A 72089-nucleotide genomic window follows, 5' to 3' on the forward strand; every position below is an offset into this window, starting at 1 on the left:
AGTATAACTCTCCTCCGCCTCTTAAATACTTTAGATACAAATTCATTAACGTATACATATAACCACTTGTCCGTGAACAGTACCCAAAGGTTTCCCCTCTCCAACAAACCTATTTCCAATTAATATTCCAATTAATATTTCCTAATTAATCTTAGATCAGCATAATTAGGACACTCGAACATTATGTGCATTGATGTTTCGTCTTCTCCACATTCGCATGAACCGTCATCTCTCAGCCCCAACTGGCACAATCTCGAGGCAAAGCCATGTCCAGTTAATAAGAAAGTTGTTGCATGAAACCCAAATTGCAACCACATCTTTTTTTTTCGTATCTATCAAACTTACTTTTGGCAAGTATAAGTACATCTGCCTACCCTTATCACTAATTTCCCAATTCTCCTGCCATTTTTCCATCATTATCTGATGTATTCTTTTCTTCCTTTATATCTTGTTTCCCATATATCTTATTTATTTCTGGACAAGATGTTATATCCATCAGAGTTTTCCTTATATTTTTCTTTGTATAATACTGTATAGCAAACCGTACATCGATGCAAGATACTGAACTGGAACCCTGCCAGAGAGAACCTGCAAGGCCTCGGAGGAGACAGTTTGACATGCTCTTGTTATCCCGAGCAATGCAAATCTTTGTGCTTGTGTTGAATACTTTTGGATTACAACATTAGGTACACGATGTACCCAAGCTCCAGAAGCATAGGTGACAATGGGAATAAATAGACATATAACACGTTGAGTGTTCTTCCTTTAATCCTCCATTTCACTCTAACCACCCTCCAGAGCTTGGCATACAGAGTTCTTATCTTTTCTTTCAAATATTTGACATGTTCAGTAAAGAATAGTCTCTCTTCTAACATTAAACCTAAATATCTCATTACTTTCGCATATCGAACTGCAGTCCCCCCAAGCCTCACGGTGGGAGCCCGGTTCATGCTAAGTTTTCCTTTTAATAACATCTGCACAGTTTTTTCCCTTGAAATTTCTAATTTATTTCTAAGTGTCCATTCCAACAATGAATTTATTGCCAATTCTGCTTTCCTTTCAATTTCCGATCTAAATTTACCATGCGCTATCAGAGCCACATCATCCGCATATGCTATTTTTATTACATCCTCAATATCTTTGTTCAAAAATTCATCTAATACAATATTCCATGCAAAGGCCTATCACCGAGCCCTGAGGAACAACCTCTTTTAATATCCCTATTTATTTTCATATACCGTATTTATTTTTTACAACAATCTTCCTATCAAGAAAATAATTTCTAAAAACTTTATATAATCTTACCGAACACTCTGTACTTCTTATCCTACAAAGGATGCTCTCCCACCATAGCCGGTCGAATCACCTTTAAAATCTATAAAGATTCCCAATACATACCGGTCAACGCTCCCCTACACTGCCCGGACCAACCTATCCACAGCATCTTCGGTAGAAAATCCTTACTTGAAGCCAAATTGGCATTCCGAAGATAGTTGCATATTTTCATATATAATCATTAACCGATTGACTAGCAATCATTCATACACCTTGGCCACGACAGACAGGAGAGCAATAGGCCGGTATGATCCTGTTTCATTCATAAGTCTATCTGTGCCCTTAATTAATAATTTAATTTGTGCCGTCTTCCAGCCGGATGGGAAAGCACCTTCTTCCAAACACTTATTATACAGTTTCAAATACAACAGAGGTTCTAATTGAAATGTTTTCTTCATAACCTCAACCTCAATTAAATCAAGGGCCGGCGATCTGCCTAACTTCGCACGGTCCACTGCATCTGTTATTTCTTCCAAGGAAAACTTTCCCTCGATTTTTGACGGTTCATAATTTTTGTTATCATTCTGCATTTGCAATTGATCCGGATCCAACAGACCAATTTCCCCTGGAAAGAGATCCTCAAGAATCCTGTTCACAGACTCTTCCCATGTTAGAGTCTCATTGTCCCCACATTTTAGGGAACTCATTATATCCGGAATTTTCTTTTTATTAGTAATAATTCTAAAAAGGGAATTCCAAGGGTCTCTGGATCCCTGCTCCCTCACAAACTCCCTCCATTTCATTATCTTAGACCTGTAAACTGCACGACTGAAGTCTTTCCTTGCCTTTCGATACTGCTCTTTATATATATTGCACATCTGATGATCTCCTTGTCTTCTTACACTTTGAAATCTTCTTCTTTTCTAAAACATTTCTCTTCTTAGTTGAGTTAGTTCATTAGTCCACCAAAAAACAGATCTGTCTACACTAAACTTCTTTTTCATACTTTTTTGACATGAAGCTATCAGAATTGAAGTAACTGGCTCATTATACTGTTCTGAGTCCATCGTGTTCCAATCACGACTAATAACTCTTTTTTTAAACTCGCTTATAAACCCTGACCACGCCGCTTCCTTAACTTTTAATCTACCCAAATCATTGTAGATCCTATTGTTATTTTTAAAACTTATTTTAAAGGAGATAGCGTTATGATCACTAGTGGTACAATTCTCAACCACATTCCAATCTCTCGTTTTTCCAAAAATTGCCTGAGTTGCAACAGTCAAATCTATATATGACTGGCCGTGCACTGAACTATATGTGGGAACATGTCTCAGAACATTGAACACCTCCACTCCAGATGCAGCAATGAACTCCTCAAGCAACATTCCTCTTTCATATAGGCGCCTCCATAGCCAGGTGGGAAGAAGCAACAGTGCGTAGCACATGCTTCTTGATTAGACCGGGGTTCGAGCCCGTCACCACCAAATACGGAGGATGCGGAAAGGTCAGGGAATGACCACCGCATATCCCGGAGCAATATGGCCTTAGTTGCTAATGCTCCTAAAAACCAAATAACAAACCTCTTTCATGTGAGCCACTGCTACTCCAAAGAGGGGAATTAGCGTCGGAGTCCATGGCAATCAGCATTCCACAAGAGCTTATAACTCTGCACAGTCTCTCTAAATAATTAATACATTCTATTTCAATAGAAGGTTGACAATACACCATTACCATATAACACCTTCTAAATGCTCCCATTATCTCACAACATAAAAATCTTTCACAACACAAGTTTGAGATTTTTGTTACAATTATATCTCTGTTTCTTACAATTATTGCTACCATCGGATTTACACCTTCACAAATAACTCTATAGTGCTGAGGATATCCCCCCTACTTGACCCTGCACAGAGTACGGCTCCTGCAGGAGCGCCACATCCACATTCACCTGCTCCATATACTTATTTAACTGCAAAGTTACAGCTTTTGCGCGTTGGGCATTTAATTGTAATATATTAATTTGTTTATCCATAATTTATTTTCTTTTTATATGCTTCCAACGCTCTCAAATATTCCATACATTTCCTATCTACAGCTGCATGACCAGCATCTAATCCTTTCAATTGACAATTGCAACATACAGGATCTTTTGCTTTATTTGGACATTCCTTATAAGAGTGTTTACCAACACAGTATCCACAACGCACCTCCCTTTTACAATATTAGGCGACGTGGCCATATAACAAACACTTATAACATTGTGTCACTGTAAACAACTCCTTAAACTTACACTATGACCACCTTATAAATAATCGAGACTTATCAGATATTAACTTCCACAAATCTGGTGCTATTTGTTTAATTGAGAAGTTTTATGTTTATTCACTGTTAAAATTTCAATTCCTTCTTTTATCTTCTTTTCACTCACTCTTTAAAATTTCTTTGCCATAGTTGTTTTAACAGTTCCTCTTTCTGTACATCTGCTTCAACGTCAAAAAGTACTATCTTAGGATAAATCGGTTTAGGGATGCTATATTGAAGCCCCAATTCCTGTATCTTTGAACACGTTTTAATCTTAGCCATCCTCGAAGCACAGTCGTAAACGAAAAGCGAAGAAGTCAAAATTACTTTATCAAATCGTTCAGCACGTAGCGGGAGTAATACACAACCAGAGCAGCAAGGGGATTTCAAGAGAAACCGAAGTATCCACGCACATTTTAAACGTACATTCCTGGATAACGATTTCGGTTCAGTCCGTTCCCTGTGTGATCGTTTAAGGATTCAAGATCGAGATCACGCTCTATTTCAAACAGCATTTAGAAATGAGGATGTAAGTCAAATGTCGGCCTGTAACAGCTGTCATAGCTCTCTCAAGAACAAAGCGTTTCCGGCTCTATCAAAGTCAAATGGTTATAAATATCATAAGAAGCCACAGCACTTGCTGAAACTAGATTTGTTAACGGAACGTCTCATATCTCCGAAGCTCCCATTCATACAGATTCGTCGCTGCGGCATTCATAAGGTCAATACGGGATTCTCGGTCAAGCGATAAATATTAGCCTAAAGAAGTTTCACATAACTTCCGCTAAGAAAAATTTGTGCTCGGCACACAATTTTTTTTCACAACGTTGCTGAATTAGACGGTCTCAGGAGAACGGTGCATGGTTTTCCACCCGAGAACTCGGAATTTTTGCGCAGCAAACAGGAAAATCGACAAGCCAATACATATAATTTACAGACACAATACACTCACGAGAGAGAACATTACGATCACCCATGTCTCCAGGATTGAATGCATCTCACAGCACTTAGGAATAACCTCCCTGAACGGAGCAGCATACATATAGTGTCGGCATAGTAGTGCTTGTCAGTTCATCATTACGAAGCCCATGCAGTAAAGAAGGAAAGGACCTGACAGACTTTGAGTGGAATTATTTACAGCGCTAGGAAGGTATGGACCAGCATCTCAACAACTACAGGCATTGTCGGTTGTTCCAGTTACGCCATGATAAAGGCGGAAATAGTCAGATGAGGGACATCTAACCAAACAACGCGCCGAGACAGGTAGAGCGCCATTGGTTGACAATTGATATGAACGGTGGCTGCCAAGTACCATCCGGGACAACAGCAACTTCACGATTTCCCCATTGACTGCAGACCTATAAGAGTGTCTGCGTGGGTAGCACAGTGGTACCGCCACCGTCCTCTCCACACCGGGTGGAAAAGGCCCGGGTTCGAATCCCGTCGATGACGGGAGGAACTTTAGTGGGTTTTTTCACTCCGTGGCTGAATTAGTCGGTCTCAGGCGTAGATAGCAAGGTTTTTTCCCCCTCAGAAACTGAGATTTTTTCGTCCAGCAAAACAGGCAAATCGACCAGAAAACACACGCAATTCACAGACACGAATACGGGTTAATGTATTTAATTACGGGAAACCCTAAAATAATAATAATAAAATAATAGACTTATAAGTGCACACAGAAACGTTTCAAGGACACCATCCAGTGGACGCGCTTGGCGATAGGACTACGGAGTAAGCCACCTGTTCATGTACACATGTTGACCGACCGTGATCGACACTTCGGACTGCAGTGGTCACGGAAGCAACGTTCCAGGGCATTGGACGACTAGAAATGAGTCGTAGGTCTCATAAATCAAGGACCGTTTCCAGGTTCATCAAGCCGATGAACAGGTGCGTATTCAACGGCGCGCTGGTGGATAGCTGCAACGAGACTGCACGGTTGGACAAAAACATGTGAATATGTGTAAATGTAAAGGGCGGCTCCTGAAACAAATATTCAAATCTGCCTCGTGTCTCTGTGAAGAACAGTACCACTGAAAAAGGGCCAGATATGATTAGTGTGACTCTGTATATTGTGCTGTCGTGACCACTTGGCTACACAGAAAGCATCAATCACCTGGAGAGAGTTTTTTTTTATGAAAACCCAAAACACGACAGGTATTAGAACGTATAGTACTTGGTACCGTGCTTGGGTTGGAGGTTGAAAATACGAAAGAAGATATTTGTTGACATCAGACTTAAACTTCTGTAGACTGTAATTTTCTGGAAATACGTATGAAGGAAGGTTGTTCCAGAAAACGGCAGTTGAAAGAATAAACGAGAAGATGAAAAGTTGGTTCTGTGAGCTTGAAGTTGGACAGTAAATGGATGTTGGCTGGTGGCGGCACGTGTTCGGACTGTTTTGAAAGAGAGAGCGTGAATTATAGAAGACAATTCAAAAGAACACTGCACATGGAAGTATCTGTAGAAGAGGCATGCAGCAGAAACAGTCAGTCAATGAGACAGCGAGTGGAGAGACTCTGTTAGAGACGAGTCATTAATTAACCTAACTGCCCTCTTCTGAATGGAATCTAAAAGCCTGAAAGAGGTTTTGGGGACACCGATCCAGATGTTGGAAGAATATTCCATGGTAGGGCGGATTTGCGATTTGTTCAGAGTGAACAGCTGTTTGGAAGAAAAGTAACGCCGAGAGCGAAAGAGAAAACAAAGTTTTTTAAATGCAGAGGAAGAAATATTTGTAATGTGCTTGTGCCAATAGAGATTAGAAGTCAGGGTAATCCCCAAAAGAGATATATCATTTTGCCTAGAAATCGGAGTGTCACTAAAGATAAGCATAGGAGCAGAAGAATCCTTTTTGCGAGAGATAAGACAAGACTGATTTTAGAAGGATTCAAATCAATTAAGTTGTCTTTGCCCCACTGGAGAATTACCTGGAGATCAAAATTAAAGGAATTGGTAGCGGATATTCGAGAAGTTGAAGATGATTGAGCAGGACAAGGTTTCTCAAAATGGAAAGTGGAATGCCACGTGCTATCATCGGCAAAACTCTGGATAGGATTTCCAGTCAACGAAAGAAGGTCATTAATATACAAAAGAAAAGAGTGGGGAAAAGAACTGAACCTTGGGGGACAACAGCATTAGTGGAGAAGTTAGAAGAAAGAGAGCCATCACCCTCAGTGAGCAGTCAGAGAGAAAACTGGATAACCAATTACAAAAAACAGTTGGCAAACCATAAGATGGAAGGTTGTTTAGAAGGCCTTTATGCCAAATGTGATCAAAAGCCTTTGAGATGTCAAGAGCAACCGCTTGTGTTTCACTGAACGTTTCCATTGAATTTGTCCATAAATGGGTAACATAAGACAGAATATCTCCAGTGGATCGACACTGACGGAATCCATACTGGCGATCAATGATCAGACGGAAGGTTTCTATGTAGTTTAAGAGTTGGCGGTTAATTGATTTCTCCATTATTTTAGAAAGAGTAGAAGTAATTGCAGTGGGACGATAATTGGATGGTAGGAATTTGTCACCCTTTTTAGGAAATGGCTGAATATCAGCAAATTTCCAAGCAGAAGAAAAAACACCTTTAGAATAATAAAGTGATAAAAGGAGGCAAAGAACAGGAATAAGTTCAGGAGCACAGGTTTTGAGAACAAATGGATAAATACCATCAGGACCTGCAGCTTTCTTAGCATCAGGATTCGTCAAAATCCTTCTGACACCCTTCTGACGAAAGACCACAGGAGGCATCGAATGGAGCGTGTTGGGAATGGTGGGAGGTGTTTTACCAAGATCATTGATATAGGATTTGAAGAAAAATGGGATGCTAGCAGTTCAGTTTATCCTTGGCTGAAGTTACAACAGCACCATGTAGTTTTGTCAGAGGTGGGAGCAGAGAAGAGCAAAAGTTCCAGCCAATAGCTTTGGCAAGAGACCAGAATGCTCCTTAGCTACCATTAGGGCAAGGAGAAAGTTTTCTACTCTTATCCTGTTCAAAATCTAGTTTGGACTGATTAATAACTGCTTTACAATTGTTGCGAGCTTTGGTGTAAGCAGAAAATGAAACTGAAGAATTGGAAACAAGCCAATTACGATATGCAACGTTCTTCTCTTGAACAGCCTTAGCACATTTATTGGAAAACCAAGCTTTTGATAAAGGTCGAGATTTCAAAGTATAGTGTGGAATAGAGTATTCCATTCCTAGAAGAATAATTTCACTAACAGGTTCTGAGCAAACGTTGACGTCAGAAGTTTTGAAACAGTAATCCGACTAAGGAAAAGAAGTCTCGCAGGTCATCCCATTTTGCATTCTTGAAATGCCAAACAATACGAAGTTGGGAATAGTCATGAGATAAAGGCTCCATTGGAGAAGAAATAATCACCAAGTTGTGATCTGGGGTGCCTAAAGGACCACTCACTTCGACAGTGTACTTAGGAGGGTTGTTTGTGAGAAGAAGATCAAGCGTGTTGGCTGCATGGTTAGGATTGTCTGGTATTCTTGTAAGTAAATGAACAATCTGCGCAACGTCATTAGTAATTGCAAAAGCCTCAGCATCTCGACCAGCTGGGTCGTGTGACCAGAAAACGGAAGCCATCTGGAGTTGTGAACATTAAGATCACCAATGAAAATTACCTCACTGTTAGAAAAGTTGGACTGGAGAAAGTCAAGTTGGAAAGAGAGGAAGTCAAAGAGCTCCAAATGATTAGTGGAGTTGGGAGAACGGTACAGACAACAGATGAATTTGACACAATGATGTAGAGAGAATTTAAGCCAGAGAAGATCGAAACGAGGAGATTCCAAATTACCAAGTCTCTGGCAGGGAATATCGGAACGGACACATCCACAAGTACCACCTTTGAGGCGAAAGGAATCATACAGCGAATAATTTGGACATCTGAGATGAGCAGTGGTTGAATCAACCGATAACTGAGATTCTGTCAGAAAAAGTACATGGGGTTTCACAGACTGCAAGTGGAAATAGACATCGTCGAGATTAGGTGTGAGACCACGTATATTTGTGAAATGAACTAGGAAGTGTTTGGGAGGTTTAGATCTTTTCGCAGATAAGCTTGCTCTATTAGTTTGACAATTCATCGTGTATTCGATATAAGAAAAAGTGGGGGAGATATGCTGTATGAAGTAATGAAATTTTTGGATATGGCGTACACATGGTAAGAATATACCCAAATCCTTGACATAACGTAGCTTCGACAATGCCCAAGCATACACACTACTCGGACTCCCTCCAGTCACTATCTGGCAGAATAGAAGCAGCAAGATTATACACTAGCTGATCCAGAAGCCTCCTAAAGAGTTACCCATAGGTTCGGTCCGGTGTACTAATTGATACTAATTGAAGTGGCCGGTCTGCAGATACCGTTTTAGAGCTGTACCCTCGAAATATAAGGAAGATTGGAACTCGCCAAGGTGGTCATCATAACCTCAAAAGTCATCAATAATATTGCATGATGCAAGAGAAGGGGAAGGGATGACCAGAAGTTAGCACTGGAGACTAAACATGGGTTCCACCACTTCATGCCTCCAATAAGCAAAGTGGTGGTATTGCACCGTTTGATCAGAGTCATCTACCACCTAGTATTGCCTGATAACACAGACGGGTGGCATTCCTCCATGTGGTGTGAGCACCACACCTCGACCCCTGCTTACGTTGGTTCACACTTGGGTGGTCACGCACAGTGTGCATGAGCATTCAGGTTATACCCAGGGTTACTAACATTCCCAACATCGTGAAGGTGCAAGCAGAGGATTTGGCTATCACAGACCGTCCGGACTTCGCAGAAATTGGTCTACTTGACTTGAATGTCACCCGAATATCAGTTCCATCAGCGTTTCAGTCTCCCAAGTACCAAGTACGGCTTGTCTGGCATTTTCCATTAGCATTAGTAGAGGCATATGATGCAAGAAAGCAAGCTTATGTAGCATCAGCCAAAAAAAAAAAAAAAAAAAATCCACTCCCATTTCACCACTTAATTCGTTCGAAATACCTCTCCAGCTGAGCCTTAAATTTATTTAGGCTATCAACTTCCACAACAAGGGACAGAAGTCTATTCAACTAGCCAATTACCTGCTGGCTAAAGGCAAATTTCCGCACATCTATCCTACCTCTGTCTTTCCTCAATTTGAATTTATGCCCTCTCAGGTGGTTATTCTGAGCAAGAGGAAGAATCTCATCATCATTGAGCATGCTCAAACCATTCAAGGCTTTATACACCTCTATCAGATCGCCTCGCTGGTGCCTAGTCTCCAGACACTGTAATTTGCAAAACTTAAGCCTTTCATCGTAAGAGCAACCCTTTGTTCCATTCGCTAATCTTGTTGCCCTTCTTTGTACTCGTTCCAGCAGCTCTACATTCTTCTTGAAATGAGGCCTCCAGACTTGTATACAGTACTCAAGGTGTGGCCTGACCATTGCCTTATACAAGGGAATAATCACTTCATTATCCCTGCTAGAAAAATTCCTGTATATTATTGATATGACACCATGAGCTACTCTTGCCGTTTACATTTGATGGGTGAAATGGGAAGGGTTTTGTTTTTCTTGGGATGGGGCTATATAAGTTTGGTTTCTTATATGATATGCTTCCACTCATGCTAATCCTAATGTACCGATCTCAAATTTATACTCTTAAAAGAAAACAATACAGTTTTATTGTCAAGCTCTGATGTCAGTAAAACATGAGATATTTTTCAAAATATAGTTAGGTGACTCAGAACTTAGGTGTGATTGCTAGGAGCAGTCACAGGCTGGGTCTGGGTTAGTTGCAACAGTTGATGATGTAGTGGAAAATGATGCAAGAAAGCAAATTTATATAGCATCAGCCAAAAAAAAAAAGAAAAAGAAAAAGCACATACACTGAGTGGACAGAAACGTGGATACCTACCTAGGAACTGGTAGGCCCAGTTTTGTCCGGATAAGAGCAGTCACACTGCGAGGTATTGAGTTCACGAAAGTGTTCCACAGGTATTTCCATCCATGATTGCTGCACTGCTGTCTTTAATTCTCTTGCATTCCTGGATGGAGAATCCAAAGCTTGAACAGACCTTTCCACAGCATACCAAAGATGCTCCACAGGGTTCTTGTCCAGTGAGGCCATTCAGTGGTGGCACAATTTGCGGAATGCTCTTCGAACTGTGTTGTAGTCACCATGGCTCTGTGAGGAAGCACATTGTTCTGCTGGAAGAGTTCATTGCCCTGTGGGTACTCGATGACCATGAAGGGATGCAGATGGTGTGCAAGGATGGATACAACCTGGCCCATTCAGATGCGTCTAGACATACTAGATGTCCCATATGCCAGTTGAAGATGCCCCAGACCATTACCGACTGTCCACCTGCCTGAACAGTTCCTTGTTGACATGATGGGTGTATAGCTTTGTGCGGTTTCCGCTAGATATGCGCGTTCCGTCCACTCAAAATAATTTGGAAACAGGAGTCATCGGACCAGGAAAGCCATCTCCAATCATCCAAAGTCCAGTGTCAATTTTCTTTCGTCCAGTTGAGGCATTGAGTCCTGTCATGTTGTTAGCAATGGGACTCTGGGGGTCGGCCACTCCCATAACCTATTATGGCTAATGATCACCTGACGCTCTTGGTGGAGATGTTTCTTGCCCCTCCCTTGTTGAAATCGGCAGTGATTTGAACCACTGTCGCTCTCCAATTGGCTGAAACAATGCGAGACAGACGACATTCACCCACCACTTTTCTCCACCCACAGTGCTGTTCACAATGAGATGTTATTCCAGAAACGGTGTACAGTATATTAAAATTTCACAGGGTTAGTGCAATTTCAGTACCACCTCCACGATGAGTGACCAATGTGTCAGGCACCCATTATCACCCTCTTTCAAAGTCAGTTAACTCGATGTTTATCCGTATTGACATCAAATTACTGTATACGTGAATGCAGTGTACCTATATACCTGCCAAGTATGGGGTTCATCCACTAGCAATAGGGGTTACAGCATCATGTTGCCCTGGAACGACATATCCCACCATTGACTCAAAACCTGAGAAAAATTCTTTATTTTCTCCAATTCCTCTACCTTCAACCTCAAAACCTATATAGGCAGCTTGCAGCAAAAGCCTGACAAGTGACCAGAAAAATAAAATTCATGGATCATATTCCCTTCTTCAGCTAATAAAGACTCTCACATCAGAGTAAGCTGGGAGATGAGGCAACTCAATGAAAAGTTTTTATCAGTTTTGCAATCTTATCATAGGCTGGAATGAAAATGAATTCTCCTTTCCATAAGACATTCTGAACATCTTAGGAGATGCATTTGCTCAAGTAATGGCAGTAGTGACATTTAGTCCAACCTTTAAGAAAATCAAACCTCAAAGCAGAGAAAAATGAAAAATTAATTTTGATATAAATACCTCCTTTCCCTTCAACCAGCCATTTTAGTTGAATTGAAACAATCCAGTAGCCAAAGCTCACAATTGTGAACCTAGTCCTGATGCAATTTTAACTTAATGCTATATTTGGATGAAGCAGACTTAGTAGTTTACTAAACTACTACTGATGAATTCCATTAACTGTTTTGTCTGATGAAAAAATAAATTCTGGTGCATTTAAAAAAGTGAGCAATGATATGCAGGTAGCCCTTGATTTACGCAAGGGTTAGGTTACTGGGAGGACATGCACAAATGGAACCCTAACCCTGCGATTTCCCATTGGAGTCAATGGGAAATCGCAGGGTTAGGTTCCTGGATAAACTTTTTTAATTAAAAGTTTTATTTTTAACCTACAGAAATATAGTAGTACATATAATAAATAAAACAATTAATACAGTAGTATGTAGTATACATATAACATTTTGACAGTGGTGTAATGCAGAAGTCCTAGTTTAGACCTTTGGTTGAAGGCCTTGGTTGAGAAGATTGCCTTTTTATAAAGAAGCAAGTGTTGATTGCTGGATTTCTTCCTCTTTTCTTTAAGATCACAATTGTGAATCTAAAACAAATAGTATATTTAGGGCTCAGGGTTGATATGACATCCCTTTTAACTGTGGCACTCCTCTTCCAGTCGTGATCAATGTCATAGAGCTCATTAGTGAGGAACTCTACACTTGGAAGAATCCATTGTAGACCACTTGTCTTCATAATTTTTAGAGGGTCTTCTTTCTGTTCCTCCTGCCATTGGCAAAGTTCTGCAGCTAACTCTTCAAGGTCTTCATTTCAGTCTTTGCATGAGCCTCAAATGAAGAGCTGTTACATCTTCAACTGTAACTTTTTCTAATGCTGCTTCTTGTGCCAGCTAAGATTGTGGGTGAGTGAGTTCATCTGTGATTGGCTCAAATTGTCCGTGATCACATGAACAGTGCATGATACATTGTACAGTACGATACTGATAAATTTTGTTTGACAATTTTAAACTTTCAATTTATAAAAAAAAAAAATTGCAAAAATAAATATTCGCAGCCTTGTGGTTAGCGACCAGTGCTATTGTGAATTAGTGCAAATTGAACCAGCAAAAAATTACGGCTACCTGTATACAGCAAACTAAATATATTGTTATTTATCAGTGTCTTTCTATCTAACCTTAAGCATGTGCTTTAAATTCAAGCTTAGAATTTTATACTCTGCATATAAATCAACTTAAAATATCAGACAATTTTTTGGTGCTGTGCTTCATATGGCAAGTTTGAGTCTTAGAATTTGGCATTATCATACAATTAACCATAATAATGCTCTTTACTTATAATACACTGGAGAAGCAGATTAAAATATATCCATAAACCAACCATGATCCAGTTTAAAGTTATATAAAACAAAAGTACCCACATAACTCTTGAAGAGGGAACCTTGGTGGGGGGCTACTCACATTGTAGCACTGCCGAAGATGCCATTACACCAATGGCATTCATGACATTAGACTAAGCTTCCACTCTTAACAAGTTTAGGCTTTCATGGAAAAAGGATCCTTATGTCACTAAACGTTTGAGAACCACTGTATTAAATTACTATGAAACACTCTCATGAAACATATTGCTGTGTGGTCAGGTCTGCATCAATAGTGTATTTAGCCACTAATAAGTGAGACAGCATCACCATTAAAACATAGCACTTCCCCCCACCCCGAGAAGTGCTTTTTATTTATAAGGAAGCATTGTTATATGTAGAGACATCAATGATCACAGAATAGGCTTGCTGTTAAGGTAAGAACATAACTTAATGTACAATCAAAATTTTGTTCTCATATTTATTCATTCTTGTTTGATCCAATTAAATACAGGGTGGGCTGTTACATCAGTGTAGCAAAAAGTAATTTATACAATTTAATTCACATTTATTTTTATTTACATGGTGTTGACATTTAAATGACAATTAACTTTTCATATTTGTGCTCTACAATGTTAGCATTAGCAAAGGCACATGATGCTAGAAAGCAAGCTTACATAGCATCAGCCAAATCCCCTCCCACTGCTCATTTCACTCATCCACCCGCTTCAAATGTTTGTGTAGTTCTGCTTTGAATCTGTTTAAGCTACCAACTTCTACGACAGATGGAAGTTTATTCCAGCACTCAACCACCTGCTGGCTAAAGGCAAACTTCCACACATCTGTCCTACAACTGCCTTTCCTCAATTTGAATTTATGCCCTCTCAGGCAATTATTCTGAGCAACAGGAAGAATCCCATCAGCATTGAGCATGCTCAAACCATTCAAGGCTTTATACACCTCAATTAGATCACCTCGCAGGTGCCTAGTCTCCAGACACTGTAATTCGTAAAACTTAAGCCTTTCTTCATAAGAGCAACCCTTTGTTCCATTCACTAATCTTGTTGCCCTTCTCTGTACTCGTTCCAACAGCTCTACATCCTTCTTAAAATAAGCCCTTCAGACCTGTACACAGTACTCAAGGTGTGGCCCGACCTTTGCCTTATACAAGGGGATAATCACTTCCTTATCCCTGCTAGAAAAATTCCTGTATACCATTGACAACACCATGAGCTACTCTTGCAGCCCGTCTGCACTGCTCAGAGAACTTCATATCTGCCTGCACAACCACCCCCAGGTCCCTTTCATTCTCTACCACTGTCAGTGTAGTACCACAGAGTTGATACGTTGCTCTGGGGTTGCTGTTTCCCATGTATAGTACTTTACATTTGTCAATGTTAAACTTCATTTGCCACCTCTCAGCCCATCTGCTCAACCTTTCCAGATCCTGTTGCAGCAGCATAGTGCCCTTAACAACCCTGCCAAACTTTGTATCATCTGAAAACTTGGACATTAAGCTTGATATACCATCATCAATATCATTTATAAATACAGAAAACAACAACGGACCCAACACTGAACCCTGGGGGGACTCCACTAATAACATTAGTCGATGAAGAGCAGTGTCCTTTGATTACCACTGTCTTCTCCCACTCAACCACCCTTTATCCATAGCAGCAATTAGGCATGAAATTAGGAAGCTACTAGGCATGAAAAACCTAGTAGCTTATTTCTTTGAATGCTTCCCATTTTGAATTTGCAGTCGGTAACATCATCAGTTGGTCCCATCGTATAGAATTTAAATACTATCTCAGACCACTGTAGTCACCTTTACAAAAGCAAAAACCCTTCCCTTTACCTCTTATGGTTGTTACCTCTTTGAGTAAATCCCACCTCAGCACACTGTGATCACTGCTGCCTAGTGGTTCCTTTATCTGCAGATTCTTAATGCATGAAGAATCACTACTGATAATCAGATCAAGAGTATTGCTCCCTCTAGTTGCCTCCCAAACATGCTGATGTAGAAAACAATCATCCAATAAATCCACAAAAGCCTTGCTATTGCACAAGTGACCATCCCACAAATTCCAGTCAATCTCTGGGAAATTAAAATCCCCCATTATAAGACATTCTGATTTACTGGTCCACTCTATTTCTCTGCACAACTGCTCAGCTCATTATACTCATCAGATTCATTAGGCCTATAAGACACACCTACTCTCATTTTCCCTTTCCCAGTGCTTATGTCCACCAAATACTCAACATTGCATTGTCCACCATCATCAATTGGATGCAATTCCTTAGATTTTATGCATTTCTAACAACAGCATAACCCCTCCTCCCCTGTCTATACACATTGTACTCCCCAAATTCTAATTCTGCACTGCTTATGTGTGATATCCCAACATATGCCCTGCATGCTAAAAGTTTTAATTCTCTTTTACCTTATGTTTATTCCTTAGAAATTTCTCTCATATACGTGTGTAGCAGAGTACTTCCTTATCAGATTATTGATTATTATTAAAAGTTTATACTGTATTTTGTAATGCAACCCTGGAGCAATTCAGTGTGTTTTTTTTTTTGTTTTTTTTTGGCTTAACAACCCACATTGTCAAATATAGTAACTATCACATCACAGGAATTTAAAACTAAATCACTAAAAAATAATCTCTTTCTTCTGTTTAAGAGTAATGTAGCTTGGTGTAAAAAAAATTGCACTGATTAGGTTGATGAAAAGGTTCAACTGGTTGAATAAAAAAAAAAAAATTCTTCCACATTTGTATATCTTCCATGTTTGTATATAAAACCTGGATTAATGAATAATTTCAATGTTCTGGAACTGGTTTCTGCTACCTAAGGAAGAGTTTCCCCCAACAAAACTAAAAGAAGTAATTTTCATTGGGCTTCAAAAGACGTTAACAACGCTACAGTAAAATAGCAGCTAGGAAATTGTGCACTCATGGATTTGTTAGAAAAAAAAAAAAAAATAATGAATCTCCGGTGTCAATATTATAAAGATATAAGGTGCAGAATTGGTATTTTTGGAGTCAGTAGATCAATTTCCTTTAGAATCTGTAACATTTGCTCCAGTCAGAAAAAAAAAAAAAAATTTTTTTTTTTTTTGTTGGCCAGTGTAATAGACCCATCGGCTTCTGATACCTATGAAAAACCTTTCCTTCTATTTCTCTCAATGCAACTCCTTATTAATTGACTATAATAACTACTTTTATTTGCTTAATTGTTAATGAATCCAATTAAGTCAAGAATATCACTTTCTCCCTGTGGCTATTAGCATTGATGATCTCTGACAAATCAAGTTGTTTTCATTTTAATTACCTGCAACAACCTAAATGCAGGTAATCCAAACCACTGCTTATGGTACTTTTACAATGAAAAGTGCACCATATGGGCATTAAGACCTTACATATTGATTCAAATATACAGCTAATGGAAAGCAAGCAACCAATGGTCAATTTCTAGTCTTTGGAAATTACAAATTGACTATTTTTACATCTACATGCCCAATTCAGTTAGTCTATGTGGATGGTCATTATACTATCAGTCACTTGCTCTGACACTCCCATTCATTTTTTCTTTCCATTATTTATATTTGATTACACTATGTTAGATCGATCATTCAATATCTCTTGCAGTGATTCCCAAACATTTTATACTGGAACCCATAATTGAGAATCACTGATATACAAGATCAGAGTAGATCCATAAAAAGCAAATCTCCTTCATTGGAAAGCCTGCCACCCCTTCCATTCAGTTGTATATACTTTATATAAAAGATATGTTTGCTTGATTACAATTATTCTCAACCATTACTATTTCCCAAAGTTACTTGCATTTGCTGTTATCTTCTACTTAATGGACTGGTTTGCAATTATTGCAAACTGTCACTGATGAATGATTCTCTACCTACTTTCTTAAGCTACAGAATCACTTATCAGATCAATATTCCACCCACACCACTATCTTACTTAGCCATTTCATTAGCTGCACACCAGTGCAATTGCTCTTTCCAGTTTTTTTTAAATCAAGCTAAAGTTATATCTGGGTGTGGTCCCAAGTAGAGGCTGGAGCTGCCATCTTGCAATCAAAATAATGTAGATTTGTTTACTGCTACATGATGATTAAAGCTTAATGATTTCCCTGAATACTGCTTTAGCCGCTATTTTAGAAAATCCTTGTTTATGGTTCCAACTCCCAGTCATGTTTATAAGGCACTTAATTATATATTAATTATCCAATTCAAGCTCAATATAGAATGCAGTTGAGCTAATGCTGTAGTGAGACAAAAAAAATAAAATTATGGCATTTAAAAAAAAATAAAATTATTGAATACTATAATAATAAAAAATATTTTAGATCACTGATGAGACAATTTTTTGTGTTCCAACAAGACAAACTAAAATTTGCAAAAATTGTCAAAATGCACTCACAAAACCAAGGGTGCAGACTTCCAACAAGAGATCTGATATGGTTGTTTCTGACATAGAATGATCGAAAAGTTGTATACCCAAGGAGCTCACATCTGGTGAGTATGGGCTTGGCATACCCAGGGTCCCAAGCTGGATATCATCATTCTTTTCTCTCTCTCTCTCTCAATTTTTTTTTTTTTTTTTTTTGCCTGGTGCAGCAAAAGCCCCAGACTTCCTTGCACCATATGGCTAATAATGATAATGAAAAATATCTATAAATTTAAAATTAAAAAGTTTAAAAATTGTAAAATGTAGTGAAATAAACAGAAATTGATAACAATTAATGGTTGCATGATTTCTCAATTCCCTTTTAATTCAGTGTAAAATATTTATACCACAGATAATTAACTTTAGTCTTTTATTCAACACTTACAACTTTAAAAATTAAGGAGAAAGTCATATTGAATCAATTTATTTTTATTAAATTCTTGGAGGAGGAGGGAAAAAAATACATTTGAATCCATCTTTTACAAAGCAGAAAATTACCATTACCAAAGCTCCTTTGTGAGCCTCTGTAATACATTAATAAAATGTTATACTAGTTCAAAGGTAAATTTGTTATTTACATATTTTTTTTTCTAACCTTGGGAAAAACAGCAAAGAAATAACATTTCTTTTGTGCCATTTCTATTCTTTACTTCAGACATTAACACTACATTTTCCAAACAGTTTGCATTGTTTATTCAACCAATGCTCAATGCTATGACATTGTGATTAGTGTTCTCTTTTTTTTTTATACCATTATCATTTCCTGAACCTATGATATAAAAACAGGCAAATATTCTAACAGCTTACTACTGGCTAAAAAGCAACTAAGTTTTTTTTTTAAAGCTTATTTTACTGAATGCCATCAAACAAAACTGCTTAATATCACATCACATATGTTGTACAGTGCTAAATAAAATATATTGATATTGAAATGTGTGGGCTGGAACTTTAGTCCTGCTGGCTAGGCAGGCTTCCAGGATGCACCTGGTGAATTGCATAATGCAGCCAAAGTATTGCAAAATACAAAAACACTCGGAGGTATTCCAGACCCAAATGGCACCCCATGATGGATATTTACTTATTAAGAGGGATATTAAGTTAACTGAATTGATGATTGCTTTACATTTCTGACAGCTCATTGTGTGTGTCATTGCATAACTTGGGAGACATTGTGATGGGTTATTGCCAAGGAGAAGAAGAAAGTTAATTTAGACTTGGTATTTTTTCTATAACTCGGGGAAGAAGCGTGTGGGGTTTGTGTTAACTATATAATTTTAAAAGTATGCTTTTTTTTCTATAACTTGGGGGATGTGTATTGTGTCAGAAATGTAAGAGCAATAGGAAACATTTTCTATAACTTGGGGGCATTGTGATACTGTTCTGTTAGCATTTAAGAGAACACTCTCACAATGTCTCCAAGTTATGGAAAAAAAAAAAAGATATTAGTGTCTGAACTAAACTGTTCTTTTCTGCAATTTGGAAAACTTATATTTTGTAGTATTTAAAAGAATACTCATAATGTATTCCAAGTTATAGGGGAAAAAAAAATTTAAAAAAAAAAAAAAAAATGCTTCCTTAAATGCAAGCCATATTCATTTACATTTTAACAAATTATCCCATGACAATTATTTTGAAATATAACATTCAAAATAACTTACACAGGACAATACATTGAAATTTAATCTGAATATGAGTCATATTTAAGGAAGCATTCCCGCCCACCCACCCCCCCATATAACTTGGGAACATGAAAATTTTTTAAAAACTACAAAACATAACTATTCCCAAAGTGCAGAAAAGGACAATTTATTTCAGTAACAAATTTTTTGTAATAACTTGGCAGACACTGTGTTCCATTAAATGTTAACAGTCACAGAGTCTCCCAAGTTATAAGGGGGGGGGGTTCTTAAATCTAAATTATGCAATCTAAATTTTAATATAATATCCTATTTCAGTTATGGTGAATATTATATTCCAAAATAACTGAAAAAGGATATCATATTAAAATTTAAATAACTAATTCAGATTTAAAAAAAAGATGATACTGACTGATGAATATATGATGAGTTAATAAAATTTACAAAAAAAAAAAAAAAAATGTTTGAGGTGGAATTTGGAGCTGGGAGTCTGTTCCTAAGGTGCATCCTTCTCATAATCCTGGTGACAGTTCAGTTTTTTTTTTTTTTTTTTTTTTCCCTTCCTTTTCTTCACTAGTTCCTATAAGTAGTTGGTGTAAGCAGAAGTCAGTCCTGCTGCAATCCACACTTGTTCCAAAAGGTATCACTGATGCAATGATCTACAAAAGAAATACATTATTAAAAACACTACATCAGGCAGAGCTAGGCAAATGGATAAAAACTAATACTCAATTAAACAAGAGCAAATTCCTTCTATAAGAAGAAAAATATCCTAAATCAAGTCAATATTAAATTATTGTAATAAAGAGTGATAACATCTTCAAGGTACATTGATGGAGATAAGGTAAAAAGTGAGGGAATGCATGTTGCATGAACTGATGAAATTCCAAAATGGCATATACACAAAAATTTATCCAGAGCTTATTAACATATTGCAGTGTCAGGTGTAATGGAATATAGTACTGTACAAAGAATGCAACAGTTTTGGTAAACTATGGTGTCTTCAATAGAGAACTCAGTACGTTACAAAAAAAAAAAAATTTTTTTTTTATTTCAATTCATAACCATGAAACACCCTCAGTCATCCACCGCTCCCTCTCCCACAACCATTTGTTTCCAAGAACAAAGCACTTTTAACTAGTGGACATAATCAAATGATTAATCCTCCCCCCTCAACTTACAAAACCAGCCTCCATCATATGCTAACAGTCAGAATTCCACACAAAATACCAAAACTGTGTCTTCATTTCTAAAAAAATCCCCTTAATTCCAGTAATTTCTATTTTACATCTTCCATTATATCAGTAACTAAATTTTATTCTCATTTTCATTTATGCTTTTTACCCATTAGCTTCTGGTTTACATCAGAAATGAAGACACCATGTTGCTATTTTGATTGCAATTCTGGCCATCCATTGGCCTGATGAGAGTACCGTTTTGTTAAGTTGTGGCAATATCCTCATTGATTAATTTTTTGTAATTGTGTACTTTTATTATGCATATTTTATTAGTTATATGGTAAGAAAATAGAACTCAGGTGGTAATAATACCATATCTTTAATTTTAAGAACATTGGATCAAATCCCTTGACTGTCATTTTTTTTTGTCCAATTTCATTGTTATTTGGTGTTTTAGGAGCATTAGCAACTAAGGCCATGTTGCTCCGGGGATATGCGGTGGTCATTCCCTGACCTTTCCGCATCCTCCGTATTTGGTGGATCACGGGCTTGAACCCCGGTCTAATCAAGAAGCGTGTGCTATGCACTGCTGCTCCTGCCCACGGAGGCGCCGTCCAATTTCATAATCAACTAATTTACACATAATCGATTATTATAAGCCCACCATTACTTTTAACCTATGTGAGATCTAAGTCTATTTCCTGTTAGAAATAAACTGTTTCATAGTAATTTCCTACTACTTCAATGATTTCTGTCATTGTGACTTCACCATTACAAAAGACATTTTTTTCTAATGGCATTGGCATTGCTACTTCATTACAAAAGGTTTGGCATATGTGATTGCACGGCCACTTTCAAACCTTTGGCCTTTCTAATGGGGAAGTAGCAACAAAATGAAGAATCCCAAACAATCTTAGGTTGTTTGGGATTCTTCAAATGTCTTTGTTAGGAAGAAATTGAATGCAATGTGTTTAGTAAGTTCAGTCGAAAAGCAATAGCAACAGCTTTACCTTATGAGAATGCAACATAACTATCATGATATGATAGGGGAGAAATATTGATGGAGAGCAGTTGCAGCAAATAACATCAGCAAGAGAAGGCTTAACTACAATTTGAACAAGAAACAAGTTTACTACTCTTAGTCTTTTAAAAATAGTTTGAATTTATTAATAAGTGGTTTAAAACTATTGATGCAAGCTTTAAAAAAGGCAGAAAATGAACTGGAGTTTTGGGTACAAGACAACTACAACACACCATTCTTATCCTGATCTGATTTGGCGCACTTTTTTTTTTTTCTTTCTTTTTTCTTTTTTTTTAAAGCAATGATTTAGATGGACAGTTTAGAATGGAATGAGGAATAAGAATTTCATCCCTTCACTGGCATGATCTGGATAAATATTAGAATCAAAATTATGATAGATTTCCAGCCATGGAAAAGAGTAAGAGTAATCACATAGAACATCCCCTTCACACACCTTTAATGCTATCAACATGAGGTTGAGATTGGCCATGGGAAAAAGGCGATTTTGCTAGATCATATTAATCTCTTCTACAGCCATCTGAGGCACTAGGGAGCAACTATATTAACTAATCATCTTGAAGGGCCATTGGTAAGCAAAAAACCAAGAGCATTAGGTGTATGGCTAGGATTGAACTGTATTAACTGTGTATTCCATTAGGTTGACTATTCACAATACAGTGATGCAGATGTTGCATCAAGTTGGAGAAGGGGAGATATGTAGCATGAATTCAATTTTTAAAATAACATACACAACAATTTATCCAGCTTTGATATTAATGTAATCTGAGATAACCAGCTTCAGTTATTTTGGAATACAGCAGTAAACTAAACTATACTTTTAATAGTGAACTCCTAATGAATAATAAAAAATAAAAAATTCAATCAATGCAACCTTTCCATCTTGTATATGGGAGTGAAGAGTTAGTGACTCACAAATAACACAATTAAAAAACTGAAAGCTGTCCAAAAGAAAATCAAAGTATAACACTAATCATGGTTAAGTGATGGGAAAAAAATAAAAGTGTATTTTGTAATACACCATGAAAAGGAAAGAAAATGAGGCTTGGCATCTGAGACAAAAAAAAAAAAAAAAAAAAAAAAGTGGAAAAACTGGAAATTTTACACAATGAACCAAGACCTGAAGACCTAACAGAATAAAACCAAGACCTGAAGACAAACTTTTAAGGTGGGAAGCAGCATCAGAATGCAGAAACACCTCAGAACACCTTCATCCAACAGAAGGCCAAATGCAGCTTATAAAGACAGTTAAAAAAATATGCTAAATACTTAACTTTTCCACAATTAAACTCTTAAAATGTTAGTCACGTAGGATAAAAACTCCAGCAAACACGTTGAATGATGAATAAATGTAAGTTAAGTACTGTTAAAACCTTACCTTGTTCCTTCCTCATAACCACTTTAGAAATTAAATCAAAAGTGAAATACAATCAAACAAATATCACATTCATATCTGCCCCCCCCCCCCAACAACTGCATTTACTTATATAAGGAGTGATGACTTTATCATAACAGAAGCATTTTTCTAATTATTTCATGTGGTACCAGTACTGTTAATAGGATCCCTACTGGGCTCTTAACTCAGCAAGGGGCCTTCACATTCAGCTTACTCAATCTCATTCACACCCTTAAACACCTCAATCTGATGATGCCTAGTCTCCAAATGCTGCAATTTGAAGAACTGAAGCTTTTCTAGCTAAGGGCACCTCTTTGTTCCCTTCACCAATCTGGTTGTCCTCTACACCAATTCCAGCAGATCTACATCCTTCCTAAAGTGAGGCCTCCAGCCTTATATACAATACTCTGGATGTGGCCTAACCATGGCCTGGAAAAAAAGGATAATCACCTCCAGTAGCGTAGCTACCCTTTTTCGGGCCCAGAGGCAAAGAACATGTTCGGGCCCCTACTTAATGAAAATTGCAAAAAGAGGAGACAGCCAAAAATGGCAGGCCCCTAAAAGGCCCGGAAGCAATTGCCTTGCCTGCCTATATGGTAGCTACGCCACTGGTCACCTCGGTATCCCTGCTGGCAAAGCGTCTGTATATCATTGACAAAACCCCATGAGCTATCCTGGTGGCATGTCTGAACTACTCAGAGAATTTGACTGCACAATTATCCCCAGGTCTTTTTCATTTTCCACTACCCTGGGTGTAGTACCACACAGTTAAGTTACTCTGGGATTATTGCTACCCACATGCAGTGCCTTGCATATGGGTAGATGTTTTGGTAATGTAAACATCTACCCACATGTAAATGATGTAATGCTAGATGTTTTCATTCTGAAAGGACCCTGCAAGGTCAAATCTATTAACATATGAAATTTTTACATATAACATGAGATAACATTGTCACTTGGATAATATATCAAAACCATTATGCAATCATAGAAGTCAACGCTCCATCTAAGATGTTGAATAGAGCAGGGATACACCAAGAAATATCTTTATATTCATGGAATGCTGAGATTTCAATGTTTTAAATTAAAAAAAAAAACTGTTTATACAGCTCTGGATTATTAACGCTACTGATCATTGCTTTTTTTTTTTTTAAGGAGATAAGTAATTCTAAATGGCTTTTCAACAAACAGATGAGAGTTTTACGTGGGGGTGGACACGTGGCTATTTCACTGTGGTGCAAGTTCTACTAATATCTACCGCAATAGGGCGTGCCAGATGGTTGCAACATTCTCGGACCTCGACATAGTCCCAAAGTGTTTTAAAAAGGACAAGCCCATCAACGAAACTATACAGTAAAAAATATATCTGGTAATTCTAGACTGCTTTCCAGTAAAATGTGGGGGGGGGGGCGAAGCATTGCTCACTTCCTCCTGGCTAAACTGAGCAAACTATATTAGCTTTGCGGTATCTTGATCTGCAGTACAACCAATTAATTCCATATACGTAAACGTTCAAATATTTATCTAACTAACTTTTAAACTGTATATCGAAAAACATTTTAAAAATTACAAAATTTAACCTTCCAGAAATGTTACGATCACATTAGCTTATCGGTAAGACATTGCTAAAATTTTATATACAGCTTGCGATATCCGCATATTAGATAAAAATAAATAAATTGAACAAAATATTTCTGCACAAAAATTTCATTTTGAGAGTTGGGACAAAATAAATAAATAATCTTACTCACCACACAGGTAGACTCCCAAGGACAAAAGCCACCTCCAGAATGAGGAATACATGATTTCTTTCAGCATGTATTAATGAATACGACGACAAAAAAATATATATGCATAAAAGTCAAATAACATCCAAACGAGTCGTCGTATTTTTCCCTGTTCAATTATTATTTTACAGCCGCAACGGGCCATTCTCAACTCAAAGCTTAAACAGACTGTACTATCTCAGTTTTCTAGAACGTTTCAAAATAACTTGCTCCTTTTCTGGGCGTTTATAAAGTACTCTTCAGTTTGACTTTGGTAATAGTCATGCGCGTGATGGTGTCGTCACAAGAGCTCTGAATTACAGTTTCAATTTGGATTTCGTTTTCGGTAGTGCTTGTTGATTCGTTGTGACCCTATTGTGTATTTATTGTCGATAATATGACTGCTGCAGCGAAACTTATTTTTCATAGTAACATTAGAATTTATTTATTGTTCATCTGGTAAAACGAACGATATTTTGAAGATCATAACGGAGGATGTATACACCTGTGATCTGAATTGTCGAATCCCAAACCTATTTCTAACATAGATGAAGCACAATTATACAGCTGTTTCTACTTGTATGGTAAGTAAGATTTACTGATTCAAATTGAAACTAATAAGCTGCAGCATTCATTGATAAAATTAAGGTTTCTCGGGGCATTACGTTAGTAGCTAGAGACTCATATAGTCCTGGGCATTGATGTCAGGGACGCTGAATGAGTAGTAGGATTTCGGGTTCTAACCCGGAAGGGAGGATTCATGCTATTTTTCCCCAAAGTTCCGTGCTGGTTCTCTCGATGCCCCTGATAGATATAATAGGGTGTAATTTCAGGATAGGTCAGGGCCTTGGACGGGTATGTGAGGGTATGGGGATATGCGGTGGTCATTTCCTGGCCTTTCCGCATCCTCCGTATTTGGTGGTCACGGACTCGAACCCCGGTCTAATTAAGAAGCATGTGCTATGCACTGCTGCTCCTGGCTACGGAGGCGCCAACAACAACAAAATCCAGTGAGTTGCCTTAGCATCTGTCTGCACTGCTCAGAGAACTTCATGTCAGACATTACAATTTCCCCAGATCCTTTTCATTCTCCACCACCTTGAGTGTGGTACCACCAATTAGTGATATCACAAAAGCATATCTGTTGCCACTGTTAGTAGTACATTTTCAGCCCATCTTCCTAATTTGTCCAGATCTTGTTGGAGTAACATACCCTGATTCCTATCATCTAGCTTTTTTAATTTTATAAATTTAAATATCTATTAGAATTACATCAATGAGAATTTTGTGATTCCTCCAGTATGATATTCACTTTTGATCTCTATCATTAATTATTTTTAATTGGAAAAAGTTTAGCCATAAAAAAGTCCTTTATGCTTAGTAACTTTTTGCCACATTGCTTCAGTTCAATTTGTACAGCAGCATTTCACGTGAACCGATATCAAAAGTTTTACCGAAATATAATTATAATAATCAGGGTTTTTTTCGTGCTGGAATGGCATTCCAGAAGTTAAAAAGAAATAAATAGATTTTTATTTTAAAATATAAATTATTTATTATTACTAATGCCATTGGCACTTAGTACTTTGACAGAGAGTTAAGCCAGATGCACAGCTTGACTTTGTGATTCATCTATTGAAATGTTAGCGAATAACAATGCTTAATAAAACTATGGCTTATTCAAGGCGATCATGCAACCATAGGCATAAACAGTAAAAAAGGAAATCACAATAAGAAATATGATAACATGCTTTTACTGTGGAAATATTTATCAAACCATTTTAAATAATAAATAAATAGTACCTATTAAATTGGTTTTATTAATTAGTTTTGTCAAATTAGCACTTATGATGCCATTATCTAAAAGCATTCCATGCACTTAATTATGTAAATGTAAAGTGGTTTGGGTATAATGGCACCAGGGGTTCCCCCCATTTTGGTACTTGTTATGTAAGTGCAATATTATTGAAGTATCAAATAAAGGAAAAAGGTGACAGTTGTTTAAACAGAAGCGGGAGTGCAGGGCCAGCGGCAAAAGTAATGGCAGCCAAAATAATAAAAAAAAATTTTCTTCGGATCCCAGAAAAAACATTCAAAAACTAAGTTTAAGACACTGTAAAAACACCTCAAAAATTTAGTGCATTTGGTACCATGATTTTCTAAAAAAATTTTACTAGCTCCTGATGTTGATTGCCTGGTCTTGGATGGCAAGCATGAATCCTTTGGTCTCAGGAAAGAGACCAAATGGATGGCTCATAAGCTGCTGCTTATAAGCCATGCATTGGAAGCCATCTTATCTATGTAGTCTTGATGGAGATCATTGTAATGTCTGCCATGGATTGTCTTCCTTGCCTATCTGTCTCTCATTGTTTCTTCTGTGTGATTGGGGTCTCCTTGTTGAGGTTGACCGATGTGTCACATTTGTCCATCTTCCTTTTTGGTCAAACACCTGTGTACAGAAATTTGTCTAGGAGGGGTGGTATATGTACATCCATCAATACTTAATAAAAAATAATAAACAACCATATATAATTCTATACATACAATTATGTACATTATCATTAATAGTTGACTAATCACAGAATTAATAATTTTGTGATAATTGAGAGAAAAGTGGAAGAGGAATTGTTAAACCTAAAAGTGAATAAGGCATCTAGGGTTTGATGGATTGCCTTCGATTATATTTAAAGCAGCAGCAAACGTGGTAAGCAAACCTTTAGCCATAATTATGAGAGCATCTATGGAATCATCAGAGATCCCCCACAGATTGGAGATGGTAAAAAGTGTTCATAAGGAAGCCCAATGGGTGAAGTGAGTAATTACAAACCTGTAAGCTTGACTTGTGTTCCAGAGAAAATAATGGAATCAGTGGTTAAAGAAGTAATACAGGAGTAATATCTTGAGAAGAATGCAGTTATATGTCAGTCATAGCATGTATTTGTTAAGGATAGACCCTTAACATGTTTCTTCACCACGAAAACATGCAGAGATACTTTGGGAAAAAAATGGTGAATACTTTTTGAAGAATTATGACAAATAAAATGTGGCTCTTTCAATATGACTCTTTGAGATCAGATAATAGGCCTCTCCTTCCTGAATTTATTTCAGTTCACCAGAATTAGAAAAGTTCTATTCAGCAAAGTTTATTGCAGAACTGTTGACACTTTTTTTTTAGGTGCATGTGCACATATACAGGGTGTCTCAAAAATATTGGTAGAAACGTTTAGGGGAGGTAGGTAACATCTAAAAGAATGTGAATCGCATGGGAACCCATAACTGGAAATGTCACGGGAAAGTAGTAGTAGAGGCACAAGAAGCAGAAATGACACAAGACAGTAATTAGTGCTAACATTTATTTGACATAATATTAACAATGGAGTACGAGATGGATGCATTTCATGATGTTACAACAGATGCGTGAAGGTTCCACCATGAGACGCGATGCATGCGCGACACCGACGCAGCATGGATTGGCGGACACGGTCGAACACACCTGGAGTTTCTTTGATAGTAGCAGCAGCACAGACAAGTCTCGCCCCGAGATCCATTTCCGTCTCCACAAGCGATTCATACACAATAGACTTGAGGGCCCCCCCAAAGAAAGAAATGAAGGCTCAATAAATCAGGTGAGTGTAGGAGGCCAGGCAACAGGTCCACCACGGCCAATCCATCGACCCCCAAAACGCCTGTTCAAATGGTCACGAACACACCTTCCATAATGGGCAGGTGCCCCGTCATGTTGAAACCAAATGTTGCGTCTCACATTTGCTGGAACATCGTCAAGTAACCCTGGTAAAAATTGTTCAAGAAAGATCCGATATTTAGCGGAGTTCATGCGGGATGGTAACAGGTATGGGCCGACTAAGCAGTCACCGACCATACCTGCCCACACATTTATTGCGGAGTGCTGTTGTGCCGCATGGGGGCGCACACCGTGCAGGTTTTTGTGAGCCCACACACAAGCATTGTGCTGATCGAATAAGCCTCATCCGTGAAAAAAACATAGGCTGGAAGATTCAAGTCTTGAACACTTTCTTGGAGAAACCACTGCGCAAAAGCCACATGTGCAGGATGATCTTGGGGGAGTAGTAACTGAACCCTTTGAAGATGAAAGGGGTGTAAGGAATCGTGGTGCCAGACACGCTGTACACTGCAATGAGACACTCCTAAGGCAGAGGCAATGGCACGTGTGCTGGTGGTAGGATTATTCTGGACAGCATTCAACACACTCTCTAAATGACCCATAATCGCACAAATTTTGATGCACACGCGCAAACAAACGGTGGTCCGGTACATGTCTGTCTGGGAAGCGTTCTCCATAAATTCGTTGAGCAGCTCTTCCATTGCCCTCTGCTAATCCATACACTAGGTGCATGTCTGCCAGCTCACAGTTCATATATCGATGCATGCTCTTCGTGCGACGACTACTGCTGGAATGAGTAAACCAGAAATTTTCCCTCTCGCAAATTGATGAACAGTGCCGTGTACCGACTTAGGGTGACGTTTCCGGTTATGGGTTCCTATGCGATTCACATTCCTTTAGATGTTACCTACTTCCCCTAAACGTTTGTACCAATATTTTTGAGACACCCTGTATATGTAAATACATATACACCCTGTATATGTATATGCGCCTATTGTTTTTACCATGTCCATCCATCTGTCTGCATGTAACAGAGGAACTCCCAGTGGACAGATTTTCATATTTGGGCCTTTTAAAAATATTTGTTGAGTCATTCTAAATTCATTAAAATCAGACAAACAAGAAATTCAGTAATTATTATTTCTTTTTCCCATACAATTATGTATGGAAAAAAAGAAATTCATAAATTAAATGTAGTTTTAATGCAGTATTGTTAGTTTTGGATTAAAAGTATATGGGAGAAGAGTAATAAATTAAATTAGAAAGGAAATAACTATATTTACTCTTTACTTTTATTAATTACAGAAAGAGAACAAAAATTCAATTAATTTAAGGAGAGAAAAAAGCAAATGCACCTGAAATGTAATGCACTGCATACATTAAATAACTTGTTTTTTCTTCTTATTAAAATATTGTTTTACCCATTACATCAGGAAGCACTACAACAAATGGAGAAGCTAGTGCCAAACTTTTTCATTGAAAGCTTTGTGCCATCTGTGAAAAAGGCCTATGTTGCATAAGACATAGTTCCTTCATATACCTTAGCCAGGTGGGTGGGAGCAGCAGTGTGTAACGCACACTTCTTGATTAGACCGGGGTTCGAGCCCGTGACCACCAAATACGGAGGATGTGGAAAGGTCAGGGAATGACCATCGCATATCCCCGGAGCAATATGACCTTAGTTGCTAATGCTCCTAAAAACCAAATAACAACATAACAACCTTCATATACCTTTCAAACTGACCTGTGCAATCTGCTATTTTTCTCCATGCCCCTTGCTCTCCTGACCTGACACTGTGCAATTTCTATTTGTTTCTACATCTGAAAAGAAAATCAAAGGATCCCTGTTGTTATTTTTATGGAAGTAATAATACAAGAATTGCAACTGCCATATTGTTCCTTGAAGAATTTCTACATTTCTTTGGATGTTGAACTTCATTCTGCACCAACAGCACTTCAGAAGATATCAGATGGAGACATTTAACAACAAATATTAACTCAGCAATACTGAAAAAAAAGTGCCACTGAGCAGAAGTAATGACAAATATACAGTGCACATATTAAATGTGCACACCCCCCTTATACCACAGAGAATAGTGTCTAAGTTCATGCATATACAGATATTAGTCACATTTATCTTATTTTGAATTTTTTTATTCTCTGCTGTTCTTTCTGTAACTGTAGGAGTGCAAGCCAAGGTTCTGAATCCTGAAAGTTTTGTTTGAGCATCCTTTTGTGTGGAAAGGAAAGTGTTTTCTGGTGACTGGATCTTGTTTTGTCCCATAGGACACACTTTATGATGGGTGTGTGTATATGTGCACACTCTGGCCGACCGGGCTAGCCAGGTGGGTAAAGTGCCTGCCTGGCAACCCAAAGGTCGCGGTTTCAAATCCCGCCTCGGGCTTGGATCAAAGTACTGCAAAAACCTTGGGAGGTGCATTATGGCCACAGAAGCCGATGCGCCAACAGCTACCAAAAAAAAACATATATGTGCACTCACACTGGCATGCATGCATGCGTTGGTGCAACTCTCCTCACAAGAACAGCAATAACCCTTTGAACCCATTAAGAAATCATGACACTTGTGTATGAATGCATGTTATTTTATTTATTTACAATTGCAGTTTATGCTTTTGATGATGACTGGTTTGTACCTAAGGAGAAAATTATTTGTTTTTGTAATTTTTTGCATTTTATTGCAAATAGAAATTTGTGGTATTAATATACAAATTTTTAAATTTATATTTCAGTGCAGCTATTGTATGTACATACCGTTCGTTGCCATAGCATTAAAGTGTTTCTTGCAATAAAACTCTTCAGTAAATCTGATGTTTTTCTTATTAAAAAAAAATTAATGACTTTTTTTTTTTTTTTCCTCTCTCTCTTTTTAGAATTTTTCTGTCCCATGAAGTAATAGATCTATAATTTGATCTGTGAAAGAAATTTCAAAAAGATGACTATCTGGAAGTATTTTTGAATATTTAAATGTATCAGTTAATATTAATATAAAAATATTAAGTTATCTTCAGCCAACTAAAATAGCACATTTCGATTATATGGTATCAGTGTAACTGGCAAAAAAATTCTTACATGTCTGATTCTGCAAAGGAAACTTCACAAATGAGTGCAAATATGATGTCCACCTTGTCTTATGTACAGGCAGATATTATTAGAAATGTACTAGCTACTGATAATCATGCAGATACTAATATCAGTACAGAGATTATGTCTTCAGATGGTCAATTTTCAAATTTGTGTGTAGAAGACTCTTGCAATGCAAATGCCTCTTCTCCATCACAGAGTAGTGCTCAATGTAGCACTCACAATGTTTCCCAAGTTATGTTTACAAAGATATCTAGCAATGATAAAGCTACATATCAAAATAACAAATGTTATCCACTCAGGTATGATACTTCCTGTGATGAAGTTACATCAAATAACAAAAACTGTGTATCTGAGAATATACAGGAACAACCTTTTAAAACTGTTAGCTCTGTGTTGAGCTCAATGGAAAAAAATTTTCCCATTGAGCTCAACGTAGAAGAAATATATGATTTAGCAAATTATAATGGAAATAGCCTTCAGTCCATCATGCCAAATGCAACTACCAGTTATGATTTTAATAATAATGCACCACGGCATACACTCTCCATTATTGATAATGCAACATTAAATGAGGGTTTTGGAGAGCTCATTGTCCCTGCAATAGAATCAGATGATGAGATGGAAGATGATACGATGTTCAACACTATGTACAGTGATTCAGAAAATGTCATGATCTTCAGAAATGAAGATATGGACACGTTTATGAACCTGGAAATTTATATTAACCATTACACATCTATGAATCATTCATAATATTTTTAAATGAAGATGATCTACAGAATGAAATGTAAGGCAAGTACCTGTTTTATATGTTTGTTTGTTAATCTTTCATCCACTGCATGACATCTAACAGATGCCACCTGTTATTTTTAAATCTCGGAATGGAATTATATCCTTCTGTTTACCATTCCCCACCAATTTCTCTGAATAAAGATGCAGAAATTTTTTGTTTGTTTCAGTTTTACAATTATGAGAGGTTGTTTGGTTAGCATAAACTGAATGTGAGTATGGCACCTGTCTCTTTTTGGGATTAATTGGAAGGTACAACACCCTTCATCCAGCAGTCATAATTAATCCCTCCCGCGTCCCTTGAGGGTGAGCATGAGTATGAATGAATACAGGCAGCATCTTTGCATTAACAGCATTCTGCAATATGGCTCATTATATCTGCTTTGTATTTTTCTGAAAATTTCATTTTATCACATGCATTTGCCTGATGAAAAATAAGAAAATCGAGGGAAGTGGAATATAGTAGAAGATGAATGAAAAGCATATACAGCACAAGAAATTTTTTTTTTTTTTGTACTATATGTGCTTTTATTCAAAAATTTTAAGCAATGAGAAATGTGAAACCATTATGCAAATCATAATAAAAGATCATTTTCAGTTTAATAAAAAAGCTAAAAATAAATTTTTATAATAAAACAAAATTTGACTCTAATAGATTCTCTTAAGCAAAAGCTTCATATTTATGGAAGCATATCTCAGGAAAAATGCCAATTATCTGCCAAAAAAAAAACAAAAAAAAAAAAAAAACAACAACTTAAAAAAACACTGGTGTATTGTATACATATCACTTCCAAAACTTGAAGGGAGGGAGAGAGTTGATAAGGGAGGTACTACCATTTCTGTTACAATTTTTGTCTTTTGTTTTGTGCTGCTATTTTTAGTTTCAAGGTAATGTAAATAAGAACATTTCTCACAGGACAGTTGGCTGTACTAAACAGAAGTTAAGTATCCTTTGTTTTTTATTATTATACAAGCTGTTTCAACTGAAAGACAAGTCTATCTTGCTTTTATTTTAAGTTTAGACTATTTTTCATCTGGATCTTTTTTGTCACATTTGAGCTGAAATTTCTGAACTGATGTTAAAATTGAACTAAGTATTATTGTTTAGATTTTATGATTAAAATTTTGCCTAATCAAATGCTTTTTCTCAATGGAAAAGTTGTTCCTTGTGCTCAGTTTAATCTAAAATCACCTTCAGTGTACTTCTGAAACAAATGTAAATTGATTTAATTTGATGGAAAAAAACAAAACAAACCCAGCGGTTGTATGCACTTGGGTTTGTTTTGTTGATTCTTTTTTTTTTTTTTTTTTTTTTAAATAAAATCAGTTTACATTCATTTCAGAAGTATACCAATGACACTTTTAAACTAAACTGAGGATGGAACAACTTTCTCAATGAGAAAAAAGGTGTTACTTTAAGCACTATTTAAATTTAGAAATCATAAGTCTAAACATCAATACTTGGTACAGTTTTAACATCAAATTCAAACTGGAGATGTGCTAATGTATCCCCAATTCATAAAGGGGGATTAAAAGGTGACATAAGTAATTACAGACCTATTAACTTAATGTCTGTTAAAGTGAAAATAATGGAATCGCTAGTTAACACTCCGTCGGGCGCAATATGTTGTAGAACACGATCGGGCGCATTGAGCCTGGGAAGCACACTTTGATCTACTGATCTTTTCTACGCATGTTCACATTTTCTTACGAAAAAATTGTCAACTACAAACACCAAAGAAGAGAAATAAAACAGTTTGTCATGATTTTCGAAAATAACATAAGTTTATTTGAGAAAATGAATATACATTTTTCCATGAGCTATAATAATGAAAATTGCATTGAATTAGAACAAGAATATAAGGAACTGGAAAATTGGTCATTAATCTGATTCATCATCGATATGTCCTTCTACCTCTCTTTTATAGCATTGAGGACACATGAAAACAGCATGTGAGAGGCAGGTAGCAGTATGGCACTTTTTGCATTCATATTGACTTAATCTCCTGTGATTAGTTTCTGAGGTGCAAGTTTCACATCTGCGTCTTTTCGGAGGTAATTGTTGTTCTGTTTCATTCAGTTGTTCTTGAGTCGGAGCGAATCTCTTCAATTTTTGTTGAAGGTTTGACGGCATCCCAATTGACTTGAGACTTCGTCGAGCAAGTTGACCAAGCACAAGTTCGTTAGAGAGTTGTTTTTTGAACAGTCTCCTTCTCAGATCTGCAAAACCATTGCCGACGTATATGATCTGGGAATTGATTGAAGCAATATTTAGCATTGTGAAAAAAATTACCATGGGCCACCGTTTTGTGTTTCGAGACACATTATATGCACCACACATTTTGTCTACAAATACTCCCAACTTAGTTGAATTATAGAAAGTGATTACTTCTGGTTTTTGTTTTTCGCCAGTAGAAACATCAATTGAGTCGTCTTCATGCAATGATGATACAAGGAGGACATTTTTGTTCTTTCTTGGGACATAGGATACCAATGTATCACCATCACTACTGAAACCAAAAATACTAGAGTGTTGTGTTCTGGCTTTGGTGGCTATGAAATCATTTGGTAGCTCTTTCCTGTTTTTCCTGATGGTTCCAACGTAGGAGAGTTTCTTTAGTTTCAATTCATTTAGAAGACTCACTTGTGTGAACCAGTTATCGGCCGTTATATTTCTTCCCGAGCCAAACAAAGGTTCCGCCAACCTTTTCACAACATCTGGTGCCTTGTTGCTTACACAAAAGGGTCCTTCGTTCTGCTTTCCCGCGTATATTTCCATGTTGAGCAAATAGAACATTTTCGCATCTACTAGGGAGAAAATTTTAATCCCATATTTACTTGGCTTTGAAGGGATGTATTGCCGGAAAGGACAATTGCCACGAAATGCTGGGAGCATTTCATCTATTGTGACGTTTTCACCAATACAGTAGCTAACTTTACAATTAGTCACAAATTTTGTGAATATATCACGTATTGGTGCGAGCCGATCCAGTTCCTTTCTAGCGGATCTTGTTTCTCGATCATCAAATCGAAGACACCGTATGAGACATTTGAATCTCTTGATACTCATGACAAGACTGAACTTGGCAATGCCGTCGCCATCTGTTCCCCATAATTCCTCGAGGGATAGTCTATTCGCTTTATAAACACCAGCCAAGTAGAGTAAACCAATAAATGCTCGTATTTCAACTAAATCTGTATGTTTTGCATCCCGTTCTCTGGAAAATGCTTCTTTGATATTATCTATGTACTGATTAGTATACTTTACGATATCATTTAGAATGTCCTCTGTAAATAAGCAGTTCCAACATTCCACAGGAGTTTTTGCTGTTTTTGCTGCTCCAATAACCCCAGGTAAGCGAGTCTTGATGTTTTGAGGTCTCCTACGAACTTTGCTTTGTCGATGAGTCTTATACCACTTTGTGACTTTATCTTTTCCCATATAAAAGTCGCGATTTTCTTCAATTTCGTCTTCATCTTCACTGCTACCCTCTTGTTCAGTTTCCGATCCCTCTTCACGCTCCTCAACATTATCTTCTGAATCAATGTCGCTTTCGTTTTCAAAATTTTCATCCCTGAATTCGTCATCGTCTTCATCAGACGCCTCCAATAAACGGTAAATTTCTGCAAGGTCTTCGGGTTTATTTGGATTGTACATTTTCTTCGACATTTTTATGTCTGGAACAAACAAAAAATCATGAATGTTTATTGTGTGTATGTCTGTAAATAATTTCTGGCAAAAATATTGAAACATTTCGCAACAAATCACATGATCGGGCGCAATGTGCTTGAGAGAACACAGCCAAAAAACACACTCCTATGTATCGATAATCATGAGATATTTCATAAAATGAAATTACTGATGTAAATATGTGATACAGTATTCCAAATGAATGAGAAAACTTACTTGTCAAACTGCAACGTAATCAGGCGCAATGAGCCTATTAGATCTTTTCACTTGTCTGCCGTAAACGAAGAAAGAGAATCACTAACTGACCTTGCCACTGTGAGTAACACTCGAAGTGAGAAAGCTACCAGGCTGGAGAAGGGGACATGACGTATTGAGGGGGCGTGGCAAACTAAAGAATTCGAGGTGTGCCTAATAGATCAGTTGCGCCCGATGGAGTGTTAAAGAAGTAATGCAGGACCATCTGGACAGGTATGCAATTATACTGCAGTCACATCATGGATTTGTTAAGGGGCAATCATGGATTTGTTAAGGGGCACTCTTGTCTAACCAGTCTGATAGGTTATTATGATGAGATGACCAAGGAACTAGGTGCAAAAAATAATATATCATACTTGGATTTCAGGAAGGCCTTTAATACTTTTGCACATAAAAGACTGCTGTACAAACTGGAGCAATGTCGCATTAAGGACAAGTTACTGCTCTGGATAAAAATATGGTTAAGTGAAAAAACAAAGAGAGAGAGAGAGTGGTTATCAATGGGCACTACTCTTCGTGGATTAATGTTATCAGTAAAGTAAAGTATGGCCAGTAAAGAGTGTATGGCCAGTTAAAAACTGGCCTTACACTCTCTCCCCTTGGAAAATGAGTTTCTCCTCCGTTATTGTATTATATGCGAGTTCCAAATGAATCTAATTTTATAATTTTATCCTACAGATTCCCGAGATATGATATTAGCAATAAAATAGTTGATTTTGGGTAGACCGGAGAGTTTTAAAGAAGCGTCATTTTGGTAAATTAAAATATCCTAAGACACTGTATTAGCTAATTATCGGTTAATAGATTCTGCCTGATTATTGAGAGATCCCGAAACTCTCGGTCTAACAGTGTTTAAAACCTTGAATGGATTGAGTAAGCTGAATGTTAATGGCATTCTTTCACTTGCTGATACTACATACATGAGGGGCATAAATTCAAGTTGAGGAAGGATGGTTGCAGAATAAGGGTGCTGAAGTTTGCCTTCAGCTAGCGGGTGGTTGATTGTTTTAACAGGCTTCCATATGTTGTTGTGGGAGTGGATGGTTTGAATAAATTCAAGGAAGCACAACACAAATTCTTGAATGGGTGAAGTGTGTAGTTATTTTTTTTTTTTTTTCTTTTTTTGTTGATAGTATGTAAGCTTGTCTTCTTAAATTATTTGCCATCTACTATTAGTATTTCAGCTAAAATGTGATGACAAATAACTTAAACCCACAAATGAGCAAGACAGACCCTAGTGTCTTTTTAATTAAAACACCCTGTATAAAATTGTTTCTTGTCTTGATTATTTATTATTTATATAAAATTGTTTCTTGTCTTGATTATTTATATAAAATTGTTTCTTGTCTTGATTATTTATATAAAATTGTTTCTTGTCTTGATTATTATTGTTACTATTTATTTATATATTTGACAAACATATTAACACATTCACTGCCTCAATGCATATATGCATGAAACAGCAGTAGGAGTGTAATGCATATGAGCAGTCATTCTTAAACAGTCAGTCAGTGCTGTAAATGTAAAGGCTCAATATTGGCAGACTGATTTAACATTTTGCAGTAGTGCTTGGCATTTGTTTATGGACTTGGTGCTCAGTTTTATTTGTTTTTTGCTTGTGTTGATGTTAGTTTATGTACATGAATAAATTTTTTTATAAAATTTAAGATTTTTCTGATTTACAGCTTAGTGTTCGCTTTTAGCAAACACAAAGCTGTAAATCAGCTTAGCAAACTTTTAATTTTAAACCATTTTATATGAATTTTCAGAATGTTGATTTTTTTTTAAACTTTCCAAAAATTATGGCACATTGAACGAGATCTCTCTTATTTGGCAGCGGAAGTGTTAAAATGGCACGTGTTACTTTGAATTTTTGCATGCTTAATGTTTTTATGCAGGTACCATAGTGAACCCCAACTTCCTCTGCATTTTTATGGTACAGGTTTGAAACAGTTGGCATGACCCAATCACTAGATGCTCTTATTGGACTGAACCAATTGGAAATGGTTCCTGATAATCTTGATAATCCTGATAATCTTATAAATAATCTCAGTGTGTGTGTACTCTACTAACATTACTGATTCAAGTAGTGTATGTGCATAGGAGGATGGATGGGGGTGCTGCTGAGACCACATGTTGTTAAAGAGTTGTGTATACTTTCCCATAATTTTAACATATCTATAAACCTTAGTAATTCATACTACATCTCTCCCTTCTAAAAAAATTTCTACACAAACTACTTCAATGAGTCAGGAATATTCGAACTAGTGAAACAAACTTAAATCTTTCCAAAACTTGATAATTCATTTTTTCACAGATGTATATGGTCTCCTTTCTAATCTTGGTGAAGCCAACCCATTTCTAATAGAATCTCAATTATCAGCTTCCTGTTCCACTACTCAACTTATTACTCGTTCTTTGATTCTTTCAACAGTAAAAGTGGTGTGTGTGTGTGTGTGTGTATATATATATATATATATAATAAATATATAATAAATAATAAATATTCATTTATTGCAAATACAGCAAGCCCATCACAGCACTAGGCTAGGGGCATAAATTCAGTACAAAGGAGACAACTATAAAAAAAAAATACATAGCATATTCTATATATACATTAACAATAAATATGAATTATAATGATCAAAAATATATATTGCAGAACATCACATTCGGCTCTCGGATGCAGTTACTGATTTGCAGGCAGCTGTTTGTATTCCTCATAATTTGATTGGAAATGAGACTCCTGACTTTGATTGGAAATGAGGCTTCAGAGTTGAGAAACCTCTTGCAATCAATGTTGTGATAATTTATGAGGTGTAGGGATGATTTGGGGAACATCCTGTCCATTTGTTTTAGTCTGGAGAGTTTGGATTTGAATTGTTGTTGGTTTCTTGAATTTTCTCTATTGGTGGGAGCTATTATATTGGCTAAGTTTGGTGAATTGGTTGCAGAAGTAATTAACTTTGCAAGAAGCATGACTCCAGACTTGTTGATCATCTGTTGCAGAGGTTTTGTTTTTAAGTTTTCATAAAGCTGTTGCCTGGATATTGTACAGGGAAAACGAAGTTTATTGTTCAGCCATCTAAGAACCCAGTACTCTAGGGTGAGGAATTTCTTGACGGTAACTTGAGGAGCACCAGACCAGATTTCAGAGGCATAAGACAGAATGGGAAAAATGCATCTCTGAACATGTTTTATGACTGTTTTTCTATCTTGAATCGCTGCTGTTTCTTGCTTGATCAGCCATTTTGCTTTTTTGAATTTTTTTAGCAACATATACATAGTGAGAATTAAATGAAAGATTTTTGTCAAAAACAACTATATCTGTGCTCTGATGTTTCATGTTAGAGTCTTCATGTGAAAAGGCTCTTTAGGATAAGAGAATGGAGTATATATCAGAGTATATACAGTACAACCCGGATAAGAAATTCCCACATAAGAAGTTTTCCCCAGTACTAAGTTTGGTTTCTTAATTCCCATTATCAACTCTGTATGTTATAATGTATTATTTTCCCACATAACAAGTTTCCCTGGTAAAAAAAGCTTTCCGGCATAAAAAGTATGCGATAAAGAATACAGTGTATTATTATAATGACATTTTCCCACTTGATACGTTTTTAAATATAGAAATTCTTTATTTTTATATTAAAAAAAATATTAAACAGTATAAATATTAAACAAACAAGTTAGTACATATCATTATTTTAGTTCATAGTAAATCACCGAAGTAGAGGCTTTGTGACATGGCATCGTTTTTGTTACATCTCATATTGTGAATGCCTTCACAACGAGTTCCCCTGATATTATTGCACTACCTTGAATAAGCAAAGTTTTGCCAGTGGAGAAGACTAATGTTACTTATTCTTGGCAAATACCATCACCCAAGGGTGGTATAGTAGGTGAAATGACATCGTTTTTGTTATATCTCATATTGTGAATGCCTTCACGAGTTGCCCTGATATTGCACCACCTCAAATAAGCAATGCTTCGCCAGTGGATACTCGGCGGATAGCTGGGTGGTGGTGGTGGTATCTCGGGAGATACCCCCCCCCCTCAGGGGTGGTATTTGCCGAGTCCGAGGCTTTCAGCTCTAAAACCTTTTTAGTATAAACATTTTGATATAATGGAAGTGACATATTACAATTGTTTTCATCGATATCCATGATTGGGTAGCATCGACCACATGAAGAGTTTGCTGTTAAGTTCTGATGGTTCTGAACGGTTCTTAATTACTTAGTGGATTGTTGCTGTGTCTTATTGTAATTGTGACCTTTTAAGGTATGTTGAAAGCTGAATTTATAATACTTTATTTATTTCTGTATATTACCATTAGTATTTTTGGTAATTCTTTAAAGAATAACCATATTTTTGTCTATCTACCATATTGGCCCTAATTATTCATCCCTCCTTTGCAGTTTTATTTTAATGCTACAGTATTAATCATTAATTATTAATGAGTTTAATGAACATAATGTTAAGCAATTAGAAATCCTCAATTTCAAAAATTTTTCCTGTAGGCTTAATAAAATATTTATAAATTCTGAAATAGTACATATAAATCGTCTTTAACTTACGTATGTGTATCTTTTCATTTTTATTTGTGTAGTTAATATTTCATACCCTTAGGTCATTTTCCCTTTTAAGAAGTTTTAAACCTCCACTCCCTCGGAAAGCTTCTTAATAGGGTTCTACTGTATTTATATATAGATCTCATACATCTATATGATGTTGGCACCACTAAATTTAAATTAATTGGCATTTTTCTTTTTATAAATTTGTTAATTCGTATTTTTATTAATTAGCATTCTTTCTAAATTATTTTAGGTGCACATTCCTTCTGCAACACCCTTTATCTCAATTTATTTCCCCCTTCTTCATTTGTTGCTGTAGTTACATACTGGTTTATTTTCTACTCACCAATTACTTGGCTTGCTATGACTGCACATTCTTATTTTATATTCAAATTATATCATGTTTATATAGAGAGTACATATTTGCAAATGGGTATTTGGTCCTTGCAAATATGTGGGTATTCAGTGCAGGTAATGATGAATCTTGCTCTATCTTCTAACTTCTTCACTAATGCTCCTCCAAAATTCAGTTCTTTCACCCACTCTTTTATACTAATGACCTTCTTCCACTGAACTGGAAATCCTATCCATAGTTTTGCTAATGATAGCACACTACTTTCCATCTTCCAGTTTCAGAAACCTTTTGTCCTGCACAAATAGCTTTGACTTCTCAAATATTTGCACCAATTCCTGAAATGCTGATCTCCAAGTAATTCTCCAGTGGGGCAAAAAAAACTTAGTTAACTTCAAAAATTCAGACGTCTTATTTCTCACAAAAAGGAGAGAAAAAAAATAGTATTGCTCCTATCCTCATATTTTTCATGACACTCAAATTTCTAGACAAGCTCACATATCCCTATTAGACTTCTAATCTCTCTTTGCATAAACACATCACAAACATTGCTTCCTCTGCTTCTAAAAAACTGGATTTTCTCTTTCAATCTCAGTGTTATTTTTCTTCTAAACAGCTACTCCCTCTGTATAAATCTCAATCCATCCTACCATGGAATATTGTTCTTACATCTGGGACAGAGCTCCCCCTCATCTTCTCTCAGGCTTCTAGACTCCATTTAAAAGATGGCAGTTAGGCTAATTAATGACTCATCTCTTACAAAGTCTTTCCACTCTGTCATATATGTTCTGTTTTTACTTCATGCCTTTTCTATAGATACTTCCATGGGCACTGTTCTTCTGAATCAACATCTGTAACTTCCCCAGTCTCTTCCAAATCAGTGTAAACGTGTGCCACAACCAGTCAGCATTCATTCACTGGCCAACTCTTTTATTTATTTATTATTATTATTTATTATTATTTTTTTTTTTTTTCAATTTAATAATACAGTATGAACTATGGTCCAGGCTAAACCTAAACATTTAGCAATATTAGCTGTACACTCTCCATTTTCACTGCTTTGAATAATTTTTAATTTACTTTTTAAATTTTACTCTTTTCTGGATGTCTTTATATTTCTTTTCTTACTATACTGATTACTTTTTTTCACAGGCTCCATATCTATAAAAATTATTTTCAAAAACTCTAAGTCTATTGAAACAGTTAAAAAATATAAGAGAATCTGTAAAACGCATCTGAATAACATGCCATGTTGTAGACAAACAACTGAAGTGACTTGGCACCTTCAGAATAATCCACATTTAAACTTTTTGTCAGTTGTCAGCCTCATTACAATTCTTCTAAGTCTGAGGCAGAGGATCCCAGAAAATTATTTGGAACCAAGAGTAAAATCTCATTAGTCTGAAACCTCATAAAATCAAGATCATGCAAATTGAGGTACCACTGTATCTTTACTTTTCCTTTTGCATTCATGATTTTTGGCAAACCTGTCTTACCATATAAACACATCCTGCCAAGTATCTCCTTTAGTTTTGCTTCAGAAAAAGAGATTAAAAGAATCTTGAATAGTCTTGATGCCAATAGTCTCTAATTTCTTTATCCATGAAAGCACTTGGCAAAACTTGAACATTTGCCTTAGACATTGCTAAGAATTTCAGTCTGGTTTCAAATTAAATGTCTTCTGATTTTTGTAACTGTTTAGTTTGTTCTCTCTCTTGCCTACCATTCACGATATGTGATGATCGATCTTGTAGCCTTTCAGTTAATGCTCATATACCCAAAGTTTTATTCTTTATTTATTTTCTTTCTTCTGTGTACTAATCACTTTCTCTTATTTGCCGGAAATTGTATCCCCGGTTTTGGTAACATTATTATTGCCACCATTGTGTACTGATCTCTGACTTAAATCCTTCTAAAACTGCATCTTGTCTTATTTCTTGCAGGGAAAAAAAAAAAAAATATATATATATATATGCTGCTATATGGTCACTTCAATAACAATTAGATTTCTACACATCAGCATATCTCTTTGCTGGGATTAACCCTGATTTCTAAAGTTTCTTTCCGTGAGCAAGCACCACTAGTAAAGTTAGTTGCCAGCTGGGAGTAGGGGATGGCAAAGAAACAAACAAAAACGTCTTCTAGAACAGATGCTATGGAATAAACTCAAGTCATGGGAAATGAAGAAAATATCCGTTTGTACTTTGCTTATCAACATTAAATTCACGTAATGCAAACTTCTCTAAGCAACTGACTGATCAGTCAAGTTCATACTATGATATTGGGTAGTCTGTTCATAATTAAACTCTGTGAAAATTATGTTTGTGAATTTATTTACACAATTAATTTCAATATGTTAAATTAGTTATAAATGCCATAGTAGCTACTTCCAAAGTTATGAATCTTACGGACACATTGTATGTGAACAGAATTCTATAAGATAAACAGCGTAATGTTTTCATGAACAATCTTTAATATTTATATTTTTCCTGATCAATTAAAAAAGGATGAAATTTGCTGTATCAATGTTGCATAAGAAACTAATTATGAAATTCTCTGTAGGTAACTTTAATTTTCACACCATCCTAACAAAACTGGATATGATTGGTTGAACTATTATTTTTTGTCTCGATCCTTCAGCCAGTAATATTTGTTCTGTAATATAATTCTGTCAATAGTTTAGCATATGTACTGAGTCCATCCTACTGTATTTTATTGATAGTTGTGCAAATCTTGCAATTAAATCTCACTGCAGCTAGATCAACCTTTAACATACTAATTGCCTGCCAAGCCAGATTTCTTAATCACCATGCAACTGTATTTATCAAGCCCTAAGAATAAGTGTTCTCCTTTGCTCTTAGCTTTACTTTTCGACATTTACTAACTCTACAAAAAACAGATGTTTACTACCACATCATACTACCAGAACTAGTTGAAAGCTCATCAACTCTATCCAGAAGAGAGTAATCAGGTTAATTAAGGGTTCAAGACTGAATCCTTAAACTATGATTTAGTTTGAGAAATAACACTCTCTACATTCTGTTTTTCTTTCTATACTTCCAGGGAAAATTGTTGCCCCTCCCATGATGACAGAGCTTAGATTTAGGATTTTTAGAAACAACTATGTTATCTGTGAGTCAACGTAAAGTAACTAATATCTTTTTTTTTTTTTGGATATTCCTTGAGCAGCATGGTGCATAGATAAACTGTGTAATTTGAAAATAATTAAGCACTCAAACTTACATTGGCTTAATTATGTTTATTTCTGATTTGGAAATATGTATATAATGGAGTCAAATGTTTCATGTTATTTTCTTACCACTTATTTAATAACTGTAAATACAGTAACTAAGGGTTATTGTTATGTAATTGCTAAAATTCTAGTAGAATTAAATTTGTAAATGAAACTGAGATCTAATTTGAACAAATTTTGCTTCAAGGTTAATTTTATATAAGTGAATAACAATAAGTAAGCACCTACCAGCTATCTTTGCAATATTACTATCACAAACGATCACTTAGGTCACGAGAACTTATGGACTTATTTATGGGTAGAACACATATGTACAGCAGTTTCCTTCATCTCATTTCCAGGTGGTTTGGTGGACCAGAATCTAAGGAATTATCTTTATAATCTCAATATCAGGGTTTACTTCTGCCCTGTTGGTAACATTACTGTAGGTATTGGCTTGGTCAACAATGGAGGGAGGTTAGTACACATTTTTGGATATGTGGTAGTTTAAAAAAAAATTTAATTAAAATAGCATAAAATAAAATTAAATAAATAAACTAATTATATTGTTGGAAAACTTCCAACCAAGATCTGTTTCTAGGATGGTTGATAGGTCGTGGTGTACTCCTTAGTTGGGGGAAGTTGTTTGGTTGCAGTTAAGATGTTTAAACTTATTTTTAATGTGGGTTAGGACTGAATTCTTAGATGATTTGTATGTGGCTGTTAACACACATCTTGAGAAACTGTGTATATTCACATAAACTCATATCGAAAAATGATAAAATGCACAATAGAAAAATTCTCCAGTACTCCCAACAATATTCCTGATGAAGAGAAACAATTCATCACCATCCCCTATGCACCAAGTATCATCAAAGAAATAGCTCAGATAGCTGAAAAAACAACATTTTAAAACCACAACAATAAAGACATTAAAAAACCCCATCCTGATCTCTTCCCCCTCCACGACCCTTGCCGCATAAAGCCCTCTATACTGGCCACAATGTAGAGATTGCCCTAAAGCTTGCATAGGACAAAGTAAGGGAAAACCCATAGTCAGAGTAAAAGAACACGATAAGGACATTAAAAAAAAAAAACTAGAGTAACAAATTCAGACCCAGCTTTCCATACACGGACAGAGGACCACAAATGGATCTGTCTATAGCTAGTACTGATGTTTCTGGAAATGAACATTTCCAGAAACATCAATAGTAGCTACTGACAGATACCATAACCATAGACTCTACAAATAAGCCCTTTAAATAGAAGCCATGGATAACATTAACCGCAAGAAAGGAATTCAGATCGAAAACAACCAAGAAGGGTCACTGCTGATAATTCAATCAAGAGTATTACTTTCCCTTGTTCTCACTCTGATATGCTGGTGTGGGAAATAATCATTCAATAAATCCACAAAAATCTTGCTGCTGTGTAAGCGATTAAGTCACAAGGTACAGTCAATATCTGAAGAGTTAAAATACCTCATTATAAGACATTCTGATTTACTGCTCCACTCTATTTGGTTACAGTTCATTTTATTCATCACTATCATTAGGCCTATAACGCATTCCTGCCCTCATTTTTGTTTTCCCAGTGCTCATGTCACATTAAACTGACTCCAACATTGCATTGATCATCCATGTCCATTGGAGACGCTGCCATTAGATTTTATGTACTTCTTAACTGAGTGTAACACCTCACATCCCCTCTCCTGTCCTTTCTGTATACATTGTACTCACCATATTCAAATTCTGCATCCCTTATATTTGAGTGTCACTGTGTCTGCATTTTATGATTTAATTAGCACTTCAAATTAAGTTTATTTACTATGCTCCCAGCATTAGTGTACCTACAAGTTTACTTGCAACTGTTTTTATTTACTCTTGGTAATCCTAACTCATGTATTTGCTTGTTTGAGGAACATCAGCAGGTCTCAAAATCCCTGACACCTTGTTTTCCAGGCTGCTGCGTGTTCCAGTAGAAGCTGTGCAAGAATCGCTTTCACCTCTGCCTGCAACTACTGTTAATCTATTAGTGTGTATCCCCCCTCTCCAAGCTATCAGTTTTCTGACCCACCTAACACTCTTTCTATAGCTTCAGCAAATATTCTTGCATCTCTTTTATTTAAGTGTATCCTTTTCCTGTAAAACAGGCTCTCCTATTAATAAGCAGAGACCATTGGCAGAAAAATTTGATCCCACGAGCATTGCATAGTCTCTCCAGGGCCAAATTTGTTGACAAGGCAAGATATCAGAGATTCCTTTCTAGGGCAGGATTGCTAACACTTTCAATTTCAATCCTATCTTCTGACTTTTTCTCAGCATTGCTCTGTACTTGTTAATTAAGCCGTCATATTTCCTACTCTTAATATCATTAGTACCAACATGTACAGCAGTATCATCTTTTGTGTCCCTTAAAGGTGATAGCTTCTCTACAACATCATGTACTTCTGTCCCTGCCAGACATAACCTGGTCCTATTCCACCTGTCCTTTTTGCACAATATATTTCCCATCTCCCTGACAGGTGAATCCCCAGCTGTAGCTACTTCCTGTGGGACCAAGTATCTCTGCTGCAGAAGATGTCTTTGTGTTGGCTGATGCTGGAACATGAGTTCAGGCATGTAAAAAAAGTTTCATCACTTGTTTTTCTCATTACTTTTAATCGGTCAACATCAAGAAGTCAAGCAACAATGGGTCTACTTTGATAAGTCATGGAGGAGAGGATTTGTGATTTTATTGAGCCTTTGTGCCATGCTCTTTGGGAAGACTAATCATGTTGTACAGATCTTGAATAGGGAAGACTATTTCCTGGGAAGACAAGCAGGGGATTTTAGTCTTTATATAGGCCCAGTGGCTCAAATTTAGATACTGCCATATTTCTGTTCCTCAGTTGTTAGTTTGCAGGGATTTAAGTAGTTGGGGTGTCTCATCTCAACAGTTTGGGGCAGTTTAAAATTTGTGTACTGGATGTTGCTCAAGTATTTTGAAGAAAGTAGTAGTCTCTGGAAAAACACCCTGGCAATCAGGGATGTTTTGTGGAAAGAGATTCATAGTCTGAGCAGGTACCAGATGAGAGTGGATCTAATTGGCATGCATAAGCATTATTACTCAATTATTTCAGTACCAGCATTGAAATAGTATTTCACTTCTTTACATGATTAAAACTATATTACAGCTTGGCTGGCCCACATTTGCAGGTAGTAGAAGGAATCAATTTTGTAGAGACATTATTCTTTTGAACAAAGGTGGCAAGGAGTTTTGCCAGTATCATTGAGGATATCATAAGGGTTTAGGGAAATGCTAGCTGTAGACAGAAGGGTTGAACAGGCTTCAAGAATGGTCAGTAAAGTGGCAGTTATGTTTTAATGTAGCAAAATGCAAGGTTTACCTTTGAGAAATATGAACACCAGATAACTTATACACTTAGTGGATTTGAATTAAAAACAATAAAGGAAGAAAGGGACCTGGAGTTACAATATGGGGAGATATGAAGTTTTCTGAGCAGTCTAAACAACAGGTGGGCCAGAAAACCCATGGGATCATATCGATAATTTATTGAACAATATCCTGTAGAGTAGAGAGGTGGTCATAATTCCACTGTACAAGGCAACTGTAAGATTGCATTTGTAGCATTGTGTCCAAGTATGGAGACCTCATCAGAAAAAAGACATTGAGTTTCTTTAAATTCCAAAGAAGGGCAACTCACATGGTGAGATTGGCAAAAAGGACAACTGTATGAGGAGGCTTCAGTTATGAAGAAATTCAAAGGTCAACTGGATAGTTACCTGCATGAGGAGGGAAATGCATAATTTCTATTTTCTTATCTCTTTTTTTTTTTTTTTTTTTTTTTTTTGGCCAGTGCAATAAAAGTCTGTGGCTTCCTTGCACTCTATGACTAATACTAATAAGAAGTACCATCCTTTGGCCATTTCACACTAAATTATACCTACTAATTCATAATTTCTATTGTTTGAAGGGTATCCAGAATGCTCATTACTTTTTGCTTACAGTTTGCCTCATTGCTTATCATTGTTTTGACAAGCAGTGTGCAATCAAAATCAATACAAATCAAAAAATGTCCATAGTTCATCCTTACACATCTTGCATATATTAATAACTTTTGGTCACTGATTTTTACACAATTTTTTTAAACTTGTTCTCTACTCTCAGACATGGTTAAATATGATGCAACCAAAAAACACTGAATTCAAATGAAATTTGAATTCAGTGAAAATGAAGCAATAGAATGAGCTCTTGACTTTCCTGGAGTAATGTTTCAGGTGACAGTATTAAAGCAGCACTCTACATGGTGCAGTTTTTAGTGATATGTATTCAGTGTTTACTTTTATGACTCTGCCATATTTCAACGAGCTCTGAGCCATTTCCACGAGCCTTCTTATCAATTAGCATATATACAGGTTTGGAAGATAGTAGCCAAAATATAATTTCACTTCTTTTTTCCAAACCAGTCCTAACACATTTATAAACTAGTGACCATCCATTTCACAGTTCAAATCTGAGCTCACTATATTAACTTTTCTTTTTCTGTTTATACTTCAAGACAACCACATAAGGTGAGGAGGAGTTTACAAGATAGAGAAAATACAAGTACATTGCTGCATTTAGCAATCACAGGACTAGAGCCACTTTCAAACTCAAATGCATGTACTGCTATACCCTTCTGTTTGATGACTCTTCTTCATTTATTTCTTCCACTTCTGCTCAACCTTCTGTATTTCTCGAAAATTACAGTCTACACAGATTCAAGTCCATTGTCAATACATTTATTTTGGCTTCTCAACCCATTTACTGTATTTTTTTAATTTCTGCTCCTCTGTCAGCAGTCATGGAATGAATAATTCACATGTGAATGTACTACTATGATAGTTTTGGATAAACAACTTTTTGTGATTGAATTTATAAAAAAAAGAAAAGAAAAAGAGAGAAATTTATGTGTAATTTGTTGGGTGCAAAAAAAGTCCTCCCCAAAGATTAACAGTAAGTTATTTGAAAATGAAATTTAAATCATGAATCTCATAACAGATGAGATAACACAGAGAAGATGAGATGTGCATATAAACATATGGAATCTCAATTTGGAAAAAGTTTTTAATACAAAATGTATCTTAGGGTTCAATATTTATGAAAATTTTTTATTGTTTATATCCTTGGTGTGTTTCACATTGTTTATTGTCTGTTTATTCTCAACGAGGCAGTTGTGAAATAACAAAAATTAAAAAAATATTGTGTAAATCTTCTGACTAGGAATGAAACTAATTATACAGTCGAAGCTCTATATAATGATCCCCCAGGAGACTGAGAAAAACGGTCGTTATATCAGAAGGGCATTACAGCAATTGTTCATAAAATAGCATTAGGTTAATGAGAAATTGGCCAGGACCAACCACATAGGATGTTATAATGTGTGGGATGTTAAAAAGAGGGTTGCTATAAAGAACTTTGACTGTATAAATATTCGTTTTAATAGACAAATATTAGAATATTGAAAACTAAATAAATATATAGATAAGTAATGTCATTCTTGGCTGAGTGATTATGGTAAAGATAAAACCAATTGAAAAAGCTGTGAAAGTAAAAATGGAGTAAATGGAAGAGATACAAATTTAGAAAGAAGAAAGAAATACAAATTTAGATGGTAAATGTGGTAATTAGTATTTCAGAATTGAAAGATGACTATCTCTCACCTTAAATAGGCATTTTGTGAGTTTAAGAATAAGATCTGATATTCTCAAAAATGAATTGCCAAAAAATTTCCCAGTTAGCATATATGATAAATAAAATCATATTATTAAACTTAAGTCACTACATGCATTCAAAAACTGCTTAACAGGTAAATATGTCTCTCTCTTTGAAAATTGGGATAGTTGCTACACCTCTAAAGAAATAGTTTTGATAAAAAAATAAGAAATTGTTTTCAATGTCCACCTATGTCTAAAATGTACTGGTTTACAAAAAAAAAACTTTATTCTAAAATTATGAATGGCATTTTGTAGTTCATTTTAAATTCCAGCTATGGAAGCATTTGCTTTAAGGAAAAAAAAAGGTTTTAAATGATGCAGTAAAAGAACTGATCACACCCTCTACTTTATTTTCCACTTTTTTGAATGATGTTTTTGCCCAGTTACCAAAAAAAATTTGATTGCACTAAAGCTAAATTTTTGTATTAATGTGTGAAAAGTAACAGTGTCATATCTACTGTATTCTGTTTCTAAATGTGTGGTATTTCTTATACATAGAATATGCTTTCCAAACAGGCTCTCAGAAAATTTTTTATTTTTTTTAAATTTTTGTAGTACTCTACATGTATTTCATTTTATTAACTCTTATTGATTTTAAAGTCAATATTTAAGTAAAATAAAGGAGGAATTATTACTTATGTTTATTTTAAGAGTGTGCAATATTTGTTAGAACAAAATTTCAGAATAAAGAAATGATTTATGCACCTGAGAAGTTAGTAGTAACAGAATTTTGCTGTATATTCCATGAGTCATCATCTCAGATCAGAAGAGCAAAGATGACCATTATACCCTATCAGTATTTAATGGGATATTACTTTCTGTTTATAGTTAGTTAATCTGATAACAAGGCTGTTATATTAATTGGTTGGAGTAAAATGATGAATGTAATCTAATAAGTATAATGGCATGAAAAATGTGACTGAAGACTCAAAAAAAAAAGTTTTTAAAATTTTTTTTGATTTTTCAGAGTTTCATTTATGTTACATCTCTTTTTGAGTCTAATAATTAATAATTATTTTTGAGTCTTTCATTAATAATTTTATAGTTAGAATATTTAGTGTTGTTGGGAACAATCTTGTTTTAATTAAGCTACCTTTGTTTATTCTTATAATAAACAAAATGATTGTGAATCTTTGAGGATATTTATATATATAATGTGTGTGTATGTATTACGGTTAAATAAATCACTTTACGATTTCTTTGTTCTGTTTATTTATATGCTGTCAGTTTTTTTTTTTTTTTTTTTAATAAAATAATTTATAAATTTTGGCGGTGGGGTTATTAATTTTAATAGTTACCTAAATACAACTATAAAACATCCACTGAAGTATTGAATCTTGGTGAGGGGGGGAATTCACCCAGTGGAATAAAATTCTCCCTCTCAAAGTGTGGTACTTGTACCACCAGTGGTATGCAGCAAAAATAAAAAATCACTAAAATTCAAAAGACACTACATTTTCAAAATAATTAAATGGGCAATATTTATAGCTACACAAATTGTAACTAAGTGCGTTGGCAGTTTCATTTTTTATGGTTTTCAGTTCCCTTTTTATTTTCACACGAACCATCTCTTGATAGTGTTTCACACAAATGGTCTACTTGCAACTAAATAGACCGTATTGTTTTCACGTTCCATTTGTTGTTTTCACAGCATGATCTACGTGTGGCTAATTCTTTCTTCATTTGTATACCACAAACAAGACAATGACTTGATCACAGCTTATAAACAATACATTTTATAATACACATACTACATGTTTACACCTCTCCCTGGGGTGCAAACACTCTGGATTCAGCACTGATCCACGGTCATTTATTCAATGATTTCCAACTGTTTGTATAATTTACACTCTCATCTCGGATATTTCTTATGTTCCTCCAGCTTAAAATAAAAATAACCTTCATCCATTAATTTAAAAAAAAAAAATCAACAGCTACCATGAAAGAAAAATTACAGTTTTTCAATATATATTGTGAAGTGGTAGTGTGAAGAGAGGCAGAATAGCCCTTTTGCTGCCTCCTATAGAGATTTGCAATCTCTCTCTCTCTCTCTCTCACACACACGCGCACGTGCACACAGTTACTCATTTCAACTACAGTATCATAGTTTTATATTCTCTTTTGTGACAGAGGGTGAGTGAAAACTTGTGAATTATGAATAAAAGATTTTCTCTGACGAAATTAAGAGTAAAAATGCATACAAATTTCTACATTATTTCACAAATAAACAAATGTTTTCTATAAAATGTTGAGGCTCCTAAAAACCTAATGTTGAGGTTTTTAGGAGCATTAGCAACTAAGGCCATATTGCTCCGGGGATATGCGGTGGTCATTCCTTGACCTTTCCGCATCCTCCATATTTGGTGGTCACAGGATTGAACCCCGGTCTAATCAAGAAGCGTGTGCTATGCACTGCTGATCCTGACCATGGAGGCGCCAAAAATTGCATTGTGTTAACAAGGATTACATTCTGAGGAGTATAATCATGTTGCTGAAATAAGTTTACTCAGCAAATTCATTCTATGTTGCATTCCTCTAATGGCGACATTGATCACAAATGACAGTGACCACAATTTTTGAATATTTGCTCACAGTTGATTACATGAGAAAACAGAAGTTCCCTCAGAAATTTCAAGCTACATATTTGAATGTGATAGCTTGACACCAGGTGTCAAAACAAGAGACTTCTTCAATGGAATGGTCACCATTATCTGGAAGATTTTCAGTCTTACTGAAAAAGCCTACAGTGAATCAGACACTGGTGTCCATTAATGTTAAGAAGATCGAAGATATTAAAAAAACTGCTACATTATGATATAAGGTTGCAGGGCTAGTTCAGTATGGTGTAGTAGTTGGAATCAAATCAACATTTGTGTTACCTGTGTTTGATTTCAGTCAACAAGTAACATTTGGTTCTTGCTGAAGACCAAGTATTCAACTCTATGGCTTAGCTTACCATTAACCATGGTTTTTCCTACGTTTCTAACATCTTTTTACTCTTTAAAAAATCTGAAACACTGGCAGGGTAACTGTTTGGAAGCATACTGGCTCCTCAGCTGGCAGGTTGCATCTATTAGCATATACTGAACTATGTGTCTCTCCACGACTGAAATCAAATGACTGTAACACATGAATTTTGATTTGAATACATTATGTTCCTGAAGTGATTGTCTTTGGATTTTACATTAAGATTGTGAACTGAAGAAGTACTGAAAATTATGATAATTCTGATTTTCACAGAATTGTACTGATGTTTAAAAATATTTTGAATCTATAAAAGTAAATTTGATTATGTGCTGTTCTTTTATTATTATTATTAGCTATATGGTGCAAGGAAGCCTGTGGCTTATGCTGCACCAGCCAAAAAAAAAATTCCCGAGTTACCCAGAGAGAGAGGGTCATAAGTAGAAGGAAATCACCAAGAAAGAGAAGAATGATGATATCCAGCTCAGGACCCTGGGTGTGCCAAGCCCATACTCACCAGATGTGAGTCCCTGGGGTTAAATTTTAACGCTTTCTTTTTTATTTATAATAATACAAGCTACTTGTTGGTACAATTTGTGATTATTTCAATAAGATAGGAAAAGTGTGAATGTCAAATGAATAAATTTAAGAAACATAATTTGGGCATGGGATAATGTATTTACATTCACATATGAGGAATTCTGTAAGTAAGGAGAAGCCAGAAGCTTATCAAATTAACAGGGAGTTAAATGATTTTGTAAAAGCTGAGAGCAAAGTGGAGGAGGAACAAGAAAAGGCACCTGGGATAGATGGGATCTAAACAGTTATATTGAAGAGGCAGCAAAGGAAGTAAGAAAAACCTTAGCCATAATTACCAGAGCATCCTTGGATTCAGGGGGAGTTCCCTAAGGACTGGAGATGTGCAAATATATCCCCAGTTTGTGAAGGGGGAACAGAGGAGGGGTGCTACAAGTAATTACAAACCTGTTTAATTTCTGTTCCGGAGAAAATAATTAGCATTAGCATTAGTAGAGACATTTGATGCAAGAAAGCAAGCTTATGCAGCATCAGCCAAAAAAAAAAAAAAAACCACTTCCATTTCACCCCTCTGTTCATTCGTCATTCGAAATACCTGTCCAGCTGAGCCTTAAGCTTATTTAGGCTATCAACTTCCACGACAAGGGATGGAAGTCTGTTCCACCAACCAACCATCCGCTGGCTAAAGGCAAATTTCCGCACATCTATCCTACATCTGTCTTTCCTCAATTTGAATTTATGCCCTCTCAGGTGACAATTCTGAGCAAGAGGAAGAATCCCATCAGCATTGAACATGCTCAAACCATTCAAGGCTTTATACACCTCTATCAGATCACCTCGCTGGTGCCTAGTCTCCAGACACTGTAATTTGCAAAACTTAAGCCTTTCTTCGTAAGAGCACCCCTTTGTTCCATTCACTAATCTTGTTGCCCTTCTCTGTACTCGTTCCAGCAGCTCTACATCCTTCTTGAAATGAGGCCTCCAGACCTGTATACAGTACTCTAGGTGTGGCCTGACCATTGCCTTATACAAGGGAATAATCACCTCCTTATCCCTGCTAGAAAAATTCCTGTATATCATTGACAATACACCATGAGCTACTCTTGCAGCCCATCTGCACTGCTCAGAGAACTTGATATCTGCCTGCACAACTACCCCCAGGTCCCTTTCATTCTCTACCACTGTCAGTGTAGTACCACAGAGTTGATACGTTGCTCTGGGGTTGCTGTTTTCCATGTGTACTACTTTACATTTGTCAATGTTAAACTTCATTTGCCACCTCTCAACCCATCTGCTCAACCTTTCCAGATCCTGTTGCAGCAGCATAGTGTCAGTAATGAGAGTCACTGGGTTAAAGAAGCAATGCAGGATCATCTAGATAATATTTCAGTTCAAGTCCAGACTCGGCATAGATTTCTTAAGGGGAAATGTCTGACCAATTGGATTGGATATTACAATGTGGTCACAAAGGAACTGGATTCAAAAAATAATGTTGATTACTTGGATTTCAGGAAAGCTTTTGATACTGTTGCACATAAAAGACTGCTGTACAGATTGGAACAGTATGGCATTAAGGGCAAGTTGCTGATATGGATAAAGGGGTAGTTGAGTGGGAGAAGATAGTGTTAATGGATACTGCTCTTCATGGACTAATGTTATTAGTGGAGTCCCTCAGCGTTAAGTGTTAGAACTATTGTTTTATTGATGAAGGTGTATTAGGCTTAATGTCCAAGATTGTAGATGCTACGAAGGTTGGCAGGGTTGTTAATGACAGTAATGATGGTAAAGGGGTGGTTGAGTGGGAGAAGATAGTGTTAATCAATGGACACTGCTCTTCATGGACTAATGTTATTAGTGGAGTCCATAAGAGTCAAGTGTTAGAACTATTGTTTTATTGATGAAGGTGTATTAGGCTTAATGTCCAAGATTGTAGATGCTACAAAGGTTGGTAGGGTTGTTAATGACTAATGATGGTATGCTACTGCAACAGAATCTAAAAAGGTTGGGCAGATAGCTGAGAGGGTGGCAACTAAAGTTTAACATTGGCAAATGCAAGGTACTGCATATGGGTAGCAGTAACCCCAGAGTAACATACAAATTGGCCATACTACACTCGGTAGTGGAGAATGAACAAGACCTGGGGGTAATTTTGGAGTCAGATTGTTTTCAGAGCACTGCAGACAGGCTGCCTAAGCAGCTCATGGGGTCTTGTTAATGACACACAGGAACTTTGCTAGCAGAGAAAGGAGGTGATTATCCAATTGTATAAGGCAATGGTCAGGCCACCACATCTTGAGTACTGCTACAGGTCTGGAGGCCTCATTTTAAGGAAGGACGTAGAGTTGGAACGAGTACAGAGAAAGGCAACTATGGCTTAGCTCACAAGATTGGTGAAGGGAACAAAGGGTTACTCTTACCAAGAAAGGCTTAAGTTCTGCAAATTGAAGCATATATTGGCATTAGTTGTCCTAACCAGTAGTTTGAATTCAGCCAATTTATTGTGACAACACTCCAGAAATTACTATAGACACAGTTAAACCTAAGTATTCTACAGTTAAATGCCATTACACAATTTGGAGTTGTTTGTTTCTCTATTTTTATCTTCACTCTCAGTGGAACCATTGCCACCCTCAGAACATCTTTTCAACATGTTGCAGCAACAAACAAGAGATGTGTGGAAGCATTACTCTGAACCATATCCTTTAACGGTACAGGCTGGAATCATCAATAGTTGTACAACCCCATATCTTCCCACGTGTAATGCTGAATCTATACGGTATTGCTCTCATGGACAGCACAGCTGGTAGAATCCTGTCCTCCCCGCACCTGGTGGAAAAGATCTGAGTTCGATTCCGGAATGTTAGGAAGTTTTATGGGCCTTTTTCACAACCTAGATGAGTTAGTCGGTTTCGGGCAAGAGTATCAATTCTTTTTCTCCTGGAAACTCTGGTTTTTCATTCGGTAAACAGAAAATCGACCAGAGAACACAATTTTTACAGACACTATGCACTGAGCAATATGACCTTAATCGCTGATGCTCCTAAACAACTATATGGTATTGAAGTGAGATCCTTGACTTTCTTTTGTTAATGGACAATACTTTACATTTTCACTGAACTGTTCTGCGAAACCTACTTTTAGAGGAACAGTATAGCAGTACTATATTTTATGAAATACTAAAATATATTTAGTATTTTATGGAATACTAAATATATTTTCCCCTCAACTTTTAAACTCTAGAATACTTCAACATTCCTTCATACTGGACATTAATAAATCCCTAGCCAAAACTGCTTGAAAAATCACAAAAAAAACCTGACCACTGGGCTACGTTGATGGAATATCAGGCTTAGTGTTGAAGTTTGCAGATGATACAAAGGTTGGCAGGGTTGTTAATGGCAGTAATGTCAGTGTGCTACTGCAACAGGATCTAGAAAATTTGGGAAGATGGGCTGAGAAGTGGCAACTGAAGTTTAACCTTGACAAATGCAAAGTACTGCATATGGGTAAAAGTAACCCCAGAGAAACGTACCAACTGTGTGGTACTACACTTAAGGTGGTAGAAAATGAAAAAGACCTGGGAGTAATTGTGCAGTCATATGAAGTTTTCTGAGCAATGTAGACAGGCTGCCAGGGCAGGTCATGGGGTTTTTGTCAATGATATATAGGAATTTTGCTAGCAGGGAAAAGGAGGTGATTGTCCCTCTGTATAAGGCAATGGTCAGGCCATGCCTTGAGTACTGCGTACAGGTCTGGAGGCCTCGTGTTAGGAAGGGTGTAGATTTGCTTGAGCGTGTACAGAGAAGGGCAACAAGATTGGTGAGGGGAATGAAGGGATCCTCTTACCAAGAGGCTTAAGTTCTACAAATTGCAGTGGCTGGAGACTAGGTACCTGCACGGTGATCTGATTGAGGTGTATAAGGCCTTGCATCACATGCCACTTCTACTACTACTTTGGCCAGTCTTACCGAGGCAGGATTAAAATGAAAGCAGAAAATTCATAAAGTACCTGCATAAAATATCATGGTTTAGGAATTAACCATTCAGAGGCCGAAACCCACTGCTTCAATATGTAGTGACCACACATCATCGTTGTACAAGCACAGAGAATATGAATCATTTTTATACAAAATCACCTAATAGGTGAATAAAAATCGAAACATCAATTAGCACCAAATCCGAATAGTTAAATAATTTCAAAGAATCTACCAACAGCAGCTGGTAGTATAGAATCCTGTTCTTCCCCTCTCCACGCCATGTCAATTCTGTGGCACTGATTATTTTTACTGTCTCAACTACAAATGTAATCTACCGTATCCTCGAGAAAGATGTTTTTCATCACCCTAATACTGCAACCACAACTGTCCTTTCTATTCTAGATGATGATCATGATAGAGATGTTCTTCCCCTCTCCACGCCATGTCAATTCTGTGGCACTGATTATTTTTACTGTATCAACTACAAATGTAATCCACCGTATCCTTGAGAAAGATGTTTTTCATCACCCTAATACTGCAACCACAACTGTTCTTTCTATTCTAGATGATGGTCATGATACAGATGTAGAATCACAGCAGGAGATATCAAATCAATTTTAAGACACCCCCGATCACCTGTGAAGTGAATAATTGTTGGCCACACCTTAATCTTAGCTCCAGAAATCGTATTGTCTAAAGCAAGTCAGACAAGTCTTTCATGAGGGGAAAATGCAAAAGATGTATCGTCCACAAATGATCCCACTTTCCTGAAGCCTTCTGTATATAATTTGCTTTTAAACCATTGTCCTTGTAGCCACTGAGAGAGAGAGAGAGAAAAAGCTACAAAGCTGCTTCTCTAGGGCATCTCACTTTTCCAGCCAGATAGTCATCCTGGAACGTTGAAACTCTTGACTGATAGTGAACTTTCCTTTAGAAGACTTCTCCTGTCTTCTGACACCATAACTTTGAAGTTGCTTTCCTTGGAAAGTTAAGTTCTGGTCACCTCAGTTTTCAACTGCCCTGCCATCATCTGCTATTCATCCTTGAAGAGAAAATGATGACTAATGGGATGCCATTATTCCGGTTGCCAGCCATCATTCCGAGTCTTACAGACGTTTACATTACATTCTACCAAAATAAAGCAGTTGATATAATCAGATGCATTCTATACCTCAATTAGATTAGATTAGAAAAACATGATACTGTTAGACAAAGTTCGCACATTTATATAGCTTGTCAAATTTACATTTTCCAGGACAATGAAATCCTATTCCAATCACAATGGGATTTATAGTGTTAAATCAGCAATTTCCGTATTAAAGGTTCATATTAAAAATGAAGGACTAGGTTAATTCTTCTCAAGAAGGTAAAAAATTCATTGAGATTGACTTTGTCTCCAATGATATCTCTAAAAAAAACTCGTTGAATATGAATGCAGATGCAAAAATATCTATTCAGTTTGTCAGCAACCCGAGCAGGATCATCAACTGTTACACCACTCATATCTAGGAGAAACCAATGTAATTCTTTCTTTTCCATTGAGGATTTGTTTACAGAAGTAACAAAGTTGCAATGCATTAAATGATTTTGTGATAACAGATAGGAAAGTGGAAAAGAAATTGTGAACCTGAAAGAAAATAGTCACCTGGGACAGATGGTATCTATCCAGTTATATTAAGGGAAGCAGCAAAAGAGGCCAGCAAACCTTTTGCCATAATTATGAGAGTATCCTTTGATTCATTGGAGGCCGGTATGGATTTCAGATGTGCAAATGTATCCCCAGCTCTATAGGGACCAAAGGGTGGAGTGAGTAATTACAAACCTGTAAACTTTACTTTTCTTCTGGAAAATAATGATGTCACTGGTTAAAGAAGTAATGCAGGATTATTTAGATAGAACACAGTTATATGGCAGTCACCTCATGTATTCGTTAAGGGGTGACCTTGTCTGACCAATCTGATTTGATACTGTGAGGCAGTAAAAGGAACTGGATGCAAAAAATAATTTTGATATATACTCAGATTTCAGAAAAGCTTTTGATACCGTTATACATAAAAGACTGCTGTCCAAATTGGAATGGTGTGGCATTAAGGGCAATTATTTCTATAGATAAAGGGATTGTCCAGTGGGTGAAGATGGTGTAGTTATCACTGGGCACTGCTCTTCTTGGACTAATGTTATTAGTGGATTCCCCAGTTGTTATTTTCTGTATTTATTAATGATATTGATGAAGGTATATCAGGCTTTAGGTCTAAGTTTGCAGGTGATACAAAAGTTGGCAGGGTTGTTAATGACAGTAAACATGAACTACCTTGCTAATCAGAGTTTGCTACTGAAACAAGATATAGAAAAATAAGGCAGATTACTTAGAGGCGGCAATTGAAGCTTAACATTGACAAATGGAAGGTACTGCACATAGGTAGCAGTAATCAGTGAATAACTTATGAATGGTGTGGTACAACCTTGAGGTTAGTGGGCAACAAAAAAAAGTCCTGGTGGTAATTGTGTAGTTAGACATGAGGTTTTCTCAGCAGTACAGATAGAATGCCAGGACAGCTCATGGGGTTTTGTCAAGTAGACATAAAATTTTGGCAGCAGGATAAGTTGGTGATTTTACCATTGTAAGGCAGTAGTTAGGCCACATTTTGACTACTGCATACAGGTCTGGAATGCTCATTTTTAGAATTATGTTGATCTGTTGGAATGGTTTCAGAGAAGGATGGTGAGATTAGAGAGAGGAAACAAAAAGGTATTCTTACCTGGAAAGGCTTCAGTTGTGCAAATTGCAGTGTTCAGAAACTCAGCACCTACGTGGAGAACTGATTGAGTTGTTTAAAGCTTTTAATGGATGGACTAAGCTAAATGTTGATGGTACCCTTCCTCTTGCTCAGATATTTGGCACACTTAAGCTAAATGTTGATGGTACACTTCCTCTTGCTCAGATATTTGGCACACTATGGCCACAGATGCCGATGCACCTAATAAATCCCCAAACAAACAAACTTGCTCAGATAACATATATCATAGGCGCCTCCGTAGCCAGGTGGGCAAGAGCAGCAGTGCATAGCACACGCTTCTTGATTAGACCAGCACCAAATATGGAGGATACGGAAAAGTCAGGGAATGACCACCGCATATCCCCGGAGCAATATGACCTTAGTTGCTAATGCTCCTAAAAACCAAATAACAACAACATATATCATTCATGAGGGGACATAAATTTAAATTGAACTATGGTTGCAGAATATACAAATGTTTGTTATGTGTAGAAATTTGCTTTGAGTCAGCTGATAGTTGATTGCTGGAACAAATTTCCATTTGGTCTGTGGCAGTGGGTAGTTTAAATAAATTGAAGGGGGAACCAGACAAATTAGAGGGGTTGGACAGCTGATGTGAGAATGTTTTTTTTTTTACTGATGCTATATGAACTTTGTTTCTTTCATCATTTGCAACTACTGATGCTAAATAAAGAAATCAGAAATTAAATAGCAGACATTTTGTCTGCTATTTAATACTATACCTCTTCTTTTCGTTACTTACAGTAACTAGGAAGCGGTATAGTAGGATGTTGTCAGGCATTGAATTAAATGAATGCAGTTGATGGGTGAAATGGGAAAGGTTTTTTTTTTTTTTTTTTTGCTGATGCTGTATAAGCTTGCTTTCTTGCATCATGTGCCTCAACTAATGCTAATGCTAATATGCTGCAGTGTGAGAGGTTCTTGTGGGTTCTAAGTGAATAATTTCTATTTATATTGATACTGTGGGCATTCAATAAGCATATGCCTGACTGATAATTGAGTTACAAGTAGGGTTTACTATGTATAAAAGGAAGCAAGATGGTTATATAATAGTATCTGTCTCGTAAATGTACACGAATGGGAAAGTTTCAATGGATGGAGCAGTATAAGCACATGCTGAAGGTGATCTAATCTATTTATAAAAGCAACATTAGCGCTCGTCAATAAAGCTTGAAACTGGACGAAAGTAATGTTTCTCACAAAGCACAACTGAAACTCCAGTCTAATGAATGGTGCATCCCCCCTTTCAATAAGTTCCCGCAGGATCTTTTCACAAGGAGGAGGACATTGATTGTGCTGCATAACACTGCAGGAGATTAAGAAGCAGACCATAGTCCCATACCAACTGAACAAGAGAAGAGCAGCAAGGTACCTAAGTAAAGGAAACACTTCCTAGTTCATTTCACAAATATACGTGGTCTCAATTCTAATCTCAACGATGTCCATTTCCACTTGCAGTCTGCCAATTCCCATGTACTTTTTCTTACAGAATCTCGGTTATTGGTTGATTCAACTACTGCTCATCTCAGTTGCCCAAAATATTCGCTGTATGATTCCATTCGCATTAAAGGTGGTACTTGTGCATATGTCCGTTCCGATATTCTCTGTCAGAGACTTGGTAATTTGGAATATCCTCTTTTCGATCTTCTCTGGCTTAAAACCTCTACCTCATTGTGTCAAATTCATCTGTTGTCTCTACCATTCTCCCAATTTCGCTAATCACTTGAAGCTCTTTGACTTCCTCTCTTTGCAGACCAGGGGCTCACATCTGGTGAGTATGGTCTTGACACACCCAGAGTCTCTTGAGATGGATATCATCATTCTTCTTTTTCTTGGTGATTCCCTTCTACCTCTCTCTCTCTCTCTCTCTCTCTCTCTCTCTTGGGGTAATTTAGAAAATTTTTTTAGGCTGGTGCAGCATAAGCCTCAGGCTTCCTTGCACCATATGGCTAAGAATAATAATAATAGTAACTTGACTTTCTCCAGTCCAACTTTCCTAACAGTGAGATAATTTTCCATGGTGATTTTAATGTTCACAACTCCAGCTGGCTTCAGTTTTCTAGTCACCCTGACACAGCTGGTCGAGACGCTGAGGCTTTGCAATTACTAATAACTTTGCCCAGATTGTTCATTTACCTACAAGAACACCGGATAATCCTAACCATACAGCCAATACACTTGATCTTTTTCTCACAAACAACCCTTCTAAGTACACCTTCAAAGTGAGTGGTCCTTTAGGCACTTCAGATCATAATTTGGTGATTGTCTCTTCTCCAATGGAGCCTTCATCTCATGGCTATTCCTAACCTCGTGTTGTTTGGCATTACAAGAATGCAACATGGGATGACTTGCGAGATTTATTTTCTTCTTTTCCTTGGTCGTATTACTGTTTCAAAACTTCTGATGTCAATGTTTCCTCAGATCGTGTCAGTGAAATTATTCTTGCAGGAATGGAATCCTTTATCCCACACTCCACTTTAAAATCTCGTCCTTTATCTAAACCTTGGTTTTCCAATAAATGTGCTAAGGCTGTTCAAGAGAAGAATGTTGCATATCGTAATTGGCTAGTTTCTAATTCTTCAGTTTCATTTTCTGACTCCGCCAAAGCTGGCAACAATGTAAAGCAGTTATTAATCAGTCCAAACTAGATTTTGAACAGACTAAGAGTAGAAAACTTGCTTCTTGCCCTAATGGTAGCCGAACATTCTGGTCTCTTGCCAAAGCTATTGGCTGCAACTTTTGTCCATCTGTTACTTCCACCTCTATCAAAACCAGATGGTTCTGTTGACACTTCGGCCAAGGATAAAGCTGACCTGCTAGCATCTCATTTTTCTTCCAACTCATGTATTGATGATCTTGGTAAAACACCTCCATCAATTCCCAACACCCTCCATTCAGTGCCTCCTGTGGTCTTCTGTCAAAAGGATGTCAGAAGGATTTTGACGAATCTTGAAGCTAAGAAAGATCCAGGTCCCGATGGTATTTCTCCACTCGTTCTGAAAACCTGTGCTTCTGAATTTACTCCTATTCTTTGCCGCCTTTTTTCACTTTCTTATTCCAAAGGTGTTTTTCCTTCTGCTTAGAAATTTGCTCATATCCAGTCAGTTCTTAAAAAGGGTGTCAAATCCCTCCCATCCAATTATTATCTCACTGCAATTACTTCTACTCCTTTTAAAGTAATGGAGAAATCAATTAACTGCCAACTCTTAAACTACCTAGAAACCTTCCGTCTGATCAACAATCGCAAGTATGCATTCCGCCAATGTCAATCCACTGATGATATTCAATGGAAAAGTTCGGTGAAACAAGCAGTTGCTCTTGACATATCAAAGGCTTTCGATCATGTTTGGCATAAAGGTCTAAACAAGCTTCTATCTAATGGTATGCCAACTGTGTTTTTTAATTGTTTATCCAGTTTTCTCTGATCGCTCACTGAGGGTGATGGTAAATGGCTCTCTGTCTTCTAACTTCACTAATGCTGGTGTCCCCCAAGGTTCAGTTCTTTCCCCCACTCTTTTCCTCTTGTATATTAATGTCCTTCTTCCATTGATTGGAAATCTTATCAATAGTTTTGCCGATGTTAGCACATTGCATTCCACTTTCCATTTTGAGAAATCTGGCTCTGCCCAATTAGCTTCAACTTCTCTAATATCCACTACCAATTCCTTAAATGCCGATCTCCAGTGGAGCAAAGACAACTTGGTTGATTTCAATCCTTCTAAAACTCAGTCTTTTCTTATATCTCGCAAAAAGGATTCTTCTGCTCCTATGCTTATCTTTGGTGACACTCCGATTTCTAGGCAAAATGATATACCTCTTTTGGGGATTACCCTGACTTCTAATCTCTCTTGGCACAAGCACATTACAAATATTGCTTCCTCTACATCTAAAACACTTGGTTTTCTCTTTCGCTCTCGGAGTTACTTTTTGAAACAGCTGTTTTCTCTGTACAAATCACAAATCCATCCTACCATGGAATACTGTTCCCACATCTGGAGCGGTGCCCCCCCAAGGTTCAGTTCTTTCCCCCACTCTTTTCCTCTTGTATATTAATGTCCTTCTTCCATTGATTGGAAATCTTATCAATAGTTTTGCCGATGTTAGCACATTGCATTCCACTTTCCATTTTGAGAAATCTGGCTCTGCCCAATTAGCTTCAACTTCTCTAATATCCACTACCAATTCCTTAAATGCCGATCTCCAGTGGAGCAAAGACAACTTGGTTGATTTCAATCCTTCTAAAACTCAGTCTTTTCTTATATCTCGCAAAAAGGATTCTTCTGCTCCTATGCTTATCTTTGGTGACACTCCGATTTCTAGGCAAAATGATATACCTCTTTTGGGGATTACCCTGACTTCTAATCTCTCTTGGCACAAGCACATTACAAATATTGCTTCCTCTACATCTAAAACACTTGGTTTTCTCTTTCGCTCTCGGAGTTACTTTTTGAAACAGCTGTTTTCTCTGTACAAATCACAAATCCATCCTACCATGGAATACTGTTCCCACATCTGGAGCGGTGCCCCCAAAACCTCCCTCAGGCTTCTAGATTCCATTCAGAAGAGCGCAGTTAGGTTAATTAATGACTCCACTCTCTGTCTCATAGACGTACTGTTTCTGCTGCATGGCTTTTCTGCAGACACTTCCATGGGCACTGTTCTTCTGAATTGGCTTCTATAATTCCCGCTCTCTCTTTCAAGACAGTCCAAATACATGCCGCCATCAGCCAACATCCATTTACTGTCCAACTTCAACCTTACAGAACCAACTATTCATCTTCCTCGTTTATTCATTCAACTACTGTTTTCTGGAACAACCTTCATCGGTATTTCCTGCTTGTCTAAGGTTAACAAATATCTTCTTTCGTCTTCTCAACCTCCAACCCAAGCATGGTATTAAGTACCACGCTTGTGTACCTCAGTTTAAGGTATTAAGTACCCAAGTGTGGTACCTTGGGTACTTAATTTCTAATACCTCTAGTGTTTGTGGTTTTCATTAAAAAAAAAAAAAAAAAAGATTGGTGCCCCTATGAACAAATCTTTACTGACAACCTCCCCAGACGTGACTTACCTGAACTTGACGCTACTGGAGGAGGCAATGAACGAAGAGGAGGATGCCTATCGGTGACCCGACACTGATGATGGATATGTCCCAAATGAGCTTCGTGTCTGATCGACCGGAATCTAACACCGGGGGCTCACATCTGGTGAGTATGAGTTTGGCAAACCCAGGGTCCTGAGCTGGATATCGTCATTCTTCTCTGTCTTGGTGATTCCCTTCTGACTCTCTCTCAGGGTAACTCGGGGAAATTTTTTTTTTTTTTGGCTGTTCCAGCATAAACCTCAGGCTTCCGTGTACATTATGGCTAATAATAATAAATAACTGACTACCCACAATGGGCCGAGTAGTAGTTGTAAAAGTTTCCCAACCAAAACTGAAACTAGCAAATGGAAGAACTGGATATACAACTGAAGGACGACACGTATTGAATGACCTTCTAGTCCACCCCCCCCCTAGCCGGGGTGTTGGGAACCACATCCTGAACCTGACCTGCCATTTGGCGATCGAAAAGGGTGCCTTTACCCTGTTAATTTAAATCCTTTTCCCCTGGCAAGGGGAGTAGACCGGTTGCTGTCTCTGCTTCCCCTGCCTCCTCTTCTCCTGGTGGGAGAAGAGGGGGAGGCAAGGGAAGATTATCGTCCCCTTATCTCTATCTGTTCCCATCAACCTTCAGTCTCTCCCTCTACTCAAACTTAACCGAGTATGCCCATAATGTAACTTAATTGAATGCACAAAATTTAACAACTCTCACTTAAACCTATATACCAATTTGACTGTAAATTCACCACAATTCTCCCCTTTTATATAAATATATATATATATACTGTGGATTCCGGTTATTTGGGCTACCAGTTAATGGGGACAGCCGTTTATTTGGGGCAAATCTTAAAAATCAGAACCCAATCGAGAAAATAGCCAGGGTTTACTTCGCTTAATTGGGACAACGTGCCGTTTAATCTGGGCAGGAGAACGCACCACTGGAGATTATCCTACGATTGTCTCTGACTGTACCACATGTTTCGATCGGATTTCTGGAGGTCACAACCATAAAAACAATTAGCAGTCACCTGTTTATTGGCCTTTTCTGTTAGGGCAATCTATCATAAACGGATAGTAAATTCGATCTTATTGAATTTTCAATAATACCAACAGCCGGAATTCTGTGAGTTATTATGATGAAATGTGTTTACACTTCCATGGAATCTACCATAATCTAAAAAAATTAATTTTCAGAATCTTCTCTTCATTCTTATTTTTAAAGCTTTGTAACTTGTTACTCCGTTCTCACTTGCGCGTATCATGTTACTTGCAATTTGAGTATGCCGTGTTTTTTGTTATTGGTTGCTTATCTTTTTACTGTTTTAAATTTTAGCCCCCACCCACAAATGTCAGTGAACAGAAATGTCAACTAGTTAGTATGTACATATTGCAGTACGTATTGAAATAGTACATATTGCAGTACGTAGTGAGAAAACAGGAACCAACTAATAAAAGACCAAAACGAAAGTATGACCACAGTTTATTTGAATTTCTGCTTTACATGTGTTGGAAATAAAGATGCTCCTGATGCACAGTATGTCGTACGTAATAAAATACAGCAATACCTCACTTAGCATGGCTTCAAACAGCACAGGTTACACTATAACACGGTTTTCAATTTAGTTCAAGTCAAAAATTAACTACATATTAAAACTCATTCAATAACCTAGACACGTACTCTTCATATATGCTGCGTTGTCGTACGTATGCGTACATATAAGTCGAAGTGCCAACTATTGTACCCAAGGGGTTTTGTTTGACATCATTCTTCAAATGGAGATTAAGACATTCAGCTCTTAATATTATTCAAAATGTACAATAAGGTTTCCGAGCAAGTTTATTCAAATATATTGATGTTCCAGAAAACGCCTGTGTTTTATAGGATCTACTAGTGGTTTATACATTAGGACAACAATCTCGTGTTCCCAAGATCTATTCTGAAACGTTCAGAATAGACTCGCAACATCAAAATTGGCATTGTGTTTATTCATTCTGAAATCCTTCAATTAGTTAGACCTCAGAATGCCGCAGAACTATGTCTCTCTTACTATAACTCGTGCTGTGGGTAACGAGTAGCAAAAGAATGGCTAAGAGGCAAGAACTGATAGCCCCGGGGGCTCACATCTGGTGAGTATGGGCTTGGCACACCCAGGGTCCTGAGCTGGATATCATCATTCTTCTCTTTCTTGGTGATTCCCTTCTACTTTTGTCTCTCTCTCTCTGGGTTACTCTGGAACTTTTTTTTTTCCTGGTGCAGCATAAGCCTCAGGCTTTCTTGCATCATATGGATATTAATAATAAACAAAACATGGTTTATTAACTCTAGCATACAAACAGGTGTAAAATAAAATGGTTATAAAACAGTTTTATATAATTATATAAGGGCTCTAACTCTTATCAAAAGGATAAAACGATATATTATAAGGATAATGATACATGTGTACAGACTTGTCTGTGTTCTTCATGCGATCTTCAGTTGGCACTGCTGCCCATACTCTCTGAAGCCAACAATCATCCTCCATTTCGCTTATTAGGGTTTGTACTGTACAGGTTTAACAGTCATAACATATGGTACTCCATTCATACAAATGGATCATACTAATCTTAAACTCTAATTTCTAAGTGTTGTAAGATAGACGCTATCTTAGTGAGTGTTCCTATGAGGAGGGATGTTTCTCAGTGGACTCTATTAAATGAAGAGTTATGTATTAACGTCCGACACTTTCATTCTAATAACTATCGTGTTGTAAATATAGGGTGAAACTCTTACCAGAATAAACTTTGCAATATTCAGGAATAGACTTCTAGGAACAGGAGCCAGCAGTAAAAGATTCTCAAGACGTTTTTTACAAAATAGCCTCAAGAAAAAGAAGTACTTTGCTCAGGACAAGACTCTCTTTGTCTCTCTCTCTCTGGGTTTCTCCCTGTATCTTTCTCCCTTCTCCCTCTGTCTTCCTGATCTTTTCGTTCTGTCCGTTCTTCACCTTTCTACCCGTCACCATTCTCTTCTCTTTGTCTCCGATCTGCATATATACAATTATATGTCCCCCTTTTTAGAGTTTCCAATGCTCCTATTGGTCAAAAGGCTAATTTCGTGGGGAAATGAAAATCCCAGGGACTGTTATTTTGGCGACCTGACACAGTAAAAAATGGAATTTATGAGGAGAAAGAGGAACTTCACATCTGCACGGGGTGGAATTTCCTGACTGCCCAGCTGTAGTCACTAGATCTAAAGTCTGTTCGTTCCTACACAAGGAATTTCCAGACGACAATCACCCCATAGTTATAAGATTCAGATTTCACCCTGAAGTATGCTTCCTAATTGACATTACTCTCTTTTCTCTGATGAAAGTCATATACTTTCTCACCATTTTTATAAATATATACACGCTGTTCGGCCGATCCAATCAAGTAACGATCTCTTGCTGTGAATCAGTCGGATAAAAGATGGAATAGTGTTTCAACTGCTGTTTTCCCTAGCGTGGCATCAACGGACGTACGCTAAAAAAAATAAAGCCTTGTACACAGAGTGAATATCACTACAAGTATAGTAGTTGCAAAAAGTATAAGGTGATTTGGCAAAGTAACAGCCCTCAAAGGCAAATGAAAATTAAAAATGAAGACATTTTTCTATTCTTCCCTTCCAACGCCGGATTTCGGGAAGGTGAAAAAAAAATGCACATGTCCAAAATTCGGGAGCTTGCCCAAAATGTACATGTCCAAAATTCGGGAGCTTGCACAGACTCGAAAGGTGTATAGCAAAAAAAAAAAAAAAAATATTAGGTATAGATTGCATTATGTATGGATAAACTAATGAAGAACAGATATTAATCCAGTGTTTGTTTATGTTTTTATGTAATGTTGAAGAACCCTGTGGAGAGGAAGCCAGAGCTGCTGAAGAAGATGAACTCCATGCATCATTCCAGTTCAGTGGGAGACCGTCTCTTCAGTGCGATGCCAAAGAGGTTTTTGTGCCACAAGGACAGCTACAAGCAGTGTCTCATACCCACAACGGAATAGATTTGTTGTGACAATGGCTAATAAAACTGTAACAGACTATGAACATCCTATGAACATTTTTCACCTATAGCCATGAAAAAAAAATTAAACAGATGAACTTTTTTTTATTGAACTTTACAACCAAGAAGAAAGTGTCTATATCCACTTTTGTGTTTGTATGAAGGAGTACGCCTTGTGATTTTTTTTTTTCTTCTCTTCAAATGAAACAGGTCTAAGTAATTGTATATAAAAATCGAAACATACCTCCTCTTACAATCTCATGAGACTCAACTAATCCTAAATAGTACCTAAAGAAAACATGTTATGAGAAATTTGAATTGTTTTATATACAATTACTTAGACCTGTTTCATTTGAAGAGAAGAAAAAAAATCACAAACACAAAAGTGGATATAGACACTTTCTTCTTGGTAGTAAAGTTCAATAAAAAAAAAGTTCATCTGTTTAATTTTTTTTTTTCATGGCTATAGGTGAAAAATGTTCATAGGATGTTCATAGTCTGTTACAGTTTTATTAGCCATTGTCACAACAAATCTATTCCGTTGTGGGTATGAGACACTGCTTGTAGCTGTCCTTGTGGCACAAAAACTTCTTTGGCATCGCACTGAAGAGACGGTCTCCCACTGAACTGGAATGATGCATGGAGTTCATCTTCTTCAGCAGCTCTGGCTTCCTCTCCACAGGGTTTGTCAACATTACATAAAAACATAAACAAACACTGGGTTAATATCTGTTCTTCATTAGTTTATCCATACACAATGCAATCTATACCTAATATACATATATATTTTTTTTTGGCTGATGTATAAGTTTGCCATCTTGTATCAAATGTTATTGTTATTGGGTTTTTAGGAGCATTAGCAACTAAGGCCATATTGCTCCGGGAATATGTGGTGGTCATTCCCTGACCTTTCCGCATCTTCCGTATTTGGTGGCGACGGGCTCGAACCCCGGTCTAATCAAGAAGCGTGTGCTACGCACTGCTGCTCCTTCCCAACTGGCTACGGAGGCGCCTTGTATCAAATGTATTAATGTTAATACTAATGCCAATGCTCTTTTCTTATTTAATAGTCTAATATTTTTTTTTTCCTTTTGATTACAGATCAACATTTTTGAGTAAAAGTTCATAATTGAGACGTGCTCACTTTGATTTAAGTGATTTTGTTCCTTTTGGTATGGAGCCTCAGAAAATCCATGAACAGAGAAGGCTGAATCCAAATTGTGCTGTTGTGTAGTGTAGGGTTTGGCAAGCAGCAAGAGACGTTTTTATTATTTTTTTAAATATTAATACACTATTTAACATTAAGAGTCATTGTCATTTAACTCGGTATCTAATCGAAAAGAGTAGAATTTTTGGTGTCCTCTTTCTTGATAAAATACAAAATTAATAAAATACTGATTAGCAATTTCGGTAAAAAAAATACTAATCAGAGAGAGGAGTGTGCATCTAACTTGGGCAAAGGGATAACAACGCTAAGGGAAGAGCAGTAGAACCATGAGCGCGATTCCTAGTAGAACACTTTACTACCAGAGAACTATCGTTCTCTTGTAGTAGTAGTAGTAGTAGTAGCAGCAGTGGCACGTGATGCAAGAAAGCACGTGTAGGAGCTTATGCAGCATCAGCTAAAAAAAAAATTAAAAAAAAAAAAAAAAATCACACCATTCCCTCCAAATGCCTGTCCAGTTCCTCCTTAAATTTATTTAACCCATCAACTTCCACAACGACAGATGGAAGTTTGTTCCAGCAATTAACCACCCGCTGGCTAAAGGCAAATTTCCGCACATTTATTCTACATCTGTCCTTTCTTAATTTGAATTTATGCCCCCGTAGGTTCGTAATCTGAACAAGTGGAAGGATCCCATCAGAATTCAGCGTGCTCAACCCATTCAAGGCCTTATACACCTCAACCAGATCACCGCGCAGGTGCCTAGTCTCCAGCCACTGCAATTTGCAGAACTTAAGCCTCTCTTGGTAAGAGGATCCCTTCATTCCCCTCACCAATCTTGTTGCTCTTCTCTGTACACGCTGAAGCAAATCTACATCCTTCCTAAAATGAGGCCTCCAGACCTGTACGCAGTACACAAGGGTACACGCCTTATACAGAGGGACAATCACCTCCTTTTCCCTGCTAGCAAAATTCCTATATATCATTGACAAAACCCAATGACCTGCCCTGGCAGCCTGTCTGCATTGCTCAGAAAACTTCATATCTGACTGCACAATTACTCCCAGGTCTTTTTCATTTTCTACCACCTTAAGTGTAGTACCACACAGTTGGTACGTTTCTCTGGGGTTACTTCTACCCATATGCAGTACTTTGCATTTGTCAAGGTTAAACTTAAGTTGCCACTTCTCTGGCAACTTAGCCCATCTGCCCAAATTATCTAGATCCTGTTTCAGTAGCACACTGCCATTACTGTCATTAACAACCCTGCCAACCTTTGTATCATCTGCAAACTTCGACATTAAGCCTGATATACC

The sequence above is a fragment of the Mastigoproctus giganteus genome, chromosome 2 (assembly GCF_048544385.1).
Source record: "Mastigoproctus giganteus isolate SK-2022 chromosome 2, ASM4854438v1, whole genome shotgun sequence".
In the NCBI taxonomy this organism is placed as follows: Eukaryota; Metazoa; Arthropoda; class Arachnida; order Uropygi; family Thelyphonidae; genus Mastigoproctus; species Mastigoproctus giganteus.